The 69,270-nt window shown below is 49.8% G+C and overlaps 4 protein-coding genes across 6 annotated transcripts in view; 3 read left to right on the forward strand and 1 right to left on the reverse strand.

The window, feature by feature from the left end:
- The first annotated feature begins 14,578 nt into the window (after positions 1–14,578).
- Eef2kmt (eukaryotic elongation factor 2 lysine methyltransferase) lies at positions 14,579–25,129 on the forward strand. 2 transcript variants are annotated; one of them, XM_028856294.2, is made up of 8 exons: positions 14,579–14,706; positions 18,288–18,350; positions 20,132–20,212; positions 21,256–21,357; positions 21,676–21,809; positions 21,886–22,151; positions 23,123–23,269; positions 24,799–25,129. In XM_028856294.2, exons 1-8 carry the CDS (start codon positions 14,611–14,613, stop codon positions 24,921–24,923), a joined length of 1,014 nt encoding a protein of 337 aa, XP_028712127.1. In that variant the 5' UTR covers positions 14,579–14,610; the 3' UTR covers positions 24,924–25,129. The 2 variants fall into 2 exon arrangements, with proteins under 2 accessions (XP_028712127.1, XP_037056480.1); XM_037200585.1 differs by lacking the exon at positions 21,256–21,357.
- Positions 25,095–37,021, reverse strand: Alg1 (ALG1 chitobiosyldiphosphodolichol beta-mannosyltransferase). Of its 2 annotated transcripts, XM_028856293.2 has the most exons (13): positions 36,778–37,021; positions 35,616–35,693; positions 35,397–35,500; positions 32,753–32,901; positions 30,961–31,050; positions 30,553–30,663; positions 29,522–29,643; positions 29,357–29,395; positions 29,029–29,088; positions 28,072–28,182; positions 27,129–27,243; positions 26,010–26,085; positions 25,095–25,625 (listed from the first exon to the last, which is right to left on the reverse strand). In XM_028856293.2, exons 1-13 carry the CDS (start codon positions 36,983–36,985, stop codon positions 25,476–25,478), a joined length of 1,413 nt encoding a protein of 470 aa, XP_028712126.1. In that variant the 5' UTR covers positions 36,986–37,021; the 3' UTR covers positions 25,095–25,475. The 2 variants fall into 2 exon arrangements, with proteins under 2 accessions (XP_028712126.1, XP_037056479.1); XM_037200584.1 differs by lacking the exon at positions 28,072–28,182.
- An 8,316-nt stretch (positions 37,022–45,337) lies between these two features.
- C8BH16orf89 (chromosome 8b C16orf89 homolog) lies at positions 45,338–56,349 on the forward strand. The gene is made up of 8 exons (XM_028856297.2): positions 45,338–45,578; positions 47,523–47,672; positions 50,387–50,537; positions 51,459–51,576; positions 52,193–52,328; positions 53,054–53,158; positions 55,381–55,464; positions 55,841–56,349. The coding sequence occupies exons 1-8, from the start codon at positions 45,383–45,385 to the stop codon at positions 56,029–56,031; spliced, it is 1,131 nt and encodes a 376-aa protein (XP_028712130.1). The 5' UTR covers positions 45,338–45,382; the 3' UTR covers positions 56,032–56,349.
- A 7,953-nt stretch (positions 56,350–64,302) lies between these two features.
- Positions 64,303–69,270, forward strand: part of Nagpa (N-acetylglucosamine-1-phosphodiester alpha-N-acetylglucosaminidase) — an 8,868-nt gene continuing 3,900 nt past the window's right edge. Inside the window, exons 1-5 of the mRNA XM_028856296.2 lie at positions 64,303–64,488; positions 64,584–65,042; positions 66,740–66,879; positions 68,240–68,348; positions 68,542–68,670. Of these exons, the coding sequence (XP_028712129.1) occupies positions 64,403–64,488; positions 64,584–65,042; positions 66,740–66,879; positions 68,240–68,348; positions 68,542–68,670 (923 nt within the window). The 5' untranslated portion in view covers positions 64,303–64,402. The remainder of the gene's footprint in view (positions 64,489–64,583; positions 65,043–66,739; positions 66,880–68,239; positions 68,349–68,541; positions 68,671–69,270) is intronic.

Here is a 69,270-nt window from a genome sequence, read left to right on the forward strand (position 1 = left end):
AGACATGGCCCCTGGCAGCATCTCCAACTTGGACGTCACCCTGGTTCCGGGAAGCAAGCAGTCCACCCACATCAGCCCATCCCTCACCACCTTAGCTTCTTCAGTTCTGCCTCTTTCCACAACACATGAACTGGTCTGCTTCTCTTTCTCCCCCATTTCTCCATCACATATTTGCTCATCATAATGGCACCTACCCACCCAACACTACCAGCAGGCCTGTGGATGCCTTCAGCCAGCCTGACTGTGGGGACCCAGGCAGGCCTCACAGTTATCCTTCTCCATATTTTCACCTGCCTTGGTTGAGTGGCACCAGGTGGGACTGTGGATGCCTTCAGCCAGCCCAGACTGACTAGAAAGAATTTTTAAAGACTGATTATCCATGCCTTTTTATTGGTTTGTTTGTTGTTCCAGCTGATGCCATGGTAATTGACAGAAAAAGAGGCCTGAATAATGTATTCTGCAGCCTCAGAGAATCACGCTGCTAAAAGATCAAGGATGAGAGGACCTGCCCACAAGTGCCTGGTACAGCCTTGTTTCTCCTGAAAACGTAAGCGGCCATTGGCCTGAGGATGAGCAGGAGGGATCTTCCTCCACTAGAGAAAGCCCCATGAAAATCCCCCTGGACACAAAGTGCACAGCAAGACAATCACACATCCAGAAGTCTAACCTGCCCACTTGCCAACCACCTGTGTGCAAATAATCACAAACAAGGGTGCTCACCGCGCTTCTTGATTGGATGCAGGTGTGAGGATGGAACTAAAGCTTCAGGTAGACTGTGGTTTCTCCAGAATGTTCCTCCAGTTCCTAATGAGATTGTTGTTCCTGACACTGGCAGATGTGTGGAGCCTGGAATGACAAACATCACAAAGAGAGCTTACAGAGTGGGAGTTGGAGAGATAAAAGAGGTCAGGAAATTAGAAAGGGCATGGCAGAGATAGAATACAGAGATAGAATAAGGGGTTACAGGGAAATAATGATACAGGAAGGGTTAAATGGGGTGGAGTGGAGAGACAGGAAGAGAGGCAGGAGAGGGAAGATGGGGAGTAACTAACACTAAGACATTGTGAAAACGTCATATGGACACCTGCTACTGTGGAAACTTCCTAAAACATAGAACACACACACACACACACACACACACACACACACACACACACCTCACCCTATAATGGGCCAACAAAGCCCCTACAAGGTACCACAGGCTAACAAATAAAATACCCAGTACTAGGAATGTGTTACCTCTTTTGAAGTTCTTGACAAGTAATGTCCCATAGACCCCCCCAAACATTTATTATATTATATTATATTATATTATATTATATTATATTATACTATACTGTTATATTATATTTATTATGTATAATAATAATCTAGTTGCCCTCCAGAAGGTAAGACTCTGCTGCTGAAGACTCCACATATCTGAGTCACAGAACAGAGAAATCAATCTGGCACTCACCTGGAAGCTTCATCCCCACTGGCTAGCTTTCATAGTGCTGGGAGGTACTGTGCACACTCCCAGAGGAGAAAAGTAATCATAATAGCACCTATTGGTCAGCTCTGAGGATACATACAACAGCAACCCACCTAGCAAGGCATGCCCACTGCTACAATACTGGTACAAATGTCACGGGAATAACCAACCACTTTCTGATTGTACTCAAAGCCCACTCCACACTTTGAAACCCATTATTGGCACCCACAGCAGAGCCAAAACAAAACTCTGTAGCTAGACAGGTCATACATAGTCCCTAGGGGAGAACCTACCACTCTTACTCTGCTAAATGAGCACAGTATTATACTAATTCCTAATGATTTATCACTATACTCAAAGATTAGTATCTCTCAACCCTCATCTCAGAAGCTTCTTTTTGCAGTAGATCAGTGATTACACAGAGATGCACAATTGGTCATGGCAAAGTCAATAAAAGACTGTGGAATGCTTGGCCCTAAATGTACATCACACACCTTCCTCCCAAGGGTCAGGGATCATTGCAAAAGAGAGACTAGAAAGACTGTAAGAGCCTGGAGAATGCTGTGTAATAAGCCTTTTGTACACTGTAAGTATGTATTGCTCTCATTGTTAATAAAAAGCTGATTGGATGATAGCTGGGCAGGAAGAAATTGGGTGAGACAGCTTGAAACAGAGAAAATGCTGGTGTGAAGAAGGCAGAGTCAGGAGAGATGCCAACCAGCTGCTGAGCAAGCAGAACATATGGAAAATAGGTAACAAGCCATGAACCACATGGCAAAGTATAGATAAGAAATAAGAGTTCATTTAAATGTAAGTTAGCTAGTAACAAGCCTGAGCTATTGGCCAAGCATTTATAAGTAAAATTAAGCCTCTGTGTCGGTTTTTTAAAAGTGGCTCCCTGGACAGGAAAACTCTACCTACATGAGGCAGTGAATGACTACAAGGAAAACAGTGTTTCCCAGACACACATGGACTGACAGCAGTTAAGACTGCATGCACAAAGTCTGCACAAACTCGAGCCAGACTAAATCTCAGCATGAGGGGAGGAGGTGGGCGTTCCTCAATAAGGAGTTATTGGCAATTGATAGCTGCTGCAGCAAGAGAGAAAATCGGTTTCCTTTAAGGAAGGGTGTGGCCCCTGGTGGCTTGATCATGCTCCAGTGGAAGGTCATGCATTCAAGAGCATAAGAGCAGCACGTTAGACCTGATGGATATTTAAATAAGATACAACATTGGGTGTGTGGAAAAGGGAACCTTTGAGGAGTTGGTGGGGAGTGAATCCAAGAATACATTGTATGAATCTCTCAAAGAACTAAAACAAATGAGAAAAGGCAATCAGAGGAAACAGAACATGAGCTAGAAATGGGGGTGAAGTGTGATTTTTGGAGAAGAGAGAAGAGGAAGGGCAGAAAAAAAGAGGAGAAGAAAGGAGAAGAGCGGAGAAGGGGAGAGTGTTCTGGGATATTTATGTGTTAAATGATCTCACGGTGAGGGAGCAAGCAGACACAGGGAGGGGAGGGGGGCGCGGGGGAGGGACATGAGGGAAGCTGGACAAGCTAAGCTGCTCATGGCTGAAGCTGGGGCAGGGGAAGTCACTGCATTTATTCCTCTGTCTTCACATTTACTTGAAGTTCTCACTACGAAGAGCTGGCTTCTTGATGCTCCGGTTTGGTTTTGTGGAGGGAATGCTGTTTTGTTTTTGAGATAGGCTAGCCTGGAACTCACAGGTCGCCCAGGCTGAACTTGAACTCTTGATCCTCCCACCTCCACCTCTCCAGTGCTGGTTCTGCATTCTTTTTGAAGAGCTCCTCCCATGTCTGCCTCTGCATGTCCACAGGCTGCTGTGCGCTCAGCTCCTGTTGGGGCCCAGTGTGATGGTGCCAACCAAGGCTACGTGGTGAGGCCCAGCCTCAAATTCATTAATTAAAATTGTTAGTGTGTGTTTGTCTTCAGTTCTTCCTCCCTGTGGAACCTGAGAACTCCCCACATTCTCAAAAACAAATGAGAGAGCTGGGCCTGAGGGAAGCCTCGGGAGCTGGCACCATTCCAGAGTCATTTAGTATTCATTTTTCTAAAACAGAAATTCTATTCTTGTGAGGCTAACCGGGGTGCACAAATGCAAAATCTCACCATTAGGACCAGCAAGCTGATGGCTCAGCAGGGAAAGGCCTTTCTCACTGACTGATGACCTACCTGAATCCAAATCCCCAGGACCCACGCAGTAGGAGGAGAGAACCAACTCCTCCAAACTGTGTACCATGTCACATGCCACATGCCAGTACACATGCATACACACACACCAATTAAATGTAAATCTAAAAGTAAAAATTGCTGGGTGGGCATTAGTAACATATGCTTTTAATCCCAGCCCTTAGGAGGCAGAGGGTGGTGGATCTCTGTGAGTTCAAGGCTAGCCTAGACTACATAGTGAGTTACTGATGAGCCAGAGCTACAAAGGGAGACCTTGTCTAAATAAATAAATAGCACAAATAAATTGGGGAGCTGGAAAGATGGTTCAGTGGTCAAAAGCACTGACTGCTCTTCCAGGGGACCTGGATTCAAGTCCCAGCACTCACAGGGTGGATCACGACTCTCTGTAACTCCAGTTCCAAGGGATGCCCTCTTCTGGCCTCTACCAGCATTTCACACACATGCTACATAGACATTCATGCAGGCAAAACACCCATACATAAAATGAAAAATAAATTTCCAAAAAATTAAGTCCAAATTATACATTGAAGGCATGGGCTCGAAATCCCTGTGCACAGACACCCTGACAGCCTCCTACCAGAGCAGCTCAGGAAAGACACTGCACTGAGACCCAAGGCCAGGGTGACGGCATGGGGCAGAAGCCATCTAAGGAGTTCTGTCGGGGTGGAGTGTACTCTGCCACACTGAGCTCAGGCCCCTGTCTAGGAAGGCTGGCCCCGTCCCAGTTGCCCACCTGGGGAGTGCATTCTGGCTCAGCAATACTCCAGTCACTCCTGAGGCTGGGTCCCCCCCTTCTATCCTGTGTCATAAGTATGCACCAAGGCACCATGGATGCCCCTCCCAGTGCGGAGCAGAGGAGTGGAGAAGATGCGACAGGACAGGAGCCTACCAACCCCAACCAACCCACGCGCACTTCACCACGACTTAACTCGCAGACAGCACCACACAAAGCAGAGGCTGAGATATGAGGGAAACAGAAGTCAAAACTGCTCTGAAGTTCCGGCTCGCCCCAGTCATCACGGCTGTTTCACGGAAACAGACAAATGCCGGTGTGGATGTAGCCTTTATGTGGAGCTGGTGGCAAGGCAAACTAGTGCAGCCATTGTGGAAATCAGTATGACTGTTCCTGGAGAAACTAAAAATAGAACTAACACGTGATCCAGATGTACCCCTCCTGAGTGTTTATTCAAAGGACTCTACCTCAGCACACCACAGAGATACCTGCCCATCCTGGCGCCACACATACACCCACCTGTCAGCCACACCCGAAACTAGGGCTTGGAAAGTCCTCTGTTTGCTCAGCAGAACATATAACTCTGCTTAATCTAATGGGCTCGAGAAATCATCAAAGGAAACTATTAAGCTTGAGCACCACCACAGGCCCTCCCTGTACAATCTCCTGAGAAAGAACAGAGGTTAATGAGGCTGGTGGTATCTGCTGAGTAAGTGCTGGCCACGCAAGTTTAGTGCCTTGAGGTGGAGTCCACAGATGGACCCGATTTGTCCGGGAATGCTAAGAAATGCGTTTACAGACAAGAAACCAAAGCTGCGGGCCTGTGGGAGTGGACAAGCATTCAGGCTTTCCAAAGTGTCACCCCCATACTTTGAAGATTTATCTTTGTGCGTGCGTGCGTGCGTGCGTGCGTGCGTGCGTGCGTGTGTGCATGCGTGTGTGGGTGCCCATGGAGGCCTGAAGACAGTCTCAGATCCCTGAAGCGTGGCTTATATAGACAGGTGTGAGCTGACGAATGTGGGTGCTGGGAGCCAAACTCAGGTCCTCTGCAAGAGCAGCAAGGGCTTTTAATCACTGAGACCTCTCTCCAGGCCCGAAACCCTATGTTTTGAAACAGCCCTTTTTAAATGTTTTAATTAAAAAAATTATACAATCTATTTTGATCATGCTTTCCGTCCTCCAACTCCTCCTAGATACTCTCCACCACCTTACCCTCCCAACTTCGTGTGTCTGTCTCTGTCTCTCTGTCTGTCTGTCTGTCTATCTCTCCCTCTGTCTCAAGTAGCCTCTTAAACACTCTCTCACAATGGACCTAAACTCTAAGAAGAAAATGTTTGTACCCCATTTTATTTGCACACCCAGCTATGTATGGCTATATCTATCGTGTGCACTCAAATGTTTGTGGAATGAATGAGAAAAAAGCAGATGCACTGGGGAGGGGGATGAATGGCCACCAAGTGTACTGACACCTGTGTGGGAAAAGGCCAGGACTAAACCCAGTACTTCATGTGCTGACCTTAAAATTTTATTTAAAAAAAGAAGTGGGGCTGGAGAGCTAGCTCAGCAATTAAGAGCACTCGCTACTCTTGCAGAGGTCATGGGTTTCCTTCCCAACGCCCATGTCAGGAAACTCACTGCCTCTAACTGCAGCTCCACAAAGTCCACCCTTGGTCCTTGGTCCTGTCTTGGTAAGAGTCTGTCACAACTCTCTGACTCCTGGTTCTTTCCAGTTGCTAGCAGGCTGTGGATTTTAGCTCCTCTTACAAGCAGCCCGTTTCAGTTAGAAGGGCAAAGCATTCATTCTCCTCAGCATCACCCCACTCCGTCACCACCATCCCTGGGGCTCCTGGCACCCTTCCAAGTGCAGACTGGTGGAGTACCCCTTGCTTTGGGGATTGAATTAATCAAGTAACAGCCAGTCCTTCCTGCATCTTGATGGACAGTGATGAGCAAACAAGTAGCTGGCATCCCTTCTGCAGAGAGAGGTTGACAGGTGCTGAGGTAGCATTGCCCCAAAGCACTGACGTCACCGTGGAAAGCATGGCCTCCTTGGTTGGGTATTTCCTCTTCAGAAGTCCCCTCAGGACACCTGTGAGCATCTGAAAGGGACATCAGGGTGACCAAGGACAGGCATGGTCTGTGCTCAAGGTTATGACTTCTTGTCACTGCCTGATAGTGACATCCATCTTGCTTGTTAGCAAGTTGAGCCTGCAGTTGAGTGAACACGATTAGATTATTCTCAGTCCCCAGGGATCAGTAACTGACTCTGGCCACATCATTCTGGCTCCCCTGGGCCACTGAGACTATCTGGGAGTTGTTGTAACTGTAGCCTCAAGTGACGGTGACCAGCACAGAGTCCTAACCAGGGTGTCCTATCAAGCACAAAGGTGTTCTTCAAGATCATGACATTGGAGGTAAGAAGAAGCTGGGGAGCCCAAATAAAACCATCAGCCATAATTTAAAGGAATAGGACAGACTTGGGAGGTGTCTCCGGTGCACTCCTGTAACTCCAGCCCTCAGGGGATGAGGTATGAGCAGATCCTGAGGCCTCACTGACCAGCTAGCCAGCCAAGCCAAATAGCAAACTCTAGGTTCAATGAAAAATACTGTCTCTAAAACTAAGAGGAGAAGTGATTGAGGAAGACACCTGAGCTCCACTTCTGGCCTCCACACATGCCCACATGGTAGAAGGAAGGGACTTAGTTCTGCAAATTGTAACAGTAATACACACACACACACACACACACACACACACACACACACACACGTTAATGAAATTGTTTTTTAAATAATTTGAAGAAAGGGTCTGGAAACTGTGGAAGTCAGTCTGTGAGAGTCCGCTCCAAAGGGTCCTTAAGTGGAGGAGAGAGGAATGAGGAAATATCAGCGAGAAAGATAGACCTAGATGACAAGAAGAAAGATAGACACAGGATAGCTTCAGGAGGGTCTGGGTCAATACTCAGCAGCCCAGAGCTTTATTCAAAAGGGCTTTTTATAATATGCCAAGGGGAGAGGCAAAAGACCTCCCCCTTTGCAAGATCAAAGCACACCATTCAGCCAAGTATAGACCCTTCCAAACACCTGGTAAACACACCCGTGGCCAAATCATTACACAGCCCTGCTGGGTAAAGCAAGCTCAGATTCTCTGACCCTGAGTAAGGCCTTAATAGGTAGTCTCTGTGGGCTCCCACAGGAAACATAGCTCAGCAATTAAGAATATATACTGCTCTTGTAGAGGACTGTAGTGGATAGCTGTTCTATGACCTTGAAGCTCTGCCCCTAGCGATGTAGCAGGTAACTGTCCTACCTACCTATGACCTTGAAGTACTGCCCCTGGGGTGTGGCCTCAGGGCTACCCTTAAGACCTGAGATACATGCATGCTGGTCTCTTCTCTCCCTTGTGGGTGTGAATGGCAGACTGACTCAGCAGCAGTACCTCAGCATTCCAGGAGCCTGTGACAATTCCCCTATTCTGTTTTAGTGAGTTTTTCTTTCCTAATAAAGAAAAACTTTAAGCAGACTCCCATGGATTTATCAATATAGAGGGAGGACCCTAGTTGGGCTCCAAGCACCCACACTGGGTGGCTCACAACTGCCTGTTAACTCTAGCTCCAAGGGAGCTAATGCCCTCTTCTGGCCTCTGCAGGCAACTGCACTCCTGTGTTCATAGCCCCGTTCAGACACAAAAGCAAAAACACATTATGAAAAGTAATTTTTAAAAAAGAAGTTTAAGCACTGGGCAGTAGTGGCACACAACCTTAATTCCAGCACTCAGGAGACAGAGGCAGGTAGATTTCTGTGAGTTTGAGGCCATCCTGGTCTACAGAATGAATTCCAGAGCAGCCCAGGCTACACAGAGAAACCCTGTCTCCAACAAAATGAAGTAAAATAGGAGGCTGGAGAGATAGCTTATCAGTTTAGAGCATATACTGGCATAGCGACATGCCTGCGGCTAGTCCCCAGTACCACATCAAGCAGCTCACAACAGCCTGTAACTCCAGATGCCCGTGGCTTCTGTGGGAACCTGAATGTACATACCCACACCAAACATACTCTGATGGCTATTCTTGGTTATCAACTTGGCTACACATGGAATGAACTACAATCCAGAAATGGAAGGCATACCTGTGAAAGACTTTTTGCTTGGCTTGAAGTGAGTGAATCCACTTTTAGTCCAAACCCTTTAGGTAGGAAGACACATGCCTTTGATTTGGAACTTGAGTGGGAAGACACAACTTTAACGAGGGCCATACCTTCTACTGGAAGTCTGTATAAGAACATAGAAGAAGGAAGGTTTTGCTTGTTGCCTGCTTGCCCTCACCTTGCCAGCACATCCATTCCTTCACTGGCATTGGAGCCTACTTCTTCAGGATTCCAGCACACACTGAAGACCAGCTAAGACACCCAGCCTTGTGGACTGAGCAGCTACTATAATCCTGGACTTTTGTTTCACAGCCAGCCATTGTTGGATTAGATTATCTGGACTGAAGCCTGTAAGTCATTTCAATAAATCCCATATATATAGGGATTGTTCTCTGACCTCCATGTGGGGGGTGGGGGGGAGATTATAAAAATAAATTATAAGCCTAGAGACAGCTCAATAGTAAGGGTGCTTGCCACCAAGCCTGACAACTTGAGTTAAATCTTAGGCTCCTCATATAATGGAAGGAGAAAAGCAATTCAATACATGTGTTGTGTACACACATACACAAATAAATAACACAATAGTTTTAATTTTATAAATAAAATGATAAACAAACTCCCAAAGGAAAATGCTAAAAATTGATACTGACTGTGAGATAAAAAAAAAAAAAAAAAAAAAAAAAAAAAAGTGGTTTGCATTTTTCTGGTACTAACTGGTAATTCTCAGCAACAAGAAAATCTAGAAGATGTCAGAAGTACCATGTAACAGATGTATATCCCTCCCCCCACCCATGGTGTGAAGGACCCTTGCTGTGAACAGGAGCCATATACAGTCACTACTTGGACAACCTACTTCCTCTGGGCTTGTCACCATGCCAGAATTTAACAAGGGTGAGAAAAGTGTTCAGTGTTGGCAAAGATACACTCAGTAAAATGCAGCTATTTATCACCTAAGGTGCTTTTCTTGTTTTGAGCCGGGATTTGGGTTTGTAGCCTAGGCTAGCCTTGAACTTCCAATCCTCCTTAGCCCAGAGTGCTGGTATTACAGGTGTGGGCCACCCCACTGACTTGGAGTGTAGGAATATGACTCAATCTCTGAGAAGCAGAACATCCCACAAGCTGATTTTTCAGAAAATTGGCTTTTAGCAAATGAGTCCTTATGCAGAATGGTCATTAGGCAAATTCGTCATTTAGCCAAGAGGTCATTTAGTGACTCGCTTTCAATGACTTGCCCTCTGAAAGTTTGCTACAGCGAGCATTTTCTTGTGCTAAATGTCCATTTGATTTCCATAATTAATATTCACTGGAGCATGGATGGGAAACTTCCCAGGGACCCAGGAGCAACCAGGACAGACTTCTAATAATCAGACTATTCAAAATGCTCTCATAAAAATAAAAAAAATTAAAAAAAAAAAAACAGGATCAAAGATGCAGGGTGTCTTGGGGCTTCCTGAAACACAGCTATCAGGCTTAGTGTTGTGACAAAAGGTCTCAGGGTCCTGTTTGTTGTTAGTATAACACATGTAGCCTCTCATTGGAAAAAGAAATGAGTGCTCTTTGGGTTTGGGGTGGCCATCATATTGTTATAAGCCATTGCAATGATATCCTACACTCCACTGGGGGTGCAGTCATGTAAGACCCCAGGATCTAGGTCCAGCTACCTGGTCTCACAGGAAGTGCTCACTTTATCTTATTTTGAGACAGGGTCTCACACAGCCAAGGCTGGCTTCAAACTCCCAATGCAGTCAATAGTGTCCTTGAGCTCCTGATCCCCTGCCTCCACCCCCCAAGTGCTGGGACTCCAGGTGTGCCACCGCCCTCCTGAGTGAGCAACATCACTAACTGCTACTGTTCTTGAGCTGGGCTCTTGTTATGCAGCCCAGGCTGGCCCTGAACTTTAGATCCTTCTGCCTCGGCTTCCTGAGTTCTGGAATGACAGGTGTATACCACCATGTCCAGCATCATTTGGAAATTCTTGACTTTTTTTTTAATCAAATCCCCTAGTTCTCTCTTTTTTTTTTCAAAGGAGTCCCCAAAGTAATATGGCCAGTTATTTCATTTCTAGGGCTTCGATAGCCAAGTACCACACCGGGTGGCCTTAAAGCCAGAGATGCCTTGTGTCTCGCAAACCTGGAGGTTGGAAGTCCAACACGAAATGCTAGGCTTCCTCCATCTTTGCTTCTAGCCTTTGATGCTACAAGCAGTCCTCAGTGGTGCACGGCTTGCAGCCGCATCACTCTGAGCTCTAAAGCAACATGGCCACTTCCTTCTGTGCCTTTGATTTTGTGCCCACCCCCCTCCTATAAGGAGAGTCACTGGTGCCCAGGATATTCTCTTGTATGTTTTCCTCTTAAGTTGATTATCTCTGCAGCCACTCTACTTCCAAAAAATATTCACACCCCTAGGAACCAGGGCTTAGGAATTCCAGCCTACCTTTGCAAAGGATACAATTCAACCCTTAATACTGGTCCCATCGCAAACCCAAGTATTATATAATTGGAGCTGGCACTGTAGCCCAGCTGGTAGAGTGTTTATCTACCATGCCTGAAGCCTTGAGTTCAGTGTCCTGCACTGTTTAAAATCATATGCTTGTAATCCTGGTACTTGGGAGGTGGAAACAGAAAGATCAGGAGCTCAAGGCCATCCTCAGCTACCTAGCAAGTTGGAAGCCAGCCTGGGCTGCATGAGACCCTGTCTCAAAAGCGAACAGAATAAAAACAACAAAACCATGGTATAATCCTGGCGTTTCTCTTTGTGTGTTCCAGGACTGAGACCATACACCAAGCTTGCTATATGTATTACACCCGACCCTGTCGAGACTTTAATGCAGCACCTGTCTCCAAAGCTGCGGGGCTTCTTGGATGCTGGAAACAGCCTAAGGAAGGTTGAAACTTTATTTAACCTTAAATCCCATTATAGAGTCTGCATTTGGCACAATTTATATTTGAACTATAAAATTTTTCTGTAAGTTGAAACATGACCTATAAAAGGTCGCTGCACCCTGAAGCAACATTCTAGAGAGAAATCAATTGGTCCTTTTTCTTACAGAAGCCATTAGCCAGAGGAGAGATAAAGGAAAAACTTCCTCATGCTGATTGAACTCCAAACCCAAAGCATAATTTCTAAAAGGCAATGGCTTCGTACAGCTAAAATGCATTAGGCTATTATTAGATAATAGGGAGCCTTTAATATAGCTCGTGCACCTACTGCCTCTTACAGTGGAGGGGCAGGGGCACTCAGATGTGTACCCAGGCCTTGCTCCAGACATCAACATCTGGAATCAGCATTCTGCATGACAGAGGGGGTCTTAGCCTTCCCTTACACCTGAACACATCGCCCCTGTGAGGTTCCCTGGTCCTTACAAGTCCTTCAGTGAGTTGGATAATAGTTCGGTTGGCACAGGGCTTGCCTTACAAGCATGAGGATTAGAATTTGATCCCCCAAACTCATTCACACCTGTAACGCCAGTGTTAAGCTTTGCGGGGCAGGTACCTCTCTGGGGCTCACTGGCCAGCCAGACTAGCAGTGGGCTCCAGGCCAGTGAGAGGCCCTGCCTCAAACAACCAAGATGAGCAGGAACAACAGTAGAGACGCACGTGTACCCACACACGAGGTCCCTCAGTGACTTGTCCTCCTACCTTCAGATCTAATCAAGACGCAAGATTTTTGTCACACTCCAAGATAAGATGGCTCTGTAGCCCATGGAGGGTCTTTTCTTGGTCTACTCCTGTCTGTGGTATCAGCAGAGGCTGGACCAGCCTAGGTTTACTAATATTTTAGGAATATATCATGCAGTGTTATTATAATGCCAACTGTTGCTCTTTTGTTCTGTAGCAACAGTGATTAATAGCTAATATGGGTGATGTACAAGTATATCTCTGGTTCCCATTTTTTGCATCACCAACTGCAGGCAGAGAGCTGATCAAAATGGCACAGGTAAGCCAGTGTCCCTGAGGCCACCTCTAAAGTCATCCTTCCTCAATCACCCAGATCCATCCTACTTGTGAGACCTCAGAATCTCAGGTGACTGCAGCCAGGAGTGTGCAACGTAAAAAACACAGTAATAGTCCAGCATGGTGGCATACGCCTATAATCCTGGGCATTTTGGAGTCTGAGGCAGGAGTATCACTGTAAGTTCGAGGCCAAGATGGGCTACAAAGAGAATACCTAGCCAGGTCTACATAGCAAGACTGTAAAACAAACAAATAAGGCTAGTTAGATAACTCAGTGTACGGTAAAGGAACTTGCCTAATGACTTGAGTTCAGCCCACATAGTAGAAGGAAAGAACCAAATCCTGCAAGCTGTCCTCTGACTTCCACTGATGTATGGTGAGTCACACACACACACACACACACACACACACACACACAAATAAGAAATGTAAAAAAAAATGAAAAGACAAAATCCCACAGAAACAACCACAGCTCACTATATTTAAGTCAACCTAGCTCTTTATCAGCTGAGCTGAGCTGGCTTCTTGGAGGGTCACAGACCTGACTGCAATCAATTCCCCTCTATTGTTCTCCTAAACAGGCCTCAGGGGTTTCTCACCTACCTTCTGCAAGCATATTTAACAGGCTAGCTCAGGAAGCTTCCAAATGGAGTTTTTTAAGACATTTGGTAAAGTGAACTGTTCTGCCTTGAACAACAGTGCAGAATCCGGGGGCAGGAGGGGTGGCTTGCCAGCATCCTGCCTTTCAACTCTAGCAAGACGTGTTAACTTTGAAAACTTGGCCACCCGCTGCAGTTAACTCCCACTCTTCGTTGGGATTCTTTTTTTTTTTTTTTTTTTTTTTTTTTTTGGTTTTTCGAGACAGGGTTTCTCTGTGTAGCTTTGCGCCTTTCCTGGGACTCACTTGGTAGCCCAGGCTGGCCTCGAACTCACAGAGATCCTCCTGGCTCTGCCTCCCGAGTGCTGGGATTAAAGGCGTGCGCCACCACCGCCCGGCCCGGGATTCTTTTCCTTGCAAGATCAAACGAAACTCCTGCTGGATGTCCCTGCGATTCTGTGCATTTATCTTCAACGCAGATATTGCTACTATTTTATGTTCCCTCTTGAGGACCCCAGACCCTGGAGAGCAGAGACCACATCGGCTTTATCCCACTGTTGCAGCCCCTGGTCTTGCCAATCATACTGAAGGTGCTTAGTAAAAATTAGATGATGTTGGGTTGCAGACACAAAGGCTGGAGTAGACTGAGGGAGTAGACCCCTTTCTGACCGGTCCCAGAGGGCTGTGCTGATGGGGAGGGTGTTGGTAAGGCCGCCCGCACTCACTGAACACGCTGGTGGACCAAGACCAGTGTGCAAGATTCGGTGGACCAAGACCAGTGTGCAAGATTCGGGAGATTACGATGACCTGGAGCTGGCCTGGGTGGGCGCGAACTCCGCCCCGCTTCCCGGACCAAAACCGGGAATGAGACTGGCTCCTAGAGCAGTATGCAAGGCCGCGTCCTAGCCTACCCGACTCCGCCCCACACTAGGCCACAACCCTGCCTACAGGCTGGCCAGGAGCTCTGCAGAAGGATCCCAGGCCGCGAGCAGCACTTCCGAGATCCGCCTCTGCAACTAGGCGAGCACTTCAGCCCCGCCTCTGGCTGGTCTGAGCCCGCCCCCATATCAGCCAAAGGACCGCCCCTAAGCTCCGCCCCCCGCCCCATATCCGCCTCGGGCCCGCCTTCCAACCTCTAGGCTCCGCCCCCAGTTCTGGTCAAGGACCGCCTTCTGAGCCCCGCCCCAGGCCAGTGTAGGCCCCGCCTTCAGAGAGCCAGCTCCAGCACCACCAACTTTTTCAGAACGCGCCCCGGCCGCAGGGCGTCAACCTCTCCCTAAGTCCCGCCTCTCATGACGCGGCAGCTCACGGACCCTGAAGTTTACACCCCGCCTCCGCCCCTGCCCCAACGTACTCTCCGCCCCGAGGGCACCACCTTGCCCCACCTCCTGGGCCGGAGCATTGACTAGCCCCGCCCACAGCTCGCTGCCTCTTTGCCCCGCCTCCTCAGACTCAGGTCTCGCTTCCGCTCGTTTCCAGGCAACACTGGCCCCGCCCCGCGATGGCGCCTGAGGACCACGAGGGGGCCACGTCTCTGCTGCAGAGTTTCGAGCGCCGCTTCCTGGCGGCTCGCGCGCTTCCCTCCTTTCCCTGGCAGGTGGGCGGCGGGCGCGCGGCGGGTGTCGGGGTCGAGCACCGGGAGCTGCGGGACCGGGTTTCTGGGGCCTCCTTTGCTCACTGCCGGACTGGGGGAGGCAGGCTGGGCCCTTCTCTAGCAGAACTTGAGGGTCTCGGGCCGGGCTGAATTCTTTTAGCGACTTTTTAAAGCCGTTGATCGGTCATCTTGGCGACTGCAAAACAGCTTTGAAAACTAAATGTTTTCAGACGGCTGGAGCCGCGCTCTCCTCAAGGGGAGGCCAGGTCCCCATCCGAAGGGCAGGCTGCGGGCAGAACCATCTCCGAGGGAGTTCAGACCGAAAGGGAACCTCCCAGCGATCTGGGGACTTGCAACTCGGGCCTCACTGATAACTCGTGTGCAAGGAGTTCACCAGCATGAGTCTCTTTAAATTTTTATTTCTCCAGAGTCTGCCCGGTTTATTTGGGTGGTTTAGACAGTTGTGTTATTTCATCGACATAAAACATTCTGGTCTTAACACAGAATGAAACGCTAATAGCTATGGGTCCCCATTCAGTGTCAAATGTAATAGTTCACGTGCCGTGCCAAGTACTTGCTCAGGGTCGCGCACAGTGGGGTCTGTTGTCACTCCGTTTAAGAAGGAAGGCTGGCCAGTGAGACCCAGGGATCCTCCTGTCTCCACCTGCCCAGTGTTAGCATTACAAGTTTGCACTTCCAAGCACATCTTTTAAAAATCAGTTCTAGGGCCGGGCGGTGGTGGTGCACACCTTTAATCCCAGCAATTGGAAGGCAGAGGTAGGCGGATCTCTGAGTTCAAGGCCAGCCTGGTCTACAAAGCAAGCTCTAGAACAGGCTCCAAAGCTACACAGAGAAACCTTGTCTCAAAAAAAAAAAAAAGAAGGAGGAGGAGGAGGAAAGGATCAGAGCCATAATTCTGACCTAGGAGACCAGCTTCCTGTTTAGAATCTTAGCTCAAAGCCAGGAGGTGGCACATACCTATTGTTGTGCCCAGATTAGGACCCCCAAAGAAACCACCGTAGACCAAAGATGTCCAGACTTCAATAGCAAGGTTTACTTCTAGGCGCAAGACAAGCTAGCAGGGAGCCCTCATCCGCAGCACCCGGCTAATCGAGGCACAGAGGAGAGTTCCTCTTTCTTGGGGAGGTTAGTTTTTAAAGGCAGAAACCACAAAATTCTTCAGAGAGGAGGGGGTTAGTACGGGTCCACCCTTGACTGGTCCAGTTTTCCTGAGCTTGGATTTTATCTTATTTTTTGCTCTGTCAGGAGTTTTACAGCCTATCTCCCAAATCTGGTCCTGTTATCTCAGGGGACAGGAGCGTCTTATGGTTAGTTACCACCAGACAGTCTGATTTTGTACTTTTAAAACTTCTGACTTCACCCTGTCTGGGAATGAGGAACTGACTCAGTTCTGGCTATTTTAAGATGTCCTTTTCCTCAGCTCTCCGGGCCTTAGGGAGAACTGGGGTGGGGGTCTCTCACCTATAATCCCAGCACTCTGGAGGCAGAGGCAGGCAGATCTCAGAGTCTGAGGCCAGCCTGGTCTACAAAAAGAAGAATCCTAGCTCAAACCCCCATGTGCTGTGGAACTTATATACTGTGGGACCCTATGTGTTGTGGGACTTTATGCAGTGTGCCATCATTTCTAATTAGCACAGTGGAGGATACAATGTCTCTTGCTACCAAACAGCTGGACTTCTTTTCCTTTGCTCAGCTAGAAATCATAGGTATTCAAGAAGCTCAGAGCTTGCTGGTCTCTGGTGGCTGTGTTTTCTTGTGCCAGCTGTAGGCAGGCAAGAGCAGCCGCAGGTTTCTTGCTTATGGGGCGCCCTTGGTCCTTGTGGACCTCCGGAGTTCTTGGGGCGTTTTGTCTGCAAGCTTCCCGGCAGGCCTAGGTATTGGATTTCCCCTGGCAGCAGCTCTTACAGCTCTTGTGCAGTCCTTGGAAGTGGGGATTTCTTAGCTCTTGGCCAAAGCCAGCTGCCTGGCTGCTTTTACAATTCTGCCAGCCACTGTTGTGCTGTCTCTGGGTCTGCTTTCTCCATGTCACCAGCTCAGCCTGCACTACTACAGTGAGCAAGCAAAGATCGTTCCCAGGAGGGCTCTTCGTAGTCCACTCCCTCCTTGAGCCACAGCAGCAGGTTATGTAGGTGTCTGAACCAGTCACAGCCTTGCCACTTAGGGCCATCCCAGCCATCCTTCCACTAGGCCACCAGGGGGCGTGCTCCCCATATGTCCTACACCAAAATGGGTGCAGAGTTAAGTGTGTACCCAGGCTTATGACAGTCTGGTGCAAAGTGTTTCAGACAGCCTTGGATGAGGCTGCACTTTCAGGAGCCATGAGAATCAGCTGGGGTTGTCTAAAGGTGTTTATGGAGTGTTCAGACAGCCCAGGCTGACATAAGGGCAGTCCTAGCTGTCTGACTGATAGTCCTTTTTGCTTACGGCAGCCTTGGCAGGAAGGGAGTCCAACAGCTCCAAATTAGGGAGTCACGCTTCCGCCATCCCCTAAGCCTTTCCTTATTTATAGGAAAATGAACATAAGAATGCTTACACCAAGAGCCTGAAGACCTTACCATGAACAGTAATTGAGGATTTAACAGCCTTAGCACTGTGGCTCCGAAATAGACAGCCCCTCCTGCATCTCACTCTGTGGGAGTACTTGAAGACAAACCCCAGCTCCTCGTACCTGGCTGTGGAAGTGCACTGAGTGGTGCCCAGCAGTTACTGAGTCACTAAATATTCACTCGCTGTCTATGAGGTGCACACCAGGGTACATCAGAGCACATTAGAGACCAGCCCTGCTCAGACGAGAGACTGTAGGTAACCAGGAAAGACCAGGCAAGACCGTGTGTGGGAGCCAACCTCAGCTTGGGGAGCTAGAGCAGGAGGACCTCTGTGAGTCAGAGGCCACTGTCTCAAAAGAATAAAACAAGTAAGGAAATGGTGAGTAGAGTCATCAAAGGCCCCCCAAAAGAGGCAGCATTTGAACTGTTACCTGAGCCCTGAAATAGTCGGCCATAGGACGGTCTTGGCATGATAGAAACATGGCCACCGTGATTAAGAACCGTAGAGGAGCTGGTATGGCTGTAGTCGTGTGAGCAGGGATGAGACTGGGTGTAGATGAGGTCAGAAAAGGATCAAGGCAGGTCTTAGAGGACCTGTTAGGACATAGTAAAATGCTCTGAAGACACGAAGTGGCCTTGCTGTGTGTCACAGACCTGCTCTGACTGGAGCTGGAGTCCCTGTGAGAAAGATGGCGTGGCCAGGCTTGGCACCACACCTCATAGTCCTCCTTCCAGCTTAAGTGACAGGTTCCAGGCTGTAACTGATGGTTAGCTCACCAGCTCAGCTGCAAAGCTACTGTGTCCCTGGTGACTGCAGGACAGCCAGAGCTGACGGAATCAGACACACATGGCCCGTGACATCAGACTGAGAGTTCACCTCTAGTAGCTTCCACTTCAGATTGGCTCCAAGTCCCTGGGTAGAGATTACTGAGCTCTTTACCAGAATGTCCCACAGCAGTGTAAGATTGCTGAGAAAATGCCCCCTAGGATTTATCTCTCTCTTTCTCCTTGGAACAGAGCCTAGAAGAGAAATTAAGGGAGCCCTCGGGTTCTGAGCTGCTGCTGGCTATTCTGCAGAAGGTAAGAGCCCCAGCATCCCCAGAGAGCAGAGCCAAAGCCCACCTGTATCCTTTCCAAACACATAGTCCAAAGAACAAGATATAGTGTTTGTGTAGACACTGCACGTGGGCGTCAGCTCCTCAGTCAGCTCTGGCTGTTTGGTTTTAGTGGATAAAGATATTCGAATAAACAACTGCACAAGATGAGGGAAGCTAGGGGATGTCTTTTTTTATTTTTTAAGACTATCTCTTTGGAGTGCTATTATGCCATTTTTTTTCTAAATGGCTAACTTTTGGGTTTTGTTTTGTTTTTTTAATATGTGTGTGGGTGTTTGCCTTTGTGTATGTCTGTGAAACACATGCATACAATGTCCTTGGAGGCCAGAAAAGAGTGTCAGATCCCTAGGACTGGAGTTACAGTTGTGAGCCATCATGTGGGTGCCGGGAATCAAACCTGTGTCCCTTGGAAGAGCAGCCAGTGCTCAGCCACTGAGCCATCTCTCCATCCCATGCACCTTGGGAAGTCTTGAAACACAGGGATAAGTGACAAGTGACTGTTTCCAGCATGTATTAGCTGCTTTGGAATGTTCTTCACATTTAAGGCAAAAAATAAGAAAGCTCATCTTGCCTGCTCAGGATCAGAGGCAGAGGTGGCATATGCCTGTGGGTAGAGGCCTCCTGAATCGAGGGCAGATCACACCACCCTGTCCTGGGCCTTGACCTTCCTAAGGGTCCTGACCCTCGGCAGGAAAAAACTGTAGTTTTCCTCCCCAGAAGGAAATCACCAGAGGAGCATATTTGCGTACAAATTCAAGGAAAACACAGACATTTGTCCCCAGCCACCAAGCCCACCCTAGGAGTCTAAGCCAGGAATTCTGTGCTGAACCAGGGCCAATTCAAAGTCAGCCTGAGCTATACTGAGAGACCCTGTTATCAGAAAGGAAGATAAAGGGGGAAAGGAAGGAGGAAACAGCCAGGCTTTGTCTTACAGCCTTCCATGAGTAACCCAACAAATGTTAGAGCATACTGCTTAAAGATCCCAGGGGTTACCCACCGATGAACCCTCAGTAGGAAGTTCTGGGGGACTTACGGGGATCCTGTGGTCCTTCCAATGCAGCAAGCTACACCTCTCTCCAGGCCCCTTCCCATCTCCTACTTCCTGCTGGTCCTCGGACCTCCTTTCAAAACTTCCAGGCCAGAGCCACCTGGGAGCCACCCTTTTGCTCTCTATGGTGGAGACCCTGCTTCTGACTCCCGGAGGTTTTCACTGAGGCATTAGTTCCTTCTAGGCAGAGCCTTTGCGTTTCCATATTTGCTTGTTCAGCTCCCATCTCTAACCCTCCCCACCACCTAGGCCTCATAGCCAGGAAGACAGGTACCTAGTGGTCTGGTTCCTGCCACTGGACCTTCACCTCCTCCATGAAGCCAGATACCCTGCTTTTGTCCTTATAACAGGCTAGTATCGTTCTCATCTGCCACCCTGGGTGGACAGGAAAGGGCCTGTGAGCTCAGGTTCCTGCCTAAAGCTGGGCCACTATGTGGAAATGTTGTAAAGAAAGATCTTAAAACTCAAATTGGGAGTGGCAGCACATACCCATAATCCTAAGGCAGGAGGATTACAAATTTGAGGCCAGCCTGGCCTATATAGTAAGACCACCGGAAGAAAAGCCGCCATCTTGCAGATACCCCCATTGTCCCTGCACATCTTTGCTGGAACATCAGGCTCCCTCCAATCATGTGCAGCTTCTAGGACACCAAAGGCAGGTCTCTGTAGCAATCACCTTCTTGTCTTTTGTTGCCTAGACTGTGAAGCACCCTGTGTGTGTACAGCACCTGCCGTCTGTGAAGTACGCCCGCTGCTTTCTCTCAAAGCTCATCAAAAAGGTCAATGATGGGCAGTGGCTGCTGGGGCCGGGCCACATAGGGGAACACAGAGGTCCAGAGCTCTGCCAGGTTCCAGCAGCCCCACCTCTCTGCCTTTTGCTTGCTCCGTAAGCCCCTGGGGCAGGAGGCTGCTGGTGGGGTTTGATGGGAGGGCAGGGTTGGGGCAGGGTAGGAGAGTGGCCAGGGCTCTCGGCAGCAGCTTCGTCTCCTAGACTCAGGTTCTCCTTCCTACCAGACATCCCTGCCACTGCATGAAGGATGGCTCCCCGTCCCCCACACTACCAGACATTTTCTGGCTGGCCCACGCATGCCTGCTGGAGTTTACACAGTGTCTTCCCATCCTCTGCAAGATGCTTTTGGAGGACAGGTCCAGACCTGCTCCATGCCACTCTAGACTGCTGTGGAGAGCAGCAGCAGCAAGCCAGCTCCAGTCAGCCCCTGAAGCCAGCAGCTGCACAGGAGGCTTAGCAAAGGCGTGATCCATCTTCTGCACCACCCTGGCCCCAGGCCTCACCACACCAGTGCCTCTGTAGGCCCTGGCAGCACCAGGAGAAACAGGGCTGTGAGGCCAGTTGAAGCCATGCCTCAATGCCACCAAAAAAGCAGCTTGAAAGCTGCATTGGGAGCCTGGGACTCACCTGAACACATTATATAAGGACAATAGCACCTCTGCTAGGCAATGTGGCTTCTCCTGGACTCTGCCTGCTGACCTAGGCCTTGCCTGCTCTAACCTGCTCCACACCTCTCCTTGAGGCACCCCACCAGCACACTTTTAATTTTGCTAATTTTAATTCTAAGTTGTTCATATGCTAGCTTACCTCCTACTCCAAAATTTCCCCTCTAAATCTGGTAAAAAATCAGGCTAGAACCAAGGCTCAACAGCAGAATACCAACCCAGCATGCACAAGGTCCCGGGTTCCATGCCCAGCACCATGAATGCTGTGAAAGCCATCCAGTCCTGCTCACAGAGCAGATAGAAGTGAGGGAGTGGTTATTTACAAGGATCAGTGTACTCTCAGTTAAAGCTTGCTGTCTGTTCCCAGCATGAAGCTGTGCCCACAGAGCCTTTGGATGCACTGTATGAGGCACTGGCAGAGGTCCTGATGGCCAAAGAGTCCGCCCAGTGCCACCGGAGCTATTTGCTGGTATGAGACATGCATGTTATTGTGTTGTGCCCACCCCCACCCACCACACACACACTCTTGTCTGTGATTGGTCATTCTAAAGTGTTGGATGAAGGGGGATCACACACAGCATGGGACTTAGACCGGCTCCTTTCGCTCAGCACAGTATCCTTGAGATCACCCATATGTATTTCTGGGTGTAGCAAGTTTATCCTTTTCATTGTTGAGTACATTCCAGCATAGACATAGCACATTCTGCTCAGCCACTCAGTTGCTGTGGTTTAGGACCCACCAGTAATACTCTGATAGCTTTGTTCATTCTTCTTCCTGTCTCTGCAGCCTTCAGGAGGCTCAGTCACACTCTCTGAGAGCACAGCCATCGTGTCCAATGGCACCACAGGCTTGGTTACGTGGGATGCTGCTCTCTACCTGGCAGAGTGGGCCATCAAGAACCCAGCAGCCTTCACTGACAGGTGACCTTGGGGCACAGGGCAGGGCACTGAGGCAGGCTGGTACAGCTGTGACCCATGGTCTCCATCTCCCACTCAGGACTGTCCTGGAGCTCGGCAGTGGAGCTGGCCTCACAGGCCTGGCCATCTGCAAGGCGTGCCACCCCAGAGCATTCATCTTCAGCGACTGTCACGGCCAAGTGCTTGAGCAGCTCCGTGGAAACGTGCTCCTCAACGGCTTCTCCTTAGAGCTGTACACCCCCACTGACCCAAGCAACCCAAAGGTGACAGTGGCTGAGCTGGACTGGGACGAGGTGACAGCCGCTCAGCTCTCTGCCTTCCAGGCAGATGTTGTCATTGCAGCAGGTAATGCCCCAGCAGCAGCACTCACTCAGGCAGGAAGAAGCAATGGGTGCTGCAGGCAGGGACAGGCAGGGCCCCAGAGGTCTCCCAGTGATGTCACAGCACACACCCCAGAGCCCCAGGTCCCTCTGTGGGGACAGCTGCTCTCATTGCTGTGGTATGAACAGCCAGCTGTCCCAGAAGACTTAAGATGAGCAGGACAGTTGTCAGGGCAGCACACTGGCCTGCCCCAGAGTCCCGATGCCACCCATCTCCTTCCCTGGACCCACCCACCACACCTAGACTGTGCCTTCCACTGCTGGTGACAAACAGCCACCCTGCATCGTTAGGTAGGACAGACCAGCCATGCAGCCTCTGGTCTTCCCAGGCCCACATCCAGCTTCTCCACCTGTTAATAACACCATCCTGGGTCATGTTTAAATGGAGTGACAGAGACCAATTCAGGGTACCGGAGCTGAGGGGCCCTGCCAGTGTCTATGATGGCTCCGTGCAGATATGCCAAGGATTCACTATCATCAGTGTGCCATGTGGCTGGCCTTGACTCTCCCCACCAGTATATCTGGGTCCCAGGTCCCTATCCTGTGTCTTTCAGAGATGGCAAAAGAGCATGGAGTCTTTTGAGAGAAAACAGTGCTTGCCTGGGCCACCAAAGATCCTTCCTAGAGGTCACCAGAAACATGGCACATCCCACAGTGCAGCTGACACAGGTCCCCCCAAAAGGCCCAAAGCCAGTCACTAGCAGATGAGCAAGGGACAGAGAACTGATGTTGCTATGGGGGTGGGGGTCCACTGTAGAGGCTTTCAGACTCCCTCCCTTTCACCTGGGGCATCTTCCTATGGAACAGCACAAGTCTTACCACCACCACTCAACACCATGGGTCCTCACCCCATGCAGAGTCGGTCCAGCCCCACACTCTGGCTCTGGGTGCAGATCCTAACAGGAGGCCCTTTCAGTAACAGCCTTTCCGTTGTAGATGTGCTATACTGCGGGGAAGTGACACTGTCGTTGGTCAGGGTCCTGAAGATGCTCAGCGCCTGCCAGAGGAAGAATGCTCCTGTTGTCTACGTGGCCTATACCATCCGCAGCCAAGACACGGGCAAGCTGTTCATCACAGAGCTGGGTCAGTTCTCAACCTGTGGGTCACCATTCTGTCCCTAGGAGGATTTAAAACCTGGGCTGACACTGGCTTTGCTCCTCGGCACCCATCCTTATCTGTTCTGTGGAGGTATTCACCAGAGGCATAGCCTGGCCAGCAGAGGCAATGAGCAGTTAGCAGCCATTGTTTGGGTATTCTGCAACTAGAAGAGAAGCTGGGGGCACTTTAGGAAGGGGATAATAGCCCCACCATCTGCAGAGCCTCCAGATGGCAGTGCTGTGAGCCCTGTCTGTCCTCCAGTCTGACACTCACCAGTCATCAGCACCTGAGATGGCTGTATCATCATCCGACCTCACCTATAGACACTAAGGCACTCAGATCAAAGCTGTCCACACTCACTTGCCACAGCATCTGCGGACAGACTGACATAGACTCCCTCATTCAGCAGATCAAAACAATCAGGTGAGTGCTCCCAGAACCCACTGGAAGCACTGAGGGCCCTGAGTGTCCTTTGGATTCATGTATGTACGTACATACGTAACACACACACACACACACACACACACACACACACACACACACACAATGCCTGCAATCTATCTACCCTAAGAAACACCCTGATTTCAATAACTATCTTTATGGGGAACAGGGCACTTAGCTCAGTGGTAGAGTACTTCCTACTATGTGCACGGCTGGATTCCATCCATAAGATTTGTAAAAATTAGAGCTGGGAGGAATTTGTAGTGTGCCAACTTTGTTTGCTATGCTCAGGTGGTGGGGTTATAGAACTGCGCCTATTTTTATGCCTGTGTTGCCCTGTCCTTTAAATTACTAGCTTTACTTTTAACAGAAGTGTAGTTAAGAGACCACATTGGCCCACAGTCTTGCAGGCCCTATGGAACCAGGCAGCTGCAGTTGGCTTATCACTCCTCTGCCTGTGCCAACCGACAGGGCAGACAGGTGCAGAGGGTAGGGCACCCGTCGGGTATGACGGGAGAGGGCCACACTTGTGGTACTGTTTACACCTTGCCTTCAGGCTGGAGAGAGAGAGCAGTAGGCAAACGTGCCCACTACACAAACCTGAAGCCCTGAGTCTGAATCCCCAGCACCCATTGAAAAGGTGGGTTGTCAGCCAGGAGGTGGTGGCGCACACCTTTAATCCCAGCACTTGGGAGGCAGAGACAGACAGATCTGTCTGAGTTTGAGGCCATCCTGGTCTATAGAGTGAGTTCCAGAACAGCCAGGGCTACACAGCTTGGAAAAAAAAAAAAGTTGGGTTATGGCCACAACGCCTGTCACTCTAGCACTGTTGGGGGCAGAGACAGATTTGCTGGGGCTTGAGGGAAAAGGTGTGAAATGGTAGAGCAGAACCCTTGCTATCCTCCTTTAGACTGAGCATGCCCCCCCCAGACCCTCAGGGCACCTGCATGGGCCTGGAAACCTGTGGCCCAAGCAGATCAGCTCAGATGCACACCTGTGTCAACAGCCCTGCACTAATAGATTAGCTTCCTGTCCCCAACACTGCCCTCCTGAGATCTCTGTACTCTGTCCAGACCGCGCAGGGATCTACTGGGAAGAGGTGCCTCCTCATGCCGGCCAACTGTTCCCTTATGAAGAGCACTCGGCCATCGTAATCCTGAAGCTCGTGCTGAATGGTCGCCACAGTGTTAGAAGGTGATTGGAAAAATGAGATCGCTGTCATGGGAAGAGTCCACGAGAAAGGTGAAAAGGCTTTTGTTGGGCAGGAATGTTAAATAACAAACCACAAATGTACAGTAAGCACAGGCTTTGAGTGCTGGTGCCTGTCCTCAGCAGCTCATCTGGAATGGACACAGGCTTGGAGCAAGCATTTCCTTTGCACCAATAAAAACATGAATTTATCAAGTATGATTGTCCTGCCAGACAGCTCAGGCCTTGAACACATGATATCCCAGAGCTCATGGCAGCCCAGCAGAACCAGAACACAGGAATGTGAGAGTCTGGACACAAAAACCAGGGACTGAGAGGTTGACAGGGTCACCAGAGAGAAGAGCTTCTCAAGAGCCAGCGAATGAAGCAGCTGCCAGACATCCATTTCCCTTCTGCGTCCTCTGCCGTCCTTAGGCTTCTGACCACTAGGGGGCACTCAGAAGCCCACCAGGGACAAGGTAGAGCAGGTGCTGGCTGGGAAGGGCTGGTGGTACGGGAGGGATGGAGCGGGGACCTCATTCCACGCCCTGAGGACAGAGCCCTAGCCTCTGGCCTGGAGGTCACTGTGAGTGACCAAAGGGTACACAGTCCGCTGCCAGCTCTCATCCCACCGCAGTTGCTCTGACTCCCGGAGTTCTTTCCGGAACTGGTTTAGCTTTCCAGTAGGATCAGGAAACTTTGAGAAAAGCATCTATAGGAAAAGGAAGACTGGAACTCAGCTCCCTGCCCACCCTGCCCCATGTCAGGTCCGGCTTGCTCATGTCCAGCTGTGCCCCTCCCATCACTAGACACTTGAAGGGTCAACATTAGTTTTATAAGGACAAATATACCTTCTGCAGAAACTCCTGTGGCCCCTAAAAAGGCAGCACAGCTCCCATCTTTACAAAAGGAGGCAGGAGTATATGTTTGTACCTGGCTCTTCTAGCCCTTGGCGCCCAGGCTGAGAAGCTATCTTGGGGGCCTCGGCTTCCTTCCTCCACCTCTCCTCTACATCCCAGAGTCCCACCACAGGCGTCCTTGTGTGGGAAGCAGAGATTGGGGAGCTGGGTCAGGCCCCACAGGAGAAGCCCACTACCTGCAGCTGGGCTGCCAGCTCCTCCGCGTCCTTGAAGACCAGGCCATTCTCTCCGTGTCTTACAAGCTCATGCAAACTGCAGAGAGAACAAGGAAAAGAAAAGGAGCCCAGCTGGGCCACCACTACTCCCTCAGGTGAAGCCAACACCAAGAATGGCAGGTTGGCCTCAGTGTTCTGAGATAGAGCATTTGAACAGAAAAGCCTACAAGAGCACATGTCAAAACAAAAGAATGATTTGGAGACAGGAAGGTGGCTTTTCTGTGCCAAGATGGTTTCTGTGTTTTTTCTCCACTCCAGCCTGAGAGCTAGGGCTCCAGCAAGCCTGTATTTAGCTCTACACATTAAGAGTAGCTTTCAGAGTCATTGGGAGATTTGATCCTAACAAATCCTGAGCTTGGCTCACACAAGGGTTTCACATCCAAAGGCTGATCCCTAGCTATCAAGCTGCAACCTCCATGCCCACATCCACCCTGGCCAGGGAAAGTGGAGTCCCAGAACTGCATTGGTGTGGACGATTCCCATCCAACTAAGAGAGATCAGCCACAGGACAGAGAGATGTAAATCAGTCAACTGCAGGCGGCTCTGGGCACCTTTCCCTTCTCACAGCATGAGCCTGAGTAGAATGCTAACCATGAACAAACTCCAGCCACCCCCATCCCTCTATCTGTGCAGGACTCATTTCTGGAGCCCCTTTTATATCCACAGATGCTCAAGTCCCTTATGTAAACTGCTTTGCATATGGTCACATGAACCCTACTCTAGGCTTCACATCCTCTAGATGACTTCTAGCATCCCAGCAATGGAACAAGGATAAGAAAGCTACATGTTGATACAGACACAATCAACATACTCCGTGCTACAGTTTTCCCGAGACAGAAACTCACTGTGTATGTAGCACAGGCTGGCTTCAAGCTCAGAGATCCTCTTGCCTCTGCCTCCAGACTGCAGGAATGTACTAATATTTCCAACATCCTAACTACATTTTGCAACTGGGTGACTAGCATGGTATGGATGTGCCAAGCTGACTGTCCTTCCCTAGGGCTCAGCCTAACCACAGGACAGGGTCCCCAGCTGCTGATCTAGAATATGCCCCAGGTAAGGTTCAATGTCCACTCCTACCACTTGAAGTTCACGGCACACACAGGCAAGCAGCACCCAAACATGTCCACCACCTTCATGGGCAGGTCCAGACCACTGGAAGACATGTGCAGACAGACACCCAGGTCCGCTGACCCTGCAGAGACAGTCCAAACACTAGGACACATTCTCCCAGGTCTATGAAGCAACCCCTAGACAAGGAGTGGAAATCAGAAGCTGTCCCTGTGAGACTGTCCCCAAATACAAATGGCATAACCTGACCAAGGAGCCAGGCAGCCTGACCAGAGGCAAAAACATGGTTGACCACCAGGTCCTGTCTCACACTGCCTAATGATTAAAAATTGTTTTTGTTTTTACTTGTATTGATTTATTATTTCTACTTAGCTATAATTCATTTTCAAAGAGAAAATTCCCAGGCAGTCACTCTGATCGATTCCAACTAGCTTGGCTCAGTAGGTGAAGGTATTTGCTCCCAAGCCTGACAAACTGGACCATCCCTGGACCCCATAGTGGAGGGAGAGAGCCAACTCCTCTAAGTTTAAAAAAAAAAGAAAAAGAAAAAAATAACGGGCAGTGGTGGCACACGCCTTTAATCCCAGCGCTGGGGAAATGGAGGCAGGTGGATCTCTGAGTTCAAGGCCAGCCTAGTCTCCAGAGTGAGATCCAGGACAACCAAGGTTACACAGGGAAACCCTGTCTCAAAAAAACAAACAAACCAAGAAAGAAAAAAAAAAAAAAAAAAACCCACCACCACCAACAAAGCGCAGGCAGAGTGGTGCACGGCCTGTAATCCCAGCACTCAGGGCTGAGGCATGAGGCTCTGATGCAAACTCAAGGCTACCCTAGGCTACAAAGATCCTGTCTCAAATATTACAGGGCAAAAGAAGAGGCTGGGAACATCTTCCGGTCTGCTCATGTAGGACAGTGTAGTGTGGCCGTGTGCCCCTGAAGCCTGCCCTCTCACCTAGAAGCAGCGGATAGTCCTCAGCCTCCAGCCATGGGGTGCAGAACTGGACATGCTGGAGGTGCTTCTGCCCGATGAGGTGACGGTAGTGCTCCCTGAGAGGCCCCTTCCCTTCACCGAGAAGAAAAGTCACTAACATGGCCACACTCCCTCACGGCCACTGGGCAGGTCCTGCTGCTCCACCCGACACTTGACAACCCTTTCCCGAGACCACACCCCCAGCGGCCCCATCAGGCCCTGACATCCCATGGCCAAAGACACTAAGCACACACCAGCTAGCAGGCACAGGGCTGCGGGTGGTGAAGGGGTCTAAGATAAATGCTAGGGTGCCAGCAAGATAGACAGAATCTCCACCTACACCAAGTGACGCAGGGACTTTCCTTAGCATGCAGGGAACCCCTGGGAACCTGGCTGGGAGAGAAGAGGAGGTGGCCTAACCCTGTGACTGCTCAGAGGACACACTGCTTCTAAACTACAGAAGCTGGAAATGCACTGGAAAAGGGGAGGGGGGAGTTTGATCTAAGTAGTACCGTCCAGACTCAAATCTGAACTTTTAAGTCCTTTCTGAGCCTCGGTTCCTTATTATCCAGTGGATGTAGAAACTCTACCCAGGAACCTGGTCATACAGGCCTGTCCCAGCTACTCGGGAGGCTGAGGCAGGTTAGCATATCAGGGCTTGCCTGGACTACAAAGTGGGTTCAAGGCCAGCCTGGACAACTTATAAGACCCTCTTTCTACACATAGAAAGATAAAAGACAGCTAGAGATGTAGCTCAGTAGTAGAGCACTTGCCTAGCTTGGGCAAGGTCTTGGGGAGAAAGGGAGAAATTACCCTGGAGAACTGAGGTGATGACTAGTGAGACCGTACCCTACAGAGGTGTTCTGTAAATGCCATATGTCCATTCTTCTGCTACCCTCCACCCTTCTAAACAATATGACGAGGTGTTCCCATCAGTACCTGTTATCACACAGACTAGGGAAGGAAGGCTGTCTTCACTCAGTGCTAGTTGTTCAAACTCTGTTTGAAAAAAAAAACACACCAAGCAGGAGAAAATAAGATGTAAGCAGAGTGGGGAGCTGCTCCCTGGGGGTTGCTAGACTCCAGATACATTCAGAGGAGGGTCAGTGACCATGTAAGAGCCATAGGCTTCCCATGCCCTCCCCCACTGTCCCAAGCTGCCCACCCATGACACCAGGGGCACAAATGACAGGCTGCCACAAAAGGCCAGTAAGGGCCTCGCAGCAGCCCGACAAGCTCCGAGCTGCAAATGCAGCCACACACCTACTTTCTAGTGCTCTCAGCAGGATGGAGAAGTCCTCGTCCTCTATGGGGAGAAAAGAAGAGGGGTCGGGTCATAGGCTGCCTCCCAAACTTCCCACCCCACTCACACACCCATCCCCAGATCCCGAGACAAGCTGGGCACACACCCCAGGAGCTGAGGGAGGCAGACCTGTCCAGCTAGTGCTGCTCACAAGCAGTGCCGGCCGCCCATGCAGACTCCTCACCACCCCGCTCTGACGGTCCCTCTCAGTGAAGGCAGACCTCTCCATGCCGGGCTCCGAGGGCTCTGAGCTGAAGAAGCAGAGGAGAGAGATGAGATACCAGGCCCTGGCACAGGAGCAGAGCCACAGGCAGGCCGCAGGCTCCCAGCCATCCGGCACCCTCTGACGTCACAGGTCCTCGTTGCTGGCACTGAGGCTACAGGAGCAGCACCCACTCCACCACCCAGTGCCACCTCCACGGGCCCCCACTCTACCTGCTCAGCATCCCAGTGAGCAGGTGCTGACCCACCTCCCAGCAGCCGTGCCTGGCTCCCAGGAGCACACAGAGGACATGGGCAAAACTAACAGGGGCCTCCAACCCCCCAGTGAGACACCCAGAAGACACCAGGTCCCCTTCCCTACAAGAGCCCACTGGCAGCAGGCCGAGGTGGCACAATGCTCAGCAGGCGGTTTCTTTTTTTTTTTTTTTTTTTTTTTTATGGTTTTTTGAGACAGGGTTTCTCTGTGTAGCTTTGCGCCTGTCCTGGAGCTCACTTGGTAGCCCAGGCTGGCCTCGAACTCACAGAGATCCGCCTGCCTCTGCCTCCCGAGTGCTGGGATTAAAGGCGTGTGCCACCACCGCCCGGCAAAGCAGGCGGTTTCTTAAAGGGCCAGAGAGTAAATGCTGAATTCAGGCTTTGTGGGCTCTTGTGAACCTAGTTCCACTGCTACAGTCTGAGAGCAACCACTGGTTTAAGGTAAGATAAGGGCAAGCCTCAAACTTGCAATCCTCCTGCCTCAGCCTCCCAAGGGCTGGGATTACAGACATTCACCACCACACCAGGCTTCCAGCAGCTACTATCAACACAGGTGAATGGGTGGACTGTCCCAATAAAACCCCATTTACAGCAACAGGAGGCAGGCCGCAGCATTAGTCCGATGCCCCGGGTAAGAGGATGCACGGGTCTCCAGAAGAGGACAGCGGAGAGGGAAGACGTACCAGCTCTGGAAAGCAGAATATGTGCGGCTCAGCTTCATGAAGAGCTCATGCTGCAGGTCCAGGGGCGTCTCCTTATAGAAAGATGCCGGCTTGTCGTAAACGGTCACAGCCCTGACGTGAGATGGAAGTGGGCAGAGAAAACCTAAGCAACAGGACACAGCAGGATCCCAAACGCAAGGGAGCGTGGGCAATCCCAGAGACAAACTTCCGGATTACTTAGAACAGTGCATATATTTAGGACCAAAATGTCCTAGGCCACACAGCTGGGAGGGAAAGAAAGCCTACTGACTCCTCCCTTGGCTTCTCAGACAGTAACTATTTCCCTGGGCCTGACCACTTCAACACAACAGAGCAGGTGCTGCAGCTCTCAAAACACATGGGCTGATGGGCATCCCAAGCCCTGCATACCTGATACGCCAGTTCTCTGCCAGGTCCTCCCGCATCGCATTGGTCACACACAGGTTCAGGTGGGACAGGCGCCCAAAGAACTTCTCGTACCTACAAAGATGTCTTGGGGATCAGCGGTTAGCCGTGGGATGAGCCTAGATGCCACTCCAACCTCCATATGGCTTGATAGCCATGGGTAGTGAAAAGGCTGTAGAACTAAGGCCCTGAGCCTGTCAGAATGTGCCATGAGCTCCCCATACAGTTACTTTCCACACCTTCCTTCCCTGTCACTGTTCAGCTAACAGTCACTGTAACCACAAATCCAGCCTCGAGCAATAGAGGGGAAATCTAGAAATGGCCACTTAACCACATCTCAGCCACCCTGGACCAGCAGCCTGCGGCTCTCTCACTGTGGTACGAAGGAGTTGAGGCTTTGTCCCAAAGAATGAGAAGAGGAAGTCAAGGTTACTAAGCTGCAGGCTGGGAGTGTGGCGCAGCTGGCAGAGTGCTTGCCTGGCAAGTTCAAGGCCCTGGTTCTATCTCAAGATCTACAGAAATGGGGCATCGTGGTGCATGCCCGTCCAAACACTCAAGAGAAAAAGGCAGGAGGATCAGAAGTTCAAGGTCATCCTGTGATACACAGGGAGTCTGAGGCCAGCCTGGGATAGACACTGTTTCATACATGTATGAATGTCTAAGGATGTAGTTCATTTGGTTGAGTGCTTGCCTGTAATGCCTCAGAGTCCTGGATTCCATCCCCAGCACATCGTAAAATAAGTGTGGTAGTAAACAACGATAATCCTAGCACTTGAGAGGTAGATCAAGGCCAGCCTGCAATAAATGAGACTCAAAAAACAAATTTAGGGGCCAGACAGCACTGGCTGCTCTTCCAGAGGACCAGGGTTCGAGTCCCTGCATCCACACGGCAGCTCACAACTATCTATAACTCCAGTGCCAGGGGATCTGATGCCGTCTTCTGGCCTCCCCAGGTACCAGATAAATACATGGTACACAGACAAACATTCAGGAAAAATATCCATATATAAGATAAATTAAATTTTTAAAATAAAAATAAATCAGAAAAAAATTAATTACAAAAAAAATACATAAAAGTAGGATTACCAGCTGAGCATGGTGACACTAGCTTTAAACCCCAGCACTCAGGAGGCAGAGGCAGGCAGATCTCTGAGTTCGAGACCAGCCTGAGCTACAAAGGGAGTTCCAGGACAGCCAAGTCTACACAGAGAAACTCTGTCTCAGTGAAGAAAAAAAAAAAAAGGATTACTAAACTGGGTGTGGTGGATTGTGCCTAAAATCCCAGAGTGTAAGCAGCTGAGGCAAGAGGACCAACACAAACTCAAAGCCAGTCTGGGCGATCACTAGCTACCACCATAGCACCTCTGCAGCCTTTTCCTCCCTCCAGACATGGAGAAGGCTCAGGGCCGGTTCCTGACTTACTTCCTGGGTGGCAAGAGACAACATCACTCTCAGCCCACTCTCCTAACCGTACAGTGCACCATAACCAGGGCTGATGGAGACGGATGGGAGACACACGGGCCTGGCCTGGCGCCTGGCATGAAGCCTGTGCTGTGTGACAGTCAGGAGCTGCCTGGGCTGCTGGTCAACAATGAACATCAGTCCCGTAGGGAAAGGGCACAGCTAGCTGACCCCCAGAGCTGGAAGCACACCATGAGAGGGACAACCAGGGCCAGAGCAGAACCAGGGGCCCCGCTCCAGATCCAGCCTGCTCCCCTAGGCCCTTCTCTTCCGCTCACTCTACCGAGGACTCGGGGAACCACCCGCACCCTCTCACCATTTGGCCAGCAGCACGATGGGGTGTCGGGGGCCATGCACCAAGCCCATGATGGAATAGCCATAGTTGTGCCAGTCGATGACCAGTTTGCTCCCACAGATGCAGCCCACCAACCAGCAGACGGCAATGGCAGGCAGGCCCGGGGGGTTCTAGGAAAGAGAGACTTGGAGGCAGTGGAGGAAGCACAGGCCATGGTCGTGTAGCCAGACTGGAGAGGAGACCACACAGCAAAGAGGTTGTGGCCTGTGAGGTATCATCAGCCAACGGGCAGAAGGAAGACCCTCTCCACCATCAAAAGAAAGTAAGAAAAACTGCCCAATCTGAAACCCCCATCATCAACAATCAAGAGCACCTGAGCTAAGGAGAAGGCTCAGGAGGGAAAGGGTTTGCCACAAGGGCACGAGGACCTGCATTCACCCCAGACCCCATGTAAAGTTGGGCATGGTGTCTCACAATAGTAACCCCACGATTCCTCCAGCAAGACAGACAGAAGGCAGCAGACACCATGGAAGGTCATGGGCAAGCGAGCCTAGAATAGACAGTGCAGAACAGAGAACCCCCATCTCAAACAAGGAAGGACCTCTGCGGTTGTCCTCTGACCTCCACACACATGCTATGTACACACTCAAGCCCACATGAACACACATGCACACGCACACACACCGAGATAAAATACAAACTTAGGGAAAAGTAAAAATAGGAACACAAAGTGTTGTCATTTAGTGCTGGTCATCAAAATGCAAGCCCTAGAAAACACCAAACGGGCACCCCAAAGGCCCAGGTTCACTCTGCGGCCACCAAGTTACACTAAACATTTTAAACATGCAGGAAATTTGACAAAGCAAGTCTTCTGCCAAGAATTTCTCCAAAGAAAGAAACTGGACATGAGTCACAGATGTGTATACCCTAAACTCTCACCTGAGCCATATGTAAAGGTTACAAAAAAAAAAAGAATAGGAAGGCCAGGTGTAGTGGCGCACACCTTTAATCCCAGCACTCAGGAAACAGAGGCAGGCAGAGCTCTATGAGTCTGAGGTCAGCCTGGTCTACAGAGTAAGTTCTGGGACAGGCACCAAAACTATACAGAGAAACCCTGTCTCGAAAAACCAAAACAGAAAAGCTACTTCTAGACATTCAAACTGATGCTGGGGGGGGGGGGGTGAAGAAGAGATAGCTTAGCAGGTAAAGGCCGAGTTCTATGCCCAGAACCCACGTAAAGGTGGAAGGAGAGAACCCACTCCATAAAATTGTCCCCCAACTTCTACAAGTATTCTGCAGCATGTATCCCCAACCATGCCCCCCCAACACACACAAACAATAATCATGAAAGAAAGAAAACAAAAAGTGAGTTAAAAACGTAACTATGTAGGCTTAAACCTTGACTCATCACTTCCTAGCTAGACATCACTTCCCAGCCATACACTATTAAGTTTACAGGACCTCTCTGTCTAGGTCTCCGAATCTCTAAGCTGTAATATGAGAACCTACAGCACAGGGCTCCTGAGGGCATTAAAAGGGCAATACATCAAGACACCAACGGGCACTACACATACAACAGACACACTATAAACTCCTACTCAGGTTTTGAGGTTTTAATATTTATTTTTATTTATGTAAGTGGTTGCCTACATGTATGTATGTGTACCACCTGTGTGCCTAGTGACTGCAGAGGCCAGAAGAGGGTATGGATCCCCTGGAACTTGAGTTACAGACCGTTGTAAGCCTATATTATAGATGCTGGGAACTAAACCTGGGTCCTCTGCAAGAACAGCAAGCGATCTGAAGTGCTGAGCCACCTCTCCAGCACTCCATACACTCATGCTTATTTCGTTTTCAATATTATTGTATTTATTATTTGACAATTTTATGACTGTATATATAATGTATTTTTGATCACTCTCCCCTTACCCTTTCTTAGCCTCTTCCCAACCTTTTAATAATCCCTCTGTACCTTTTTTCTTCCCAACTCGTCCCCCTCCTGTTTTCATGTCTTTTTGTTTCTTTAATGACTGAGTTTAACTGGAGTTGCTTGTATGCACACAGAGTGAGGCTACTTTCTGGAGCTTGGGCAATTTACTAGTGGTTACACTTAGGAGAAAGATGATTCCCCTCCCCCAACAACCATTAACTGCCAACAGCTCCTCGGCTAGGGACAGCGCCCCTATGAACTCCTCCCCATCCATGCTGGAAGGTTGGCAGGCTTGATCTTGTGCTGGTGTACAGGTAACCACAGCTGCTGCAAGTTCACGAGTGCAACAGCCCTCCTCATGTTCTGTATAGTTTATGCACACAGAAGTACGCAATATAATAACTGGTGCATTTTGTGTATGGACTAGACATCAAATCCAGAACCTCACTGAGCCACACCCACAACCCAATCCGTGCATGTTTATTTTTTATTTATTTATTTATTTTTTTTTGGTTTTTCGAGACAGGGTTTCTCTGCGTAGCTTTGCGCCTTTCCTGGAGCTCACTTGGTAGCCCAGGCTGGCCTCGAACTCACAGAGATCCGCCTGGCTCTGCCTCCCGAGTGCTGGGATTAAAGGCGTGTGCCACCACCGCCCGGCTCCGTGCATGTTTAAAAGGCCAGCAAGTGAACTGCTAACAGTGGTTCCCACAGAAGGAGGCAGCAGCTGGTTCATACCTGGAGGAAGATGTAGGCTGCAGGGTCTGTGCACATCAACTTCCATAGCAAGTACACTGCCTGAAATACCACTTTGACTCCATACTGGAGAACTCGGGGTCCAGCTGCAAGTCAGAAAACATCCATCTCTACAACGGAGCTCTTGGCAGTGTGCTGGTCCCCTCATCTGCCCTCTGAACCACCTACCCCAGTCAGGAACCTGGAATTGCCTGGTCCTACCTCCCAGACTCTGCAGCTCCGTCAGCTTCACAATCTGAATCCTGTCACTCTGCAAGAGCTCATCTCGAGGTTTGGAGTCTGCAAATGCAAATGTGCCCTTTAAGGTACCAAAAGTAGTTACAGCCAGCTGGATGTGCTCCTTCACATCTGTAATTCCAGTACTTGAAAGGATAAAGCAGGAGAGGGTGTTCAAGGCCAGCATGTGCTACAAAGCAAGGCCGTGTGCCAAACAGATGAGGTGGGGAGGGTTAGTACCTATCAATACCTCTCTGGTTCCCAGTATGGAAAGTGAAGTCATTTTTCTACTAGAATGCCCTCAAAGGGCATTCATCATATCCACTCTTTAACTTAATGACTGGTGAGCAATAGGGACTCAATTAAATTGATGTAGACTCCTGGATGTCAAGAGTCTGGGTCAGTTCCCTCCACCCAAGGCCTGGGATAGCCCTCCATGTAGGGACCAATAAGAGCTACTCCCACTTTCCATTAAATGGAGCTGAGCCACGCCCTAAGTTCGCAGATGCGTCCAATTTTAAGCGCCCAGAATGTGTGCAAGGATAGCTATGAATGTGCCTGACATGCTGGTAGAGTTCATATCGCTGTTTCCAAAGGTGGGATACCTGCTGGGCTTGGTAGTGCACGCCTTTAATCTCAGAACTCTAAAGGCAGAGGCAGGTGAATCTCTGTGAATTCAAGGGCACTGTGGTCTACATAGCGAGGTCCAGGCCAGCTAGAGGCTGCTTAGTGAGACTGGACCCCTGCAAAACCATCAACATGGGGCATGAGGAAGTGGACACCTCTGCCTGCACCTTAGGGAACAAGAGAAACATCCCCAGGTAGAAAAGCTCGGCGCTGGATGAGGAATTCAAAGAAACGCGGCCCCTTAACTCAATGATAAGGCAGCAGGAGGAAGTAGTGACCTGCACTGAGGTCTCACACACCAGGATTTCAACCTCAGTCTCTGCACTACCTAGGAGAATTAAGTGGGACCTTACAACCGATCTCTTCGTAGTCCTCGCGTATGGTAAGCGGCGGCTGACACAAGAAGCAGCAGGCCAGAACAGGCAGGAGAGGAGTACAGCCGCCCCTGCCTCGGCCTCAGAACAGAGCGAGCCAAGACTCCTGGCCGAGCATCCCTCCCAGGTCCCCGCCCGCCACTCACTGTAGAACCCCAGCAGCGTCACCGAGAAGCCGTTCTGGGCCAATGACAGCGCGTGGTACTGCATGCGGGGGCTGCGGCCCACGTCGCCCAGCACCACGACAACCACGTGCGGGACCGCGCCCGCCCGCCGCCCACGCTTCCACGCGCCCAGCAACAGCACCGGCAGCAGCAGCGCCAAAGCCAGCAGCGCCACGCAGGACGCCGCCATCTTGGCCGGCCGGCCGGCGGCGAACACGTGACCCGACCAGCACGCCTCGCTGTGCGCAGCCGCAGACCCAGGCCCTGCAGTGGGAACTGAGCTCGCCACTGCAGAGTAGGGGGCGGGGCCTTGGATAAGGCGGTGTCTGCTGGAAAAGGAAAGGGGAGCTGGAAGGTGGGGGCGGGGCCTGAACGGAGGGGCGGGGCCTGGAAAGGATCCGAAGCCTTTAAGAAACTGCTTCAGGAGCCCAAGAATTAGTAGGACATATAGCCATGTCAAGTTCCCTGAACTGTGTTTTTCCCCTATGAAAGTAAAGCTGTTCCTTTATTAGGGTCTAAGAATTTATTTTTCAGAACTCTAAGATAAATTTCAAACTATAATGATGATGTTTCCTGGTGAAAGACTACACTTCCCATCTTCCCTTGCGGACTACGAAGTCATCTCTACCCCTGTAAGAGATCATATCTCGTCTTCTTTGGGCATCTTGGCACGTGGATAACAAAAATATCCCCTCGCTAAGATCAGACCAAGCCTCTCTTTCAGCCTTCTGTCTCGCTACAGCTGCCTTTAATAATCTAACAAGTGAGATAAAAAATTTGAACAAGAGGTGATGAGAAGTCTCTTGAGGTAAAGGTGCTTGCTGCCATGATAAGAGTTCCATCTCAGTAACCCACACAATGGAAGGAGAGAACCAACTCCCTCTAATGTCCTCAGACCTCCGCACTCATACACTAAATAAATAAAAGTAATTTGGATGAATATCCTAGTCATGTTGAGGAAAGAGACCATTCCCTAGAGAGTGTATACATGAGATCTTGGCTACACATGAGAACTGATCTTTGTTGGTAGAAGGGAAGAGTCCACAGGCTGGTCATGCTCCATTTAACAGAGGTGCCTTCCAGTGGGAAAATTCGCTAAGCAAAATGCTTATCTCTTCATGTGTTAAGATGCATGCATATTGATTACAACCTTTCAATATAAAAGAGTGGAGCCAGGCACGGATAGCACCTGCCTGAAACCCTAGCACTTTGGAGGAGAGGAGAAAGATAGGGAACTCTAGGTCATCCTCAGCTTCATAGGGAGTTCAAAACCAGTCTAGTCAGCTTAAGACCAGATCTCAAAATATAAATAAGGGGCTGGAGAAATGGCTTGCCAGTTAAGAACTCTTGCTTGTAGTCATGAAGACAGGAGTTCAGATCCTCCATTGTGCATATGTCCCATGCTGTGAGGGGGCAGAGGCAGGATGACCATTAAGCTTATTGGCTTCCAGCTTATAAGGAAAAACAGGAGCCTCAAGTTTAGGGAGAGAAAGAGCAGGCAAAGAGTTACAGAGGAAGACAGTCAGTACCCTCTTCCCCTAGTATATACACAGCATGGGTACCCGTGAGCTCACACATGCATGCACACACACTCACATAGACATAAACCAAAAAACATAAATAAATCTTTTTAAAATTAACTAAATAAAATGAAAAACAGAAAGAAATAAACTAAGAAAAAAATAGTAAAAACCATAGTTTTTATTGGCACATACTGGTTATACACAGTCAGAGGTAGACTACATTTTATTATGACATATCTTTTTATTTTGTGTGTATGAATGTGTTTGCCTGCATGTACATATGGGCATTGTGTTCCTAAAGAGGTCAGAAGAGGGTGCTGCACCCTCTGGAACTGGAGTTACAGATGGTTGTGAACTGCTGCATATGTGACGAGAACCAAACCTGTGTTAACAGCTGAGCCGTCTCTCCAGCTCATTGTGACAGCTCTAAACATACATGGAGCACATTCAGATCTTAGGCGGTTTGAACGAAAATGGTCCCTACAGTCTTATAGGGAGTGGTACTGTTAGGAGGTGTGGCCTTGTCTGAGTAGGTGCAGCCTTGTTGGAGGAAGTGGTCACTGGGGGTGGGCTTTGAGGTCTCAGATGCTCAAGCCATGCCCAGAGTGGCAGTCACTTCCTGCTGCCTATGGATCCAGATGTAGAACTCTCAGCTCCTTCTCCAGCACCATGTCTGCCTGTGTGCTGCCATGCTTCCCACCATGATGATAATGGACTAAGCCTCTGAACTGTAAGCCAGCTTCAATTAAATGCTTTCCTTTATAAGAGTTGATGTGGTCATGGTGTCTCTTCACAGTGATTAAATCCTAAGACACTCATCATTTTTAATAGTTTCCTTTTTACTTTCTTATCTTTTTGCCCCTAGATTCCAAGCAGGAGAGAAAGTGCTACTTATCTTTCTGAGTCTGGATTATTTTGCTTAACATAATCCCTATTCCATCCAATTTCTTGCAAATGACATAATTTCACTATTCTTTATGACTGAATGAAACTCCAGTGTACAAACCGGGCATGGTGACCCACACCTGTAATCCCAGTACTCAAGAGGTAGAGGCAGGAGGATCAGGTCAAGTCCAGTTATATATCAAGTTCTGGGCCAGCATGGGCTACCTGAGTGAGACCTGCCCTGCTTCTCAAAAGAATCCTCCATTGTGCATATGTCCCATGTTTTCTTTATCCACATCTACTGGTGGCCATCTTGGCTAGTTCCATATCTTTTTTTTAAGATTTATTTATTTATTTATTATGTATACAGTATTCCTCCTGCATGTATGCCTGCAGGCCAGAAGAGGGCACCAGATCTCATTACAGATGGCTGTGAGCCACCATGTGGCTGTTGGGAATTGAACTCAGGACCTCTGGAAAAGTAGCCAGTGCTCTTAACTGCTGAGCCCTCTCTCCAGCCTTCCATATCTTGTCTGCTGTAAATAATACAATAAACAAGGGTGTGTAGGTATCTCCATGGATTGTTGACATAGATTCTAGAAGCTGTGTAGCTGAATCACACAGAAATTCCCTTTTTAGTTGTTTCAGGCACTGCATGTTGACATCCATATTATTTCCCATTATGTCCATCTGCCTTAGTTAGGGTTTCTATTACTGTGAAGAGACACCACTATCAGGGCAATTCTTCTAAAAAAAAAATATTTAATTTGGGTGGCTCATATTTTTAGAGGTTTAGTCCATTATCATCATGGTGCAACATGTTGGTGTGCAGGCAGGCATGGTGATGGAGAAGTAGCTGAGACTTGACTCATAGGCAACAGCAAGTGAACTGAGACACTGGGTGTGGCTTGAGCATATATGAGACCTCAAAGCCCACCCCCACTGTGACACACTTCCTCCAACAAGGCCACACCTACTCCAACAAAGCTGTACCTCCTAATAGTGCCACTCCCTATGAGCTTATGGGGTCTAATTGCATTCAAACTACTACAACATCTTTGCCAGCATCTGTTGTTTTCCTGGTGAAGCCCTGCTGTCTTTGCTGAGATATAATCTCAGTGTTCTGATCTGTACTTGCCTGAGGGCAAAGTTCAGCTAATGCATTCTTTCACATAGTAAATTTTTAAAAAGTTCTTTCATTTTGAATTAATTGTATGTCTGTATACGTGGATATGTGCATATAAGTGCAAACTATGGAGGCCTTAAGAGAGTGTTGAATTCCTTGGAAGTGAAGCTACAGACAGTTGTGAACCACCAGATGTGGATGCTGGGAACCCAGGTCAGGTCCTTTGTAAGAATAGTGCATACTCTTAACTGATGAACCATAACTCCAGCCCCCACACAGTGATTTTTTAAGTCTCATTTGAAGAAGGGAGGTCCCCATCTAAGAATTCAGTACACAAAGTAGCCACAGAGGAGTCCATGGTGTGTCCCACAACAGCCTTTATGCTGTAGAAGCCATCCTCCTGCTGAGAAGCACCTTGAGCACATTGTGAAGCCACCCATATCCTCCTGGTAGGAGCTGCACCAGCTCATCTGAGGCATGCTTGGAGCCCTCAGTGCCCACTCTTGGACCAGTCCCAGTGTCCCCAAGGCTTGAAACAGGACTCGGCACTCTTTCATTAGCTTTTTATCATGGTCCATGACCTTACTTTTCACAGAAGTTGGTACCAGGAATGGGGTATTGCTGTGACAGGCCTAACCGTACTGCTTGTTGGTGGGATGTAGACTTTGGATTAGGAAAGCAGTTGAATGCTTTCAGTAGAGCTTAATGGACCAAACTAGGAAGAGCATGGAAGACAATGGTGCTGAGGATGATTTGAACTGTGGGAGCCTGGCTCAAGAGGTTTAAAAGGAGAGGAATATTAGTAGGTGGCCTAGAGACCATTCTTGGGATATTTTGGTGAAGAGTGTGGCTGCTTTCTGCCCTTGTCCAAAAAAATCTGCCTGAGGCTAAATTGAAGAGTTTTGGATAAATAGTGTTGTCAGAGAAGATTTCAAGACAGCCTACTATTGACGATGTCATGTCAATGGTGATCACTTTTATGCAAATCCACAATGAAAAGGAGCAAGCTGAGTGTCTTAGGGTTTTCATTGCTGTGAGGAGACACCAAGACCACAACAGTGAAATTCTCATCAATGAAAACATTTAATTGAGGGGGCTCACTTATGGTTCTAGAGGTTCAATCTATCGTCATTGTGGTAGAGAGCATGATGGCATGCAGGCAAATGTGGTGCTCGAGCTGAGAGTCCTACCTACATCTTGACTCAGGCAACAGGAAGTGAACTGGCACACTGGGTGGTATTCCAAGCATAGGAATCCTCAAAGCCCGCCCCCACCGTGACACACTTCCTCCAACAAGGCCACACCTCCTAATAGTGCCACTCCCTTTGGGGGCCATTTTCTTTCAAATCACCACACTAAGAAAGGAAAAACACAAAATGTCCAGCTTGAGATTAGGAACACCAGGAAGTGTAATGTTGGAGCCAAATCTAGTGCTCAAGGAGATAAAAAGTTTAAAGAAAAGTCTGGTACTCGATTGAATAAAAAGGAGTGGTAGCCTCAGGGCAAGAGCCCACGCAGCTAAGCAAATTTCAAGTTGTGAAAAGGAATTAAAGAAAAGCATACTCAGTGAAGAAAACCAGCAGCAGCAGAGAGCTGGTGTAGATGTAAATCAGTGAGGAGGCCAAGTTCCAGCCCCGTCAAGCAGCAGACTTGGCAGTTTTGACCAAGTGGTTCTGGCTCTAGAGTCAAGGATACAAGAAAGGAGTTATGAAATCTCCCTCCATAGCCAAGGAAAGCCGCTGAGTCCAGGCATGGATCAAGGGTATCCCTGTGTAGAGGCCCAGATAGGTCATTGTGTGAAGCTGTGAAGATGAAATCTGGATTGTGTTGGAGACCCCAAAATGTTGGAGATGCCAGAGTCATGGACTGAACCTCTGAACTGTAAGCAAGCCCCCAATTAAAGGTGCTCTTTTATCAGAGTGGCCATGTCATGGTGTCTCTTCACAGCAACAGGACAGTGACTAAGACATCCCTTTCCTCATTGGCTGCATGATCAGGAGGGGACAATCTGGGTCTTGTTTTTCCTTTTGTCACTTAAATTTACCTTATCATTACTTTCTTCAACAAAAACCATGCACAGGTTCAGCTATGGTCTGCATCCTGTTTATGTTAAAGTTTATCAGGTACATGACCTTATTGTGTCTGCAGATCATTAGGCACCTTGGCTGTTAGTAGTTTTTCATTCTGAACATCTAGTTTTGGGGGTGGCCGTTAGACTAACTGTTCAATGGTAGTAGCTGTTCAGTTGGAACCTCCAGCTTGCCATGCATAATCTAGAAAATCCCATTCCTATCTATCTCTCTGTCTCCTAACCCCACCCACTCAGAGTCTCCAGAAGCCAAAAAGCCCAGTTCCACATTCTTGGCGCCTACTGCAGCTGAAGTTGCCAGCCACCAAGTCCCTGCCTAAAGAGCTCAGCTTCTGACCATACTTGGGCACAGACTCAGCTTGAGGTAGACACGTCATCACCCCTTGCCTACAACCTATAAAGTCTTTCTGCTCTAATTGTGGGGAGGCTTCTCTGTCCTCAATCTCTGGGACTGGAGAACTCACCTGGAAGTAGCTTTGCTCAAATAAACCTGTTCTTACACTTTTTCAATTCAGCTTGATCTGGTTTACGGGGTCATCAGAGAAACTTATTATGGGGCAGGGTGGGGGAGGGCAAAAAACCTACTAGCAGCTTGTAGACTGCCAGCAGGGGCCCCGTATCTTCTGTTTATCAATAATTGGACCTAAACTGACCCATGCTACTTTTGTTTTGAAAATGAACCATTAGATTTCATTTCTTATACTCTGTTCCACTGATCTACATCTTGGCACTCCTTTTATGTTTTTAATTTTGAGTCAGGATCATTAGGCAGCTCTGGTTAGCCTTGAACTCACTGTAAGTTCCAAGCTGTCCTCAAACTTGCCATGGAATGTCCTTCCTCGCCCTCCCAAGTACTATGATCATACGTGTGCTCCACCACGCCCAGCTTTGTGACTTACCTTCATAACTTGAAGTCTGTTCCCACTGGTCAAGTGCCACACCAAGAAAGCTTGTGAAGACAATGTACCTGCCAATGAGTTAGTTTCAAACTTATTTACAACAAGCAAACCTGTTGGCACAATGGCACACACCTTTATTTTTATTAACATTTTTTTCATTTATTTTACATACCGACCACAGTTTCTTCTCCCTCCTCTCCTTCTGTTACCACCCCAATCTACCCCCCTCCCTCTGTTACCACCCCAATCTACCTCCCTCCCCACCACTCCTCCTCCTTCTCTCCCTTCAGAAAGGGGCTGGGCCTCCCAAGGGCTTGAGCGAAGCATGACACATCAAGTTGGGGCAGGACTGCGCCCCTCCCCCTGCATCAAGGCTGAGCAAGGTAACCCAGCATGGGGAACAGGTTTCCAAAAACCAGCTAAGTGCCAGGGACAGGTCCTGATCTCACAGCTAGGAGCCTTACAAACAGATCAATCTACACAACTGTCACACATATGCAGAGGGCCTAGGTCCGTCTCATGCAGGCCCCCTATCTGTTGGTCCAGAGTCCATGAGCTTCCACAAGCTCAGGTCAGCTGTCTCTGTGGGTTTCCCCATCATGACTTTGACGCCCCCCCCCCCTCGGCTTGTACAGTCTGTCCTCCCTTTCTTCTTCTTCTTCTTTTTTTTTTCAAAGATTTATTTATTATGTATGCAAGTGTTTTGCCTGCATGTATGCAGGCCAGAAGAGGGCACCAGATCTAACTACAGATGGTTGTGAGCCACCATGTAGTTGGTGGGATTTGAACTCAGGACCTCTGGAAGAGCAGCCACTGCTTTTAGCCTCTGAGCCATCTCTCCAGCCCACTGCCCCCCAGGCTCGACCCACTGCTTGGCTGTGGATCTCTGCATCTGCTTCCATCAGTTACTGGATAAGGGCTCTCTGATGACAATTAGGGTAGTCACCAGTCTGATTGTAGTAGATGGCCAGTTCAGGCACCCTCTCCACTATTACTAGGAGTCTTAGCTGGGATCATGCTTGTAGATTCCTGGGGGTTTCTCTGGCACCAGGTTTCTTCCTAACCCCCAAATGGGTCCCCCTATCAAGAAGTCTCTTTCCTCACTCTCCCCTTCCATCCTGTCACCAACCTGCCTCCCGAACCCAGCCCACCCAACCTGCTCCCTCAAGTTTCCATTCCTCCACGCCCCCACCCCCAGTTTCCCAGGAGAATCTTCTATTTCCCCTTCCCAGGGGAAGCCATGCGTCCCTCTTTGGGCCTTCCTTATTATCTAGTCTATGGCACATGTCTTTAATCCCAGCACTCAGGAAGCAGAGGCAGGCAGATCTCCGAGTTCAAGGCCAGCCTGATGTACATAGTGAGTTCCAGGAAAGCCAGGGCTACCTAGTAAGATCCTGGTGATGGAGAGAAAACTTTGGAATTTTTAGCTTTAGTCACAGTGGCTAGATCAGCAGTGGGAAACTAGGTCAAGAAAGATAGGGGAGCTGGGGAGACAGTTCTCAGGCAGGGAAGTGCTTACTGAACAAGCATGAGGACCTGGGTTCAATCCCTCGAGCCTACATGAAAAGTCAGGCATGATGACACATGCTTGTAATCACAGCACTAGGATGGTGGAGACAGGAGGGTCCCTGGGGCTCACTGGCCAGCCAGCCTAGACTACTTGGCAAGTTCCAGGTCAATGAGAGAGGCTCCATCTCAATAAGGGTGGGTGGCTCCTAAGCAATGATACCAGAGGTTGGCCTCTGGCTTCCACATGTCACATGTGTACACACACACACACACACACACACACACACACACACACACACACCTACAAGTATATGCACCCACACAAACTCATACCCATATACACCCATACATAAAGACAAACAGCAAACCCCATATGCAGGACTGGCCTGACCAGGCCATGGCCCTGTGGCTGATCCCTGCAGCCCTGCCCTGGCACTTGTCTCCAAGTCTTCCTGAGGAAGAGAGGTGGAGGAAGAGGCGGGAACAAGGTAAATAAAGGACCTGGGAGGGTTCCTGGCATTTCAGGGTGTGGCCTTCCACCAAGAGAAAGCTATTCATGGCCAGGTTCAGGCTGTTTCTACTCCTGCTGCTGGCCCGGCCACCGCAGTCCTCCTCGCTGCCATGGCCAGACACTGCCCAGGGCTCCATGGCAGGCCTGATCCTGACTGCACTGGAGAAAGCCACCTTGTTCCTAGAGGGCAGGCTGCCTCTAATCAACCTGGATGGTGCAGTCGGATTCCAAGTGCTGGAAGGTATGTGAGCCTTGCTCTCAGGTGGATGCTAGGGAAGCCAGTTTCCCCAGGACCTGAGACCCTGGGTGAGGATCCGGGGCACTTCCTGAATGTGTGGTTCTCAGCCAGCTCTTATCAAGCTTCATAGAATAAGGAAGGACTTAAAGGCAATATGAGAAAAGATTTGGCAATTATATTCTCAGAAGGAAAAGATTCCTTTGACAGTCCTGACAGGCTGGGAACAATAAGGGAATGCCACTCCCCTCATCTAAGGGTGCCTGGAGACAAAACAGGAACCCTCCCCCTCCCATGCCCCACCTGCTTTCCTCCCCTTCCGCCAAAGGCAGCTAAAGGTCCCAAGAAAACAGCCAAGTGTTTGTTAGCTTTGGGAGGCACAAGATCTGTAAGGAGTGGGCTGGAAACTGGCCACGGCACACCAAGACACAACGGTGTGCATGCATACAAGTACACATATGGGTTGCAGTGAGCTCCTACCCAATGTTGCAAAGATCCCATGCCTGGTGTCTGCCTAGGCCTGGGCAGTGGGCATCTCCACGGAGAGTCCCATTCCCTCCAGGCTGAGATGAAGTGAGACAGAGACGTATGCAGCAGCACCAGATTCCTCTAGAAAATAAGAAGCATGAGCTAGATGTGGTGATGTGCGCTTGTAATCCTAGGGCTCAGGAGGCAGAGGCAGTGGTGTTATGATTTACACGTGCTGGTGGGTAGAGCCAAGGTGCCCCACGGCAGGTGAGAGACAGAGATGCCATGCATACAGTGCTCAGTGAAGAGGTTTATTTGATGGGGGGAAGAAAGAGAGGGGAGAGAAAGAGGGAAAAAGAAAGAGAGGGGGGAGAGGGGGAGAGAGAGAAGGGCAAGGGGTTCTAGAGGTGCACACCTCATGGGGGGAAAGCGGAAGAGAGAAGAGAGAGAAATGGGCAGAGGTTTCCCTTGAGAATAGGCTTTTACATCAGGGCATAGGGTGGCACCAAAGATCAGGATCAGAATATTAACAGGGGGATCTCTGTGACACTGAGGCCAGCCTGATATACATAGTGAGTTCTAGGACAGCCGGGGCTACATAGAGAGACCCTGTCTAAAAAAAGAATCCAACAAAGAAACAAAGGATGGCCGGTGGTGGCGCACACCTTTAATCCCAGCACTCGGGAGGCAGAGGCAGGTGAATCTCTGTGAGTTCAAGGCCAGCCTGGTCTCTACAAAATGAGTTTCAGGACAGGCTCCAAAAGCTACACAGAGAAACCCTGTCTCAGGAAAAGAAGGAGGAGGAGGAGGAGGAGGAGGAGGAGGAGGAGGAGAAGCAAAGGATGAAGAAGGAGGAAGAGGAAGAGGAGCAGAGGGCAAGAGGGAGGGAAGGAGGAGGGACAGAGAGAGAAATAATAGTCATAATTTGCCTGGGGCTGGCTGGCTTTCCTGTTCGGCACAGCAGGTACGGTGCCAAGCCCCCCTCCCGTATTTTTAGGGACCTATAAAGATATCCTAAATGGTAGATGAGTAGACATTGGCTGTAAGAACAAATTCATGCCTCCAGAAGCCTCCTCCAGTCTAGACTTCTCCTGCTTACCCCTCACAGACTGCAGTCTCCTGAGTCAATACAAAAAGCTGAACATCACTAAATGCTTTCTTTGTACATCAGAAAATGCTGTCTCCACACATTAGCTCACTTAATCCCTAAAACATCCCCTCAAGAGGTAACAGTTTACGGTGATGAAGGAAGAGAGATTAAGTGATTTTTTTTTCTGGCCAGTTGATGAAAAAGTATAGAGAATCAAGATTTGAACCCAAGCCCAACTCTAGAATTCAAGCTTAGCCACACCCACAGCCCAGATCAGCTTTATAGGAGCCTCATTTCCACTCAGGACCATGACTATCACCTTGAGTGTTTTCCCCGCTCATGCGTTTGGTCAGATGTTAGAATGAATGACTTCTGACCTCATCCTCCTCCAGTGCAACTCCGAGGAGTCCAGGGAAAATGGGCTTCGGACCCACTGCTTCAGCCTCTCAGCTTGCGTGCTGGACAGCTGGCCAACACACTGTCTGCTCTACTCCAGAAATCCATCTTCTACCTCAAGCAGAGTGACCCCACATACCTAAGAGGTAAGAGCGGCGCGAGGCTACTGCATCAAAGGCAGCATCTTGGGTGCTCACTGAAATACCAGGTATGGGCACCTCCTGAAGGGTCAGGACAGTCTACATCAGTCGTCTGGAAGCCACAGGTGACCCAGCCACTTCCTGACTTTAATCCAGATTTCCCATCCTAGGCCAGAGAGACAGATCTGAGGTGGCCTGTCTCTTTGCACAGAAAACCTTAGTGCCTACCATTCTGTATTTTGTATTAAAAAAAAAAAAAAAACAAGAGTCCATCACCTTGCCCCATTTAAGCAGAGCAGTGGTTCTCAGCCTTCCTAGTGCTGTGACCCTTTAACACAGTTCCTCATGGTGTGGTGACCCCCAACCATAAAACTAAGTTCATTGCTACTTCATAACTGTAATTTTGCTACTGTTATGAACCATAATGTAACTCTGTGTTTTCCAATGTGAAATGGGGTCGAGACCCACAGGTTGAGAACTCCTGCCGCAGAGGCTCCTATCCTATAAGCCTGATTCATCTGTTCCTGATGGGGGTAGGGCCATGTGCAGCACTAGTGTCTGCTGTGTGACGCTTTTCCTGGGAAGACGTGACTGTCTGTTCACCCCAGATAGGGAAAAATGACAGACCAAAATATCGATAGTGAACCGTGAGTTTATCGGGCTTACTTGCAGGAGTGTGGGTGAGGGGTCACTCCCAGGACTATGGAGGACTCACAGACAGCTGTATCATTACAGCCCACCCCAGCATGGATGCCGATTACACAAGCTGGAACGTTACCGTCTAGAGATCTAGATCAGGTTCATTTTCCCTGCTAATTAAAGAAATAAAAGGCAGGAAGACTCTGGAGCACAGCAGGCAGCCACAGGAAAATCTCGGACAGCACACTCAGCAGAGGGAACAGGTGTGCACACAGCACGGCACACGGAGAGTTGCCCCCTTGCAAGGCAGAGGAGGGCTCTCCTGGGGGCCTGGAGCTTTGCAGGGTGCTTTGTGAGCTGGAATGAGTCCCCTTCCCTTAATTTAGGATTGGTCAAACTGAGAGACACATACTTCAGATAAACCAGATATCCTGGCCCAGCCTTGAGCATATCTGACTGGCCTGGACCAGTCACCAGAGGGGAGGCCTTACCAGCAGGAGAAAAAGCCACCAGGTCAGGGGAATGAGGAAGAAGCTGTCACCTTGAATGTCCATCTGTGGCCCCTTTCCCTGTTCCCGTCAGATCTAATTCCTGGTCCCTTCAGAACCAACGAGCTCTCCACATGACTAGTAGTCAGCTTGACAGGTCACATCTCTGCCAGGCAGCTTGGATGGCTTGAACCTCCCCACAGTATTACTACACAGATGAACCAGGACCTTAATTAACACTGCATTCAGCCTTCCCAGAAGCCCCTGGCTGGCCAATGATTTCATAAGAGCTCCACTGTACACCCAACCCAAGAGGCCTGGGATTTTTCTCTCAAGACCTCATAGTTCCATGGGATGTTGAGGATTTAGGCAAAGCTTGCCCGTAAATCCTTGCTATTGATTAGGGGAAATGTTCATTCCCTGACAGAGTAACAGTGAGTGCATCTGGTAAATTTCAGGGTCATAACAGCTTCCTTTTAAATGTTTTTAAAATTGTTTATGTATGTGAGTGTTTCGCCTGCACATATGTCTGAGTACCACATGCATGTCTGGTGTCTGAGGGCTGTGTATTTAGGCAAATCCTATTCCCCATTGATTAGGGAAAATGTTCTGGTTTTGTTGTTTTAGAAAAGGGGACCAAGGGCTAGGGATGTGGCTCAGATGGTAGGGCTTGCCTAACTTGTACACAATCCTGAGTTCCCTCCCAGCACTGTGTAAATCACTTGGCATGGTGCATGCCCATAATCCCAGAACTTGCTGAGGTGGAGGCAAGGAGATCGGGAGCTCAAGGTCCTCCTTAGCTATGTAGTTTAGTTTAAGGCCAGCCTGGGCTATGTGAGACCTGATGGTAAGTAACTGGTGGGATTCAAACTTTATGCTCAGTCCAGGCAAGGCTCAGGCAGAGCTGCCTCCTGCTGTGGGCTTAGGTCCCAGGAGGATGTCTTGCTAGTTTTATGTCAATTTGACAAAAGCTAGAGTCATTTATTTGGGAGGAGGGACTCAACGCTGACAAATGCCTCCATAAGACGTTGGCACACTCCTTTAATCCCAGCACTCAGGGAGGGGGGCGGCAGAGGCAAATGGATTTCTGTGAGTTCGGGACCAGTCTGGTCTACAAAGTGAGTTATAGAACAGCCAGGGCTGTTATACAGAGAAATCCTGTCTTGAAAAAAACAAAAGTGAAAAAAAAAATTGCCTGTAGGAGAGTCTGATCAATGATTGATTGATTTGGGGAGGGGGGCAATCTCACTGTGGGTGGTATCACTCCTGGAAAGGCGGTCCTGGGTACTATAAGAAAGCAGATTGAGCAAGCACTCCTCCATGGCCTCTGCATCAGCTCCTGCATACAATTTCCTGCCCTGTTTGAGTTCCTTCCCTGACTTCCTTCAGTGGCGGAGCGTGACCTGAGAGTTGTAAGTGGAAATAAACCTTTTCCTTCCTAAGTTGCTTTTGGACATGGTGTTTTATCACAGCAGCAGAAACTCCACCTGAGACAGAGGAGCATCCATTTTCTGGGCTGGGAATAACCATGCTATTATAGCTCTTGGTTCCTGACCATTCAGCACACTTTCTGGAACCTCTCCTTCTCTGCAGAGTTCCAACCAAGCATTCAGCCTGGGTTTTGGAAGTTGCCACGTGCATGGACACGCACCAATGCCTCCCTGGTCTACCCCCAGCTGGAGACCCTGGACTCATTCACAGAGGAAAGCAGCGATGCGTGCCTGGTGCAACTGCTAGGAACCGGGTGGGTCCCCTATCTCCCCAGTACCTCACAACCCCATGGTGTCCCCTGGGCCGCAAGCAGAGCTTTGAGCAAATGCAGGTGCATGTGCACAGCTACTCACCCTCTCCCACCCTGCTCCATGCAATCCCAGTCTCACTTTCCCTGGACCACAGCATTTGAACTCCTCCTCAAAGTGGCTGAGTCCTGCACACAGGACAAAGCCTCAGTCCCTGCCAGTCCCTGTAGGGCTCCAAGCACTTCTCACCCAGCCTCCGGGGCAGTACTGAACACAGTACCCAACCTCTGGGGGCAGTACTGAACAGTCTTACTCCCCATTTCCTTCTGCAGCTGGCAGGCTTGCAGCAAGGTCTAGGGCATTTTAGTGCAGGAGGCAGGGCAGGATGGAGGGGGCACTGTCTTCTTAGCCTCTGTCAGAGAAGGTGCCCAGCCACAGCTGACCCACAGTGGGGCTGCACTCTGGCTGGTGACCTATAGTGTCATAGAGGGTGTGAGGACGTGTGTTGAGCCCAGACCACACTCCCCAGTTTGCTGGGTTTGAATGGTCCTTTATTTAGGAGACTGACAGGAAAGAGACTTGGGGACTCCATGGAAGTGACAGGAAGTCTCAGACACTGGTGGCCTCCAAGCCCAGGACAGTTCAGCGGTGCTTCCTCTGAGCTAGATCAAGACCAGGACACAGTCAGTCATGGTATCATATACCTGTAATCCCAGCACTCAAAGAGGTTGAGACAGGAGGACTGGACTACAGAATGAGGCCTTGTCTCAAAACAAAGACCCAGGCCACCTGTATTTTGTTTGGCAACCTTTGTGCCCATCCCAGAACCCTCACCCTAATAACCACAGAGGGAAACACGGGGTGTGCAGACTCAGGTAGGATGGGAGGGAGCACTGTCCTCATCAGCCTGGTTTGTCTTCTCGCAGGACAGACAGTAGCCAGCCCTGCAGGCTCTCCAATTTCTGCAGAACCCTTATGACCAAGGCCGGCTGCTCAGGCTACAGCCTGTCCCACCAGCTGCTCTTCTTCCTCTGGGCCAGAATGGTAAGCGCTGAGCAGAGAAGAAAAGCCTATTCTCAACTCCTTTTCTCCTCCCACAGCGAGGCATGGCGTAGTGACCTGTGAGGCTCCCTGGTCCACACTTTCTAGCAGCACTTGAAGCTGCCTTAGAGCGCCGCCTAGTGTTTGTCCTCGAGTCAGACACTACCACTACCTACCTACATTGCACACCCAAGCAAGATCCCCTCTACCCCTACCGGTAGTGTCTAACCTTTGAATGCAGCACAACCTAAAACTGTAATCCCACTTAAAACATTATAAAGTTCCTGAAATTCCTTTGTAACTCTACTGTGCAAATAATATCACCTCAGAATGTCAAAAGGTTGGACACACGTGCATGGCCTTCCCTTTCTGGAAAAAGACTTTGAGGCTCAGAAAAGCTAATTAGTGAGCCACGGTCACTCAGCTCCTAGCTGACAAGCCAGAATTTAAGCTGACTCTGCTGACCTGCAAAGCGGGCAGTGTGGCTGGGAAGGGAGGAGAGACCTGCCTCCAAGTACAGCCCCTGCCAGACCAGCTCAGAGCTGCAGGCCCTCCGTGACTGAGCATGTGTCTCCCACATGCCCACTTCCTCATCCCCCGCTGTCTGTCTGTCCCCCAGCAAGGGTGCACTGAAGGGCTGTTCCGCCAGAGCCAGCACTACATGAACGTCTTCTGTGCCAATATGATGGAACTGAACCGGAGAGCCGAGGCCATCGGATACGCTTATCCCACCCAAGACCTCTTCATGGAAAACAGTGAGCCTAGCCTTCTGCCCTCAGGGTAGAGTAGGCGGTGTTTACAAGGGGGCTGCATGCACATACTCCGGATTGCTAAATTAAAGCAAGTAAACTCAGAAGGTACAGGCCTGAAAAAAAAAAAAAAGGTGTTCGCCTTTAAGCCTGAGGACACGAATTCAGTCCCTGAGATGCACGTGGTGGAAGGGGAGAATCAGCTCCCACAAGCTATCCTCTGACTTCTACACATGCCACAGCACACACATGCCCACACACAATAGGAAAACAAATAATGTAATTAAAAAAATAAGGTGGGCAGCTCTTTCTAGTTAACCTCTGGCCTCCACAGAAACTTGCACACATATTGCTTATTAGAGTCTTAAATGTAATTGCATGTCTATTCGTCACAGTGACTGCTCTTTGCCCACCAAGTCTGATCTACTGACCAACTTGCAAATAGATGCCTCCCCAAGGTCTTGGAGATAAAGAGAAAGGGAGCCCTTGGGTGGCTGCTTTTTCCAAGCACCTCCACCAAGCCTGACTCCTGCAGCCCTGTGATGGAAGAGGCAGTTCTAGGGCCTGGGAGCCTCTGGTGGCCAAGACAGAACATTTTTCCAGTCCCTGTATCCTAGAGCAAAGGAGACAGAGGCATGCAGGTCCCTTAAGCACCCCCTCTTGTGGTGGCCCCAGGGACACGGGGCAGATGGTGGAGACAGACCTACAGAGGAGACTTGGTGTATTTGCAGTCATGTTCTGTGGTATGGCCGGCTTCTCTGACTTCTACAAGCTGCGCTGGCTGGAGGCTATTCTCAGCTGGCAGAAGCCCCAGCTGGGATGCTTTGGGAAGCCTGGTGAGTTGCCTGTCTGCCCTGGCTGGGAGCAGTGGTTGGTGGGGTCCAAGTTTTTGGGTCACTCAAGAAACAAATGTACTGGCACCGAGCACTAACTATGATTTAGAACATATAAATAATTCATTCCTCCAGCACTTCCTGAGCATCCGTGAATGCACCAGACATTATCTAGGTGCTGGGAAAGTCAGAGCTGAAGGAAAGAGGCAGAAATCCCTTCCATATATAGATATGATCATGACAAGTTCTGCCAAGAGCTGAGAAAGCACAGAACACTGGGGAAGGCTTTTAGACAGAATGTATCAGGGAAGACCGCCAGGAGGGGATGACAGTTGAGAAGCCTGGGATAAGCCTCTTCCAATCATGTGACATGTGACAACAGGTTGTCTTCAATTTTCCTATCTGAAAATAAGTGAGCATAAGCATCCCTACCTTCCATGACCCCTCATATTGTGCCCGACACAGGGCAGGCTCCCAGGAAGTGCCAATATCTCCAAGAGATGCTTAGGGTCCTTAAAGCAGCAACCACCTTTGAGATTAGAAGAAAGCTAAGGTGTGGTGATGCCCTAAGGATGGATGGTGGATGGGTGGATGGATGGATGGATGGATGGATGGATGGATGGATGGATGGATGGGATGGGTGGATGGGTGATACATGGGTGGATGGATGGATATGTGGGTGGATGGATGGATGGGTGGATGGATGGATGGATGGATGGATGGATGGATGGATGGATATGTGGGTGGATGGATGGATGGGTGAATGGATGGATACATGGGGGGATGGATGGATGGATGGGTTGATGAATGGATCTAAGGTATACATGGTGATGTGCTAAGGCAATGGAGATGCAGCCCTGTCAACCTAGCCACTGAAGATACTGAGGCTGGAGGATCAGAAGTCCAAGGCCTGCCTGGCCTCAGAGTGTGTTCCAGGCTGGCCTGAGCAATTTAGTGAAATCTTCCCTCAAAATAACAGTTGGGGATGTACTTCAAGTAGGCTTAGGGTGTAAAGACCTTTGCCACCAAATATGGTGACCTAGTCCTTTGTGGTAGAAGAGAATTGACTCCCAAAAGTTGTTTTCTGTCCTCTACATATGTCACCCCCAAATAATTAAATGTAATAGTAATTTTATTTTTAAGTTATCTGTATGTATATGAGTATTTTTCCTGCATATATGTCTGTGTACCATATGTATGCAGTGCCCACAGAGGCCGGAAGAGCGCTCAGGTCCTCTAGGACTGAAGTTACAGAGGGTTGTGAGCTGCTGCATGGTGCTGGGAATCAAACCTGGGTCCTCTGGGAGAGCATCCAGTGCTCTTGGTTACTGATCTATTTCTCCAGCCCTGATAATAATTTTTAAAAGGGCAAGGTGGCAGAGGGCGGGCCCAGCATGTGCAAGACTCCATATTCAATCCAAAGTACCACAAAATTAAATAAACAAAATAAGTAAATAAAAGAAGTTTCAAAAATAGCTTACAGTGGCTCACATCTACAGTACCAATGCTTGGGAGGCTAAGGCAGGAGGATTGATGTAAGTTCTAGGCCATGTTGGGCTATGGAGTAAGAACCTATCTCAAAACAACAGCTTGGCATGGTGGCACATGCCTTTAATTCCAGCACTTGGGAGGCAGAGGCAGGCAGATCTCTCTGAGTTTGAGGCCAGCCTGGTCTACAGAGTGAGTTCCAGGACAGCCAGGGCTACATAGTGAGACACGTGTCTCAAAAAACAAAACAACAATATTGTGGTTTATAGAATGCAGAGTCCTAGGACACTTAAAGAGTGAGTGGTCAGGTAGGATAGACCCCTGCATTTCTTCGGAGTCCCCCTAGAGGTTCTGATATAGGGGGTGGAGCTTAGAGGACAAACATGGCCCTGTGGTGGGCTCTGCACAGGCAGAAACCTCTAGAACAGTGGTTCTCAACTTCCTAATGCTGCAATACTTTGATACAGTTCTTCATGTTGTGGTGACCCCCTCCCCTCCAGCCATGAAATCATTTCATTGCTATTTAGTAACTGTAATTTTGCCACTGTTACAAACCGTAATGTAAACATCCCATGTGTAGAGCATGTGTAGGATGTCTGATACAAAACTACCAAAGGGGTTGCGGCCCACAGCTTGATAACCCTGCTCTACGTCCCTAAGGGGGTCAGGAGGGGAAGAGGTTTATTGAGTGAGAGCTAAAGTCTATCCTGAGAACCTGGCCTTTGGCTCTTCTCCAGATGCAAAGGGGGAACTTCCGGAAGGCACTCCGCGTCGGCAGGGCGGTCTGAGAAGAGTGCGAAGACGGGAAAGACTGTTCACAGGTGACAGACGCTCAGGGCTCACTGACCCATCACCCAAGCACTCAAGGCTTCCGCCTCTTTGGTGGTGGTTGTTTTCCCCAGTACAAGGGGATAAAACCAAGGGTTGTGGGCATGCCAGTGAGTGCTCTACCACTCAGCTTTCCCACCTCTGTTTCCTCCCTTCTGACAGTTAGCTCAGTGGGAAAAGGCCTGAGCCTTACTTGTAGGGGCAAGGGAAGGGTCAGCATCTATGATGCTCTCCTTAGTTCTGTGCAGGACAGCAATATGCCTACCCAGTGCCTGGCAGAGCAGCTGGGGGAAACCCATAAAGCATTTATAATGGAGTGTACTGAACAAAAGGCCAAGTTTGCTCCCAGGACCTCTCTCCCCCCTACAGATGGCTGTTCTTGCCACAACACAGCCACCGCAGTCGCAGCCCTGGGTGGCTTTCTCTACATCCTGGCAGAATACCACCCAGACAATGGAGAGCCACATCCACCTACACCATCACCAGAGAGCGACTATCAAGACAGCGCGCCCGTGCCTGAGGTCCAGAGGATTGGCAGGCCCCTTAGCATTTCTTCTTAGATCCTGGAGTCAGGGGTCACATGCTGAGAAGGTTTCTGGGGAAAGTGAGCGGCTATAACCTCATCACCACATCCAGGTGTTTAAAAGTCTCAAGAGAGCAGAGCCAGGGAAGGCAGGGTTGGAGAGTGGGGTTGACCAGATATCAGCAGAATACATAGAGCAGTCAATCACAGCTGAGTCTCTTGTCTTTTGTGTATACGTATCAGATCGTTTGTTTGTTTGTTTGTTGAAATAGGGTCTCAATGTAATGTGAGCCCTGGAACTCACAGAACTGCCTGCCTCCGCCTCCCAAGTGCTGGGATTAAAGGTGCATGTCCAGCTGTGTGTCAGATCCTGATGTGTAGTCCAGATTGGGCTTAAGATCCTCCTGCCTCCACTTCCTGAGTGCTGAAATCATAGGTGTGTGCTACCACACCCTGTTGGGAGTTGAGTCTTGTTTCTCAGCCATAAAGACAATCTTAGATGACTTCAGGGTCTCTGTTTCAAGTCCCCAATTTCAGTCGATACAAATCCTGGATGGACCCAGTGTCCTACTCTGTTCTCTGCAACTATAACAGAATAGCTGAGTCTGGGTGATTTATAAGCAATGGAGGTTGATTTGGCCTATAGTTCTGGAGTCTGGATGTGCAGGGGCATGGTCCCAGCATCGAGTAAGGGCCTGTATGCTGCTTCCCAACATGGCAGAAGGGCAAAGAGCATGTGTGGGGTAGAGATGGGGAGAGAGACTGGAGTAAGCCAGACCCATGCCATGATAACAAACACACTCTTGACAGAGTGCATGGATCCTACCAGAAGGGCCCAGAACCAAATCTCCTCCTAACAGCCCCTGTATCACTATAGGTTTCTGTTGCTGTGAAGGGACACCATGACCACAGCAACTCTTAGAAAGGAAACATTTCAATGGAGTGGCCCGCTTACAGTTCAGAGGGGAGCACAGCTGTGTGCAGGCAGACATGGTGCTGGAGCTGAGAGTGCTACATCCTGCAGGCAACAGGAAGTCACCTGAACGTCACACTGAGGGAAGCTTGAGCAAAAGAAACCTCAAAGCCCGCAACCACAGTGACACACTTCCTCCAACAAGGCCACACCTCCTAAAGTGCCACTCCCCTTTGCGGGCCATTTTCTTTCAAACCTCCACTGTCCCACCTCAGGTTTTCTCATTTTGCTTTGATTTGGGTGGTTTTTTTTTCTTCCCTAAAACAGTGCCTAGCACTGTAGCACACGTTAGCCTCAAACTCACAGCACCCTTCCTGCCTCAGTCTCCCCAGTACTGTGGCTTACAAGTGTGTGCCACCGTGCCTGGCCTGAGGTCCCACTTCTTACTACTGCTAGAGTGGTGATTAAGTTACAGTGTGGAAGCTGGGCTGGGTTAGTGTGGCCTTGAACTCACAGAGATCCAGAGGGATTTCTGCCTCTGGAATGCTAGGATTAAAGGTGTGTGCTACCACTGCCTATCCTCTATGTTTAATATTGTGGCTGTTCTCTTCTCTGACCCCAGATAAGTTTATTAGCGTGCACAATATTTTGGGGAACACAATACCACCACAGTCAAGCATGGTGGCACACACCTGAAATCCCAGCACTTGGGAGGTGGAGGCAAGAGGATCAGGAGTCTTAGGTCATCCTTGACTACATACTGAGTTCAAGACTAGCCTGTACTACATGAGACCCTGTCTCAAGAAGTCAAAAAGGAGCTAGTCATGCAATCCTGATAGCCCAATTTCAGTCCTTCCATTAAACAAACAAACCAGATATGGATGGGGCCTGATGGTGCATGTCTTTAGTCCTAGTACTTGGGAGGCAGAGGCAGGCTGATCTCTATGCGTTCCGGGCCAGCCTGTTAGCTAGATCTAGTCTCAAAAATATCAGATGTGGGATCTACAAGATGACTTACCAGGTAAAGACACTTGCCTGATGATCTGAATTTGATCCCCAGGACCCTCATATGGTAGGAGGAGAGAACCCACCCCTCAGACTGTCCTCTGACTTCCACACTTGTGTCTCAGCTTGCACACGAACCCACACACCCCTATGCACAACCGGATAGTGCGTATCTGCAACTCCCACACTCCTACCTGGAGATGGGAGGCAGAGACGGAGGCTCTCCTAAAGCCCCGTGGCCAGCTAGACTAGACGGCACAGCAGCAGAGTGAGAGAGACCCTGCATCAGCAAGAAGGAAGCCAGGACCAACCCCCAGAAGCTGCCCTTTAGCCTCCACACCACATCCGAGAGTGCGCACACAGATGCATGCTAAAGAAAAAATTTAAAGGAGAGATGTCTTTAACATTTTTAATTCAATAAATAACCAACCCCTCGTTCCTGTGCCCAGCTGAAAACCAGTGGCGGGGCTGTGGGACTGATCTTTTAAATCCCTGTCACCTCCTCTCTCCCCACTGTCCCCGGGACACTTGACCACAATCCCTCTTAAGTTGTCAGACCCGGGGAACAGTGCCTGGAATCAATGGCGAGTTTGACATGCTCCTGCGGCTGCTGTGTTCTTAGGGAATCAGGAGCCAGGGTTTAATACCGATTGGCCTTGAAGGATTTCCTTTGCAGCACTTCATCAACACAAAGTTACCAAGACAGGCTCTCAAGTGTGGGAGAAGTCGGCTGCACATAAATGGATTACTGGAGAATTATGCCCACCCCATCCTTCCTGAATCTGAGCTGGACAGTGAGGTGGTTCCAAAGCTTAAGTTACTAAACCAGGGCTGAAGAGGGTAGGAAAGCCTGTGTTGACAGGTCATGGCACCCTCTCAGGGAGCCACAAGCCAGAACTGCACTGAGGGCTGGGGAGAGGCCCTGAGTTCAGTCTGCAGCATCATGTTAAGAGCAGGCATGGTGGTACATACCTTTGATCCCAGCACTTCGGAGGAGGATCAGGAAGTCAAGGGCAGACAAGAGACAAAAAACACCGAGAGTCTGTCTTACCTAAGTCAGAACGGCTGTCATCCAGAAAAACCGACTAATGTGGGTGAGAAGGTGAGAAAAAGGAACTTATGCACTCTGCTGGCAGGAATGTGAGCTAGCACAGCCACTGTGGAAATCCACATACAGAATCCTCCAAAGCTAAATACCCACAGCTCCCTGGGGAAAGGTACTTGCTGCCAAGCCTGACGACCAGAGTTCTATCCCCAAGATCCACGTAGGAGAAGACGAGAACTGACACCTGAAAGCTGTCCTCTGATTTCCATGTACACACTGTGGTACACATGTGAGCACACATGCACATAAAGAAATATAATTACATATGATTTATTATGTAATTCAATATAAAAACTAAAATGGGCATGTCTTTAATCCTAACCTCAGAAGTCAGAGGCAGGAGAATCTCTGTGAGTCAAGGCTAGCCTGGGTTACATAGTAATTTACAGGCTAGCCAGGGCTACATAGCTAGTCCCTGTAAAAGGACCAGTATTGGCACAAGATACCCCAAGACCAAGTTCTCAGCACAAAGGAGATTTGCCCCAGAGGGACAGAGGGCAGGGAATAAGAGACAGAGACAGGAGGAGACAGAGGATGAGGGAGAGGGGGACGGGAACAAGAGGGAGGGGGAGGGGTATTTGTCCTGGAGGGACACAGGACTGTCTCTGGACAGAGAGAACACAGACTCGGCCTGTAGGCAAACTGAAGTTTATTAAGGGAAAGGGGGGGAAACCTCATGTTAAGATGAGTTGGTTAATTTTGATTGGGCATGTTAATTAGGGCAGCCAAAAAGGGAGCTTTTGATATCTGGACCTTGGTGGTCAGCCTCAAGAGGAGGAAGTGGCCAAGTAAGGGAACAGACCTTGGTGGCTAGCTTTAGGAGTGTAATCTACTGGTTTTTAGCAAGGCAGAGGGGACGGGGGAGGACAAGGCCTGCCAGAGTCATGTATGCAGTGCTCGGGCCTTCACCCTGTCTCCAAAGACTAAATACAATAAAGCAAAATTAAATAAAAAACTTACAATAGATCTACCATGTGACTCACCATTCCTGGGTATTTACCCCAAAAGACGGTAAGTCAGCACAGCACAGAGCTATCTGACTACCCATGTTTACCACAGCCCTGCTCAGCAGCTGAGATAGGCATCGGTCTAGATGCCTGTCAGCAGATGATGAAATGAGGTGTACGCACAGTGGAGCTCTCTTCAGCCGTGAAGGATGAATTACGTTCTTTGCAGAAAAAAGGCCAATACAGGAGATCATCACTTAAGTGAAATAAGTCAGACTCAGAAAGACAAACACTGCATATTTTCCTTCATGTGTGGAATCTAGACTTTTATTATGTCATATACATTCACACATATATGTATGTACATGTATACATACACACACAGGACATAAAAGTGGAAGCATTGGGCAGAGGAAGGACAAGCTCAAAGCCCTGGGTTCTATCCCATGCACTGTATAAAAACAGACATGGGTACAAGCCTACAATTTCAGCACCTGGGAAGTGGAGGCAGGAAGATCAAGGGTCATCCTTGGCTACACAGCAAATTCAAGACCAGCCTGGGCTACATGAGACCCCCCCCCCAAAAAAAAAAAGATTAATTCTAGAGTTCATTCAGCTGAGCCATACGTGATGGGCTGTTTTTTCTGCCTCGATGACAGCTGTGGTGTGCCCTGATGACGACTTCAGTGGGGGCACCATGGTTGTCTACGTAACTGCGGAAACGTGAGGTTGCCTTTGCTAGTAACACTGATTCTTTCCCAGAGTCCACAGGTATGAGGGATGACTAATGTGAGGTAAACGTCCTGGCATCTGTCTTCACATCTCTCTGTCCCCTGGACTGCAGATGCTCATCACTTAAGAAACGTTTTATTGCAAACGACCACACGGGTGGACCTGGCTACTGCCCACTGCGACTGCTAGTGTCCCTCCCGCCCTCCCTGTGCTTCCTCACCAGCCCACACACGACCATCCCCACCTTTATCCGAAGGCCCAGACTAAACCACAAGGTCAGGATGTTACACAAGAGGATGAGGCTGTGGCGGGAGGAGCCCTGCAGTTCCTGGGCTCACCCACAGCCCACTGGCCTGCAAAGCTGAAGTCATGAGCACAGGAAGACATCCCAAAAGAGGATGAGAGACAGGGTTTCTCTGTGTGAGCTTTTGCAAGTCATCACCCATGTGGGGGAGGCCTCTTCAGTTGCTGCAGCTACCTTTTAGTCAGCCATGCTTCTGTAAGGACCCTCAATAAACTCATGGGCTCACCATTCTGGGTGCGGAAGAATTGTTCCTTCAGTCTGTTGTTGGTGCCCTGAGGTGAACAGATGTTTACTCTCATTTCCCCAGGAAAGGTCACACACACTGTTGAATACACAAACAATGAGAAAACTCAGACAAGAACATGGACAAAGCTGTCTCCAGCTGAGGAGGAAGTCCTTGACTCAGTTGTCTGCCCAACTTCAACAGGATAGCACTTTCGAGGGAGAAGCAGGCATTAGAATAGAGAATACCAAAGCCAGAACCTGCCTTGTCAGTGGCCCACTCCTGACAGAGAAGAAAGGACTTTTGAAGGGAGGGAGGGAAGCAGGAAAGGAGGGAGGAAGGGAGGGAGGGAGGGAAGGAAGGAGGATGCAGGTAGGCCTGGCTTGCTGGCCAACTGCCTTTAGCAGCCCAAAGCAAAGAACAGAGAGACATGGTCCCTCCACGTCTACGTAGTGGTGTGTGACCAGATCGTTTAATACTGCATTTCCCGGAAGAGCAGCCTCTCTGAACAGTGTTCACTGGAGTGAGCTATGGCTACTTCAGGCCTCCATCATTTGTGAAGAGGCATTCGCTGGCCTGGACTGTATGAGCTAAGAATCAGTGTGTCAGCCATCCAGGCTCTCTCTGAGATCTCAGAAGAAGAATCTGAGCTCAGTCCACAGAACAGAGACTGCTGCGTGCCTCCGCGTGTCTAAGGCTGTGGAGCCTCTTAGGCATCACTTGGCTTGTGGCTGCCCCACTCCAGCGGCTGCTACATCTCCTTGCTTCCTCTTCTCAATACAATAGTCAGGCGAGGTTTGCAACCCACTCAGCTCAGCTTTAGGAAGACCTCATATGACTAATTATGTCTAAAAAAAAGAATCAGACGTACAAATAACCCATTCTGGGGTCTTGCAAAGAACACGGATTTTGGGGGGGACATGATCCAATACAGATGGCCAACTCTGATCACACATAGGCCTCGAGAAGTACCGCTCAGGGAGTCTAGGGTTCAAGCACACACATTGTTTTCTATGGACAGAAAGGAGCTAGACCTACTCAAATCCCTGCAGGACATGTTAGACTTGCGATGCCTCCTGAGGAGATCAGGCACTGGACTTTGCCTTGGGTACTGTCCTGGGAGAAGAAGCCCCTAGAAAAGCAACCTCTGAAAGGAAGTGTGAAGGCAGAGATACAATATAAACCGTGCTTCCTGGTGACACCATGGCCTTGGCCAGGAGGGTCCCAGGTGCAGGACTTGCTTTAGCATACTACACCCACACGTGGGGATTCTGCGTTAGTTATTATGTGTGTGTGATATGGATGGGTCCATAAGCCATGGTGCACATGTGGAGGTCAGAGGACAACTTTCTGGACTCGGTTCTTTCCTGCCTCTCTCCCATGGCATCAAACTCAGGTCACACACCAAGTACTTTTACCTTCTGAGCCATCTCACGAGGCATCCCTACATCCTAAAGGCCAGATAAAGGAAAACTGGTTCCTTCTGTCAAGAGGAAGAATTTCTCAAATGGATGGAGACCTATCATTCTGAGATAGGTCTGAAACAGAGCCAGGCTTGGTGACCTGTGCCTTTAATCCTGTCACTTGGGGATTAGGCAGAAGCAAGAGAATCTAGACCAGTCTGCACAGTATTTCAAGAGAATCTAGACCAGTCTACATAGAATTTCAAGCCAGCCTGCCTAAAATAGAGAGACCCTCTCTCAAAAACAAAACCAAAAATAAACCAAGCTATCCAAAATCACAGAAGAGATAATCCAGTCAGACAGGTCACTCACCCGCAACAGCTACCCCACCAGGAGGCAGAGACTCATCTGTGCACCATAATCCACACTAAAGAGACACAATGTTTAACTCTTTGATGAGTTAATGTACATCTAAAAAAAAAAAAAAACTCCTCATTTTTTTTATTTTTAAAATTCCATATGTATAGGTGTTTTGCCTACATGTATGTCTGAGCACCACATGCATGCCTGGTACCGCGAAGCCTGAAGAGGGTGTCAGATCCTCTGGAACTGGAGTTACAGATTGTTGTGAGTTACCATGTGTGTGTTGGGAATCCAATCCCGGTCCTCTGGAAGCGCAGTCAGTTCCCTTAACCGCTCAGCCATCTCTCTAACCCCACCAACCAAGCTTCTCTGCTGTGGGATGTTCTGTATGTTAAATGTGCTGCTGTCATTGGTTAATAAATAAAACACTGATTGGCCAGTAGCCAGGCAGGAAGTATAGGCGGGACAAGCAGAGAAGAGAATTCTGGGAAGTGGAAGGCTGAGGCAGACACTGCCAGCTGCTGCCATGACAAGCGAGAAGTAAGGTACTGGTAAGCCACTAGCCATGTGGCAACTTATAGATTAATAGAAATGGGTTGATTTAAGATATAAGAACAGTTAGCAAGAAGCCTGCCATGGCCATACAGTTTATAAGTAATATTAAGTCTCTGTGTGTTTACTTGGTTGGGTCTGAGCAACTTCGGGACTGTCGGGTGAGAGATTTGTCTTGACTATGGACCAGGCAGGACCAGGAAAACTCTAGCTACACTTCTTTCTTACAATGTTTTTGTTTGTTTGTTTGTTTGTCAAAGTCTCATGTAGTCCAGACTGGTCTCAAACTGGTTATATAGCCAAGGATGACCTTGAACTTCTGATTGTCCTGCCTCTTCCCAGAATGCTGGGAATATATGTCATGGGCCACCACTTCCGGTTTGTGCAGCGCAAAAGATGGAACCTAGAGCTTCGTGCATGCACTGTACCAACTGACACATTCCCAGGCCCCATTCTTGCAATTTGCTATGAATTTGACATCATATAAAAATAAAAAGTTGCCAGGCGGTGGTGGCGCACGCCTTTAATCCCAGCACTCGGGAGGCAGAGCCAGGCGGATCTCTGTAAGTTCAAGGCCAGCCTGGTCTACAGAGCGAGGTCCACGCAGGCACAAAAACTACACGGAGAAACCCTGTCTCGAAAACCAAAGATAAATAGATAAAATTTAAAAAAAATTTAAGTAAATAAATATTTAAAGTTACCTATCGCCCTTCCAGCGCCCTTCCAGCCTTACCCTCCCTGACGGAATTTGGAGGCTTAATCTTGTAAACAAGGTGTCCAGGCCCTTGGTACCTGGAAGTACACAGCAGCTGGCCTGGAGTCACATGGGGCGGGCCCACGTGACCAGAGTCCCAATCCAATATGGCGTCGCCCAGGATATGCGGACTGCTCTTCCTGCCCTCGCTGCTCTGCTTGCTAGGAGTGGCGTGGTGCAGCCTGGGCTCGGGGTGAGTGCAGCTGCCGGGGCCGGCTGGCTGGGGTCCCCCTGTTCTGCGTGCTCTCGGGCACAGCCTCTGAACTCACGATCGCCCCGTCCCCGCAGGGTTTCCCGCGACGATGACCTGCTGCTGCCTTACCCACTCGCGCGCACGCGTCCCTCGCGGGACTGCGCCCGGGTGCGCGCCGGCAACCGCGAGCAAGAGAGCTGGCCTCCGCCGCCCGCGACCCCTGGCGCCAGCCACCGCGCGGCCGTGCGTACCTTTGTGTCGCACTTCGGGGGCCGCGCGGTAGCCGGCCACCTGACACGGGTCCCCGAGCCTCTGCGCACTTTCTCGGTGCTGGAGCCCGGGGGACCTGGAGGCTGCGCGCAGAAGCGCCGTGCCACCGTGGAAGACACAGCCGTCCCGGCCGGTTGCCTCATCGCCCAGAACGGTGGCTTCTTCCGCATGGGCACCGGCGAGTGCTTGGGGAACGTGGTGAGCGACGGGCGGCTGGTGAGCAGTTCCGGGGGGCTGCAGAACGCTCAGTTCGGGATCCGCCGCGACGGGACCTTGGTCACCGGGTGAGGAGGTAGAGAGCCCGGGGCTGTCCCGGGCAGAGGGTCTCCGATGTGCATTTAGAGCCGTGCCCTCCGTGCCTAGATCACCTAACCAAGCTTCCTATTATTCAACTTCAGAGTAGGGATGCTGACAACTTCCTCGAAGTTTACTCGTGTGTTACTGAACGCTTGCTCTGTGATCAGGCCGTCTGTGGGGCCCTGCGGAGGCGACCATGAGCTTGAACGCATAGTTTGTGCCTTAGCGAACTTTCCCTAGGATTAGAGAAAAACGTTTCGTGGTCAGCGAAGCCATGGAACTATTTGGAAATAATATAGAGTTTATGGAGAAGTCCTAGACAGCTAGCTGGAGGCCTTTTGCTCTCCCGGATAGAAATCTTGGGTAGGCAAGGAGTGGCATCTTTGACAGTTTTCTGACTGTATCGCTTGAGGTTTGGCAGCAGCCAGAGGTGACAGCAGGCAGGCCGGAGTAGAAGATTGCGCCATCTAGTGTCCCAGCTCTCTTGCAAGAGGTACAGTTTTTGCCAAGGCCGGAAAGTGGACTTTCCCCGAGCTCTTAGCAGCCCCTGGTTGCGGTTTCTGGGCCTGTGCAGGCGTCTGGTTCTTCATGCTTCAGCAGCAGCCAGCGCCACAACTGTTGGTCTTGTGTCATCAAAAGCCCTAAAGGTTCTTCCAGTGACCAGCACCAGCAGTTTCTCTTCCCTGGCTCTGCCCTTGGACCTCAGTCAGTGCTTCTTCATCTTCTCCACACTTCCACTGTCTCCCTTGTCCCTCTCTTGGGCTCCCTTCAGACTGTTCAGCTATCTCGTTGCCCTGGCCACTGTCTCCGTTACCCCTGCTGCTCTTTCTATGATGGTCTGCTCCCGTCCTTTTTTGTTTTTTTCTTTCATGTGTGCATCTGTGTGGGCCCATGTGGAGGCCAGAGTTTGATTTCAAGCATCTTCCATTGTTCTCTGGCTTATTTGCTGATACGGTCTGAATCTGGAGCTCACTGATTCAATTAAACTGGCTGGCTAGCAAGCCCCAGCTGGCCTCTTATTTCCCTAGTCCATCCCCCACACTAGGGTTACAGCAGCTTTGACATGGGTGCCGGGGATCTCTAAACTCAGGTCTTCATCCTTGGGTAAAAAGACTTTCCGGCCCATCCTCCCACTTGTTAGCTGCCACGCAGCTGCCTATTCTGACCGTTTGTAGCGCACTGCTACTTCTTTGTGTTATTAGGTCAGCACATGTTACTAAAGATGGCAAGAGAAGAAGATTCACTGTGTCTAGTGTAGGCGCACAGAGGAGGCAGCACAGGAGAGCATCTTCCAGCTCACTCCCCAGCTCAACCGAACATCTGCTTATACATCCAGAGACACAGTGCTGGCACCAATCACAGCACACCTCGAATCCTAACGAAGGCTTGCATTTTCACCAATCACAGCCTTGCCTCTTTAGCACCCATCACAGCGGTCCTGCTAGACTACCAAGGGATATGCTCTCCCTCTGACCCAGATAGAAATAGTTGCAGGGTCACCAAGCAAAAAGTTTGGCACAAACTGTTTCAAACAGCCCTGGCTGGGCAATCAGGTGCAGTCTTCGTGTGACCGCCTTGAAGTGTCTGTGGAACAGCTGCTAACGAATGAATCAATTAGGAAAATTATAGAAAACCTTGGCGCTGTCCCTGCCCGTGAGCGAGCCTCTTGCCTCCCTGCTTCCAGGTACCTGTCTGAGGAGGAGGTTCTGGACACTGTGAACCCGTTTGAGCAGCTTCTGAGTGGGGTTGTGTGGCTCATCCGCAATGGGAGCATCTACATCAACGAGAGCCAAGCCACCGAGTGCGATGAGACACAGGAGACAGGTCAGGAAGGGAGTCAGCGTGGTGCTTTCTTTTTTATTGTTGTTATGTTTTTATTTATTTACTTTGTGTGTGCAGAGGACGGGGGTGGGGGGACATGCCACAGTGTGTGGGGGAAGGTCAGAGGTCAGCTAGTTCCCTCCTTCCACTTTGTGAGTCCTGAGGATTGAACTCGGGCTGTCAAGCCTGATGGGAGCCACTGAGCCACCTTCCTGGCTCCAGCATCGGCTTTCTTGAGACCCAGGACCAGTGTGAGCAGGCTACTCTTCAGCGTTCCCAAACATTTACTGAGAAGCTATTCAGTGCCTAGCGCTATGGTGGGAGTCATGGAATTCAGCCTTACTTGGAATATATAAGAAGGAAAATACTTGGAAAGAATTGACAAGTGCCAAGAAAGAAAGAGGAGAAAGGGACCAGTGGGGAACGGATGCACAGGGATGAGAAAAGTGCTGCAGATTTGTGGCCGCCACATAGCCTTGGAGCTTGTCATAACTACAGAACCATGAGTCCACACACCTTCGACCTCCCATTCAGGAACCACTGGTTAAGTCCTAACAACCCGAATGTGCGGGCTCTCCCTTGGTGACTCTGATGGATGCTCAAGTTTAAGAGCCACTTGGGGGTGGGCTAGTGAGTTGACCTGATCAGTAAAGTGTTTGCCCTGGCAGTGTGAGAATCTGAATTCGAGCCCCAGAAAACACATAAAAAGCCAAGGTGTACACTTGCAGTCCCAGGGGTAATGAGATGGGAGGTAGCGATAGGTGGATCTCTGAATAGCCAGATAACCTAACCTATGTGGGGACATTCCAGGCTAACAAGAGACCCAGTCTCAAACAGAAAGTGGAAGACATCTGAGGGGCAACACCTGAGGTTGTCCTCTGACCCCCACAGGCATGTGCACATGCGCGCACACCTCCAGAGTATAAAATGCTGGGGTGTGAAGGGATGCTTTGGTCCTGAGACTCTCTGGCTATTTCAGGGTAGAGAGTGGGGTGGGGGGTGGGGGGTGTGACTGTCTTTTACAGTTCCCAGCCAGAGTGCAGCGTGCAAGGCCCTAAGGCAGAGAGTACCTGCCAGGTGAAGGGGAACCACGGAGATGAGGCCAGGGCTTCATGCAAGGCCTGTGCGTTTTCGTCTGCCAACACAGGTTTCTACTGGAGACTGAGGTCACATGAAGCGTTTTCTGGCTGTGGCATGGAGCCTCACTGGAGGTGGAGCTGCGATGTGGCTCAGTGATCTAGTACTTGCCTTGTCTGCATAAGGTTCTGGGTTCCTTCCCCAGCAACAGCAAAAGAAAAATAGTTGAAGAGCTTAGAGGGTCCCCTACAGGGCTGGGTAACGAGCCAGGCCCCTTCTCCTTCAGGTTCTTTCAGCAAATTTGTGAATGTCATATCAGCCAGGACAGCCGTGGGTCACGACCGTAAGGGGCAGCTCGTACTCTTCCATGTAGATGGACAGACGGAGCAGCGTGGGTGAGTCCCAGGAACCCCTTGGGATGTTTGCACTCAGTTTGCACTCTGGGGCAGTGGGTAGGACAAGACAGCTTTGGGGCTATTTTAGAAGTTTCATCTGCCCCAGTAGGAGTGATAGTATTTACCTTCTGACCAAAGGGAGATAGTTAAGCCAGAGCCCGAGGGGACTCAGCTCCATTCCCCCTCTGCACAGCATCAACCTGTGGGAGATGGCAGAGTTCCTGCTGAGACAAGATGTGGTCAATGCCATCAATCTGGATGGAGGTGGTTCCGCCACCTTTGTGCGCAACGGGACCCTGGCCAGTTACCCCTCGGATCACTGGTAAGAGCACCTCAGCCGCCTACCTCCGACTGTCTCAATTCAGTCAGTATTGGGACCCTACTGTGTGCCAGTCTCTGGTTCTCCAAAAGTGAGCAGAAGAGCCAAGCTCTCTTTCCTCGGCGGCCTGCGTGGCCCACACCTGGGAACCTGGGACAGTGGTCAGGTTAGTGAAGTCAGAGCTGAGGAAATGGCTGGCCAGCACTGAGGGAACCTTCCACCAGAAGGCACAGTGTAGCAAGGGAGAGAGCAGCCTGCAAATGGCCCAGTGAGAGGCAGGAGCAATGGCTCAGCAGGAAAAGGATTTGCCTTGCAAGCTGAGGACCTGCGTTCAAGCTCTAGAACACACATGAGAAGCCAGATGTGAGTGGCACAGGCTTGGAATCCCAGTGTTGTGGAGGAAGAGACAGGTCAGCCTGACACTCGGGCCAGCCAGCCTAGCCTACTGGGCAAGGTCCAGGCCAGAGAAATAAATCAAACAAACATTTAAATGGCGAGTACCTAAGGTTGTCCTGACTCCATGTGCGTGCGTGCGTGCGTGCGTGCGTGCGTGCGTGCGTGCGTGCGTGTGTGTGTGTGTGTGTGTGTGTGTGTGTGTGAACA

This window comes from Peromyscus leucopus, chromosome 8b (assembly GCF_004664715.2).
Source record: "Peromyscus leucopus breed LL Stock chromosome 8b, UCI_PerLeu_2.1, whole genome shotgun sequence".
NCBI lineage: Eukaryota > Metazoa > Chordata > Mammalia > Rodentia > Cricetidae > Peromyscus > Peromyscus leucopus.

Coding starts and splice junctions, on each gene's coding strand:
- C8BH16orf89 (XM_028856297.2), top strand. CDS start 45,383: ATGGCCAGGTTCAGGCTGTTTCTACTCCTGCTGCTGGCCCGGCCACCG. Junction 52,329..53,053: donor AGACCTCTTCATGGAAAACA/GTGAGCCTAGCC, acceptor GTGTATTTGCAG/TCATGTTCTGTGGTATGGCC. Junction 55,465..55,840: donor ACGGGAAAGACTGTTCACAG/GTGACAGACGCT, acceptor TCCCCCCTACAG/ATGGCTGTTCTTGCCACAAC.
- Eef2kmt (XM_028856294.2), top strand. CDS start 14,611: ATGGCGCCTGAGGACCACGAGGGGGCCACGTCTCTGCTGCAGAGTTTC. Junction 18,351..20,131: donor TGCTGGCTATTCTGCAGAAG/GTAAGAGCCCCA, acceptor TTTGTTGCCTAG/ACTGTGAAGCACCCTGTGTG. Junction 20,213..21,255: donor TCTCAAAGCTCATCAAAAAG/GTCAATGATGGG, acceptor GTCTGTTCCCAG/CATGAAGCTGTGCCCACAGA.
- Alg1 (XM_028856293.2), bottom strand. CDS start 36,985: ATGGCGGCGTCCTGCGTGGCGCTGCTGGCTTTGGCGCTGCTGCTGCCG. Junction 29,396..29,521: donor GAGCAGCACTAGCTGGACAG/GTCTGCCTCCCT, acceptor TTCTCCCCATAG/AGGACGAGGACTTCTCCATC. Junction 29,089..29,356: donor CCTGCTGAGAGCACTAGAAA/GTAGGTGTGTGG, acceptor TTTTTCAAACAG/AGTTTGAACAACTAGCACTG.